Source organism: Oreochromis aureus, linkage group 3, assembly GCF_013358895.1.
Source record: "Oreochromis aureus strain Israel breed Guangdong linkage group 3, ZZ_aureus, whole genome shotgun sequence".
In the NCBI taxonomy this organism is placed as follows: domain Eukaryota; kingdom Metazoa; phylum Chordata; class Actinopteri; order Cichliformes; family Cichlidae; genus Oreochromis; species Oreochromis aureus.
Genome location: NC_052944.1, coordinates 65,104,028 through 65,164,975, shown reverse-complemented (window position 1 = coordinate 65,164,975; position 60,948 = coordinate 65,104,028). Strand labels below are relative to the sequence as shown.

The following is a 60,948-nucleotide window of genomic DNA, read 5'->3' as shown; positions in this document are numbered from 1 at the left end:
CAGTGTCTGTTTGTGAACAAACAGACACTGTTTGTTCACAAACATATTATGCAGGCGTGTGTGTTTATTCACAAACACTGTCACTGTTGAACAAACAGCGTCTGTTCAGTGTCTGTTCACAGTGACTCCCAACATAAACCCACTCCGAAACCATGGTCTTTGAAAAAGTGTTACTAAAAGTGAAACTCAATTTAAAGTCCCCCTCTGGGAGGACTCACTCATCTACCGGGGAGGCACAGCCAGTGTTAGCGAAACAGTAAATGATTGACAGCACATCTCCGTCGCTCTGCTGGACTTTACTGTCTGTCTCCTTCGTGGGGTTTACCTGTGCAGGTGAGTTTTATTTTAAAATCCTATCAGTTTATGTCTTACCTGCTGTTAGATGTTAGAGCTGCTTTAGTTTCAGTTGCTCACACAGAGGACGCAGGTCTCCTGACACCAAACCTCTTCTGTCATGTGAGAAAGTGGATGTTAGTGTTTAGATGTTTTTAAATATACTAAAAGGTGTACACATACACAGGCAGGTATTTAGATAAACACTTTATTTATCCACAGAGGGAAACACATATCCAGGAGCTCATTTAAAATAAACCATTCAGTCTCCAAAAGTTGAATCTGTTCATCTGGACGTAGCGTTTTGTGGGAGAAACGTTTCGTCACTCATCCAAGTGACTTCTTCAGTCTCAGCTGACTGCAGGTTTCCCCAAACCTTATAAACAGTACATTTGCATAATAACTGAAACCAGCCCACTGAAGGAACAATGGGCTGTGAGGTCAGTTCCTTAATCATAATTATGCAAATTCCCATGACCATTGATCAACAATCACTGACCAAAACCCACTGATCAAAGAACACTGATCAATGGCCATTCAGTCATAACTGAAACTACTAAACAGATAGAAACGAGTTCTCAAGAGTAAAATGTTGATAATTAATGTTGAAGTCTTTGATACAAAATGTCTGAGTTTGACAATGGAAAACACAATTCAACATAAACACTGACAACTAATAAAGTTTGCATTGCAAATCCCTACTTCCCTGTAGTGAAGGGATTTGCAGTGCAAACTTAGATTTGCCACACTTAGAGGACAGTGGTGGGGCAACATGTAAATGTTTATGTAAACTTCAGAAAACAGCTGTCAGGGTTGTTATTTAGGCTGGATTTACACATTTACACATTAACTTTTTGTTTTTTAAGTCAAGTACCTCAAAGTCCATGGACCTCATAAAATATAAAACTGCACAAATCATGTATAAAGCCAGATATAATGCTAGCAACAGATGTTTTTTGACAGAGAAGAGGACTGTAACCTGAGGAAAAGTTCAACTTTAAAACTCCTAATGCATTAACAACAGTTTAAACCTTTTTATTTACATTTGTGGAGTAAAACTGTGGAACAAGTTTACTAATGTTCAGGTGATATTTCATAAAAAAAACTCTTGGAAACCTTTTGGTTGAAACAGTGGATATAATTAGATGGTAGACATAAATTGTAGTTGAATTATAGCTGTCATTAAATTTATACATAATGTGTTTCTTTCGAGTCCTTACAAGTGCTGATGGTGAATCAAGTATTGATCGTGGTGTAGTGATTGACAAACGTGTGTACTGCTCCCTCCTCCATTTTGAACGTTGTGTGTATGTGCGTACATATTATGCAGGCGTGTGTGAATATTGGTGTGTTTCACATGCCAGAAATAAAAGCTCATCATCACCTTGAGAGCATTTTGATGTCCCACAGTGGTCACACTAACTGATCAGCCACAGGACTCAAATGAACATCACTGTCTTGGTTTGATTTTGCAGCAGCTGTATTTTTTCCTCCTATAGAATAAAAACATATTCTGACTGTTTAAGCAAAATATATTTTTGTCTACTTTTTGTTAAATTCACAAAACAGCGTTACAATAAATAATAGATCATTTTTATTATTATTTAGAAAACATTTTTGTTTTTCTTAAGGTGGAAAAAATTCAGGCAAACTCTGTTTGCACAGAAATGAAGGTTTACAGAAGCTGGAGTTGAATATCTATTTATATTTATTTTGAATATTTTGCACTGTGATGGTACACTGGTATAAACGTGTGTGTGTTCGTGTCTGTGGTGTGTCTGGTGACCATTTAGCCTGATGTGAAAGATCCAGTGTGTACGTCACACACTGAAGGAAGACAAGGTTCATCCAGGTGCACATTGAGATTTATTGCTATGAAACAGCAAAACAGCAGTTCTGTGTTACTCACGGCCAGTGTTGGTCAAGTTACTTGAAAAAAGTAATCAGTTACTAATTACTGATTACTTCCCCGAAAAAGTAATCCCGTTACTTTACTGATTACTTATTTTCAAAAGTAATTAATTACTTAGTTACTTAGTTACTTAGTTACTTTTTAAAAGGACGATTTACAACCTGAATAGGTGATAAAGCGATAGATCTTTCAGCCCAATTCTACTTTTTCTGCATAATCCATCATACAAAATGTAATCAAATGGAAACGTCTCTTTTTAAAACTTTAAACTTTAAATCTTTTAACTTTATGCATCAAGCAAAAATTAAATTATATGCAACATTCTCTGACTGGAAGAAATTTGTTTAACATTTAAACCTATTTTCTGCACATTCCAGCACATAAAATAAAATATTTTTTTGTGTTTACACTCACTCTTTAAAATAGATGCAAGTAAAACACAGCAGAAAATAAATAAAATCAAAGACTAGCGGTCCTGTTGCTCTATTTTCACCTGTAAAGCAGGACTGGGGTAGGCGGAGGTTTACCCTGGTGCAGGTGTGCCGCAGCGGTCAGTGGAAGAATCCGCGAGTTTCTCTGTGAATTTCACATTACGTCGTAGTACACTCGGTGCTTGCTTGGAAGTTTAGGGGTTTTTTTCGCTGTAAAGAGAAGTTTTCTTCCCACGCACAACGGACACTAATGTTTTTGTCACTTTTTATGGAATCAAACTCAAAATAAGGTCAGTACTTCCACGCTTTAAACGCTGCATGCTACACTCTGTCCGCACTCGATATATTATGATCTGCACACAGCTGTTGTCATGAACGTTGCACTCGCTTACGTCACTGTCATGAGACACTCTCGCAAAAAATCACGGTTTTAGTAACGCAGTAACGCAGCGTTCCTACGTGAAAGTAACGGTAATCTAATTACCGTTTTTGCAATAGTAATCCCTGACATTACTCGTTACTTGAAAAAAGTAATCAGATTACAGTAACGCGTTACTGCCCATCTCTGCTCACGGCTTCCATTACAATAACTGGCCTACGTTACTTTTTATTTTAGGGATTACATGTAATGGAACTTTAGTAATCAGAGTAACTTATAGACAATAAACCAGTTAACAATACACAACATAAGATGTGCTGGCTGGTTTCTTATAACTTTAACTTAAACCAAATTGTTTTCTATCACATTTCTGATGGAACAGCACGGTTACACAGTCTAATGCAGGAGATTAACATCACTTCGCTAGCGCACAAATGTTACTAGTGTTACCTACAGATAACCTGAATTAACTTCTTTATCTGGTCTCATTAAAGGCCTCATAAACAGGAATTACACTCCAAACATGTCACTTTAAATAAGTATCAACTTTACATGAATGTAAATAGTGCTCGTATGCTGCTCTCACTTGAAACAGCAAAACAGCAGTTCTGTGTTACTGGCAGCTTCCATCACAATAACTGGCCTGTATGGGCAGAAATCTGTGCCATCAGAAACTGAATTTGAATAAGTTAAATTTGAATTTGAATTACTCCGGCCTGCGTTACTTTTGTACGGGATTACTTTGCCAGTAACTCATTCTACTGAGCCGCCACTGCCACCTACTGGCGGAAATCAACATTGCACCACTTAAGGTGGCAGCAAATGAGCTTTTCCCCTCTGTGCTATGATGTAAACTATCATCACAACAAAGGCAAAAAAAAGATTGGGGGGGGACTGCTGTAAAAGTGAACAGCTATACTTAGACATCTGTAACCTCTCTGCTCTGTGTTGTTTTCTCTTTCAGGGCACAAAAGCATCACAGCTGAGTCTGGACAGGACGTCACTCTGACATGTCGAGCTCCAAACAAGAACATCAATCATAGTGGTAGAGTGGAGCAGAGTTGACCTGCAGCCAGATTATGTTCTCTTGTACCGGGATGAGCAGTTTGTTCCAGATCACCAGCATCCATCATATAAGAACCGGGTGGATCTGCAGGACAGACAGATGAAGGATGGAGACGTGTCTTTGATTCTGAAGAATGTGACGATTAATGACACTGGAACATACGAGTGTCGCGTCTTCATGAGAGGAGCAAACCGCAGGAAAAGAGCTCATCTGAAGACTCGGCCAATCACCACCATCAACTTAAATGTTCCTCCAGGTGAGTGAGTAGGAGCTCCGGGCCGCTGCGTCTGTGCGCGAGGACTGTATTTCCTCCTGCGCGTCCAATCTCATTGTTAAGTTTGCCGACGACACCACAGTGCTCGGACTCATATCCAACAACGATGAGACAAACTACAGGACAGAGGTGCAACAACTAGAGTCATGGTGCATGCGACAATAACTTGGTCTTAAACACCAAAAGACCAAGGAGATTATTGTAGATTTCGGAGGAAAGGTCACAACAACCACCTGCCTCTCTTCATTGGCAGTGAGGCGGTGGAGAGGGTGAGCAGTTTTAAATTCTTGGGGTAACTGTGACTGAGGACTTGTCCTGGGGCAACCACATCACCTCAGCTGTACGGAAGGCCCAACAGCGCCTCTACTACCTGAGGAGACTGCGGAGCGCACACATTCCCAGACCTCTGATGTTGAACTTCTACAACTGTGCCATCAGCAGCGTTCTGACGTACGGATTTCTAGTGTGGTTCCCCAGCTGCACCAAGGCCGACCAGCAAGCACTCCAGCGGGTGGTGAAAAGAAGCTGGCAGAATTATTGGAACGATTCTGCCAGAGATTAGCAACATCTTCCCCACTCGCTGTCTGAGGAGGGTGCACAGTATCCTGCGGGACCAACATCACCCTGCGCACCACCTTTTCCACCTGCTGCCCTCAGGGAGAAGGTACAGGTCCATACGGGCCAGAACGTCCAGATTGGCCAACAGCCTGTATCCACAGGCTGTGAGGCTCCTGAACTCTGCCCCCCACGGACAATAACCATATCCAACTTATTAATAGCAGTGAACTGGTCTGAAAAATAGACAATTATCATATCTCACAGTACAATAATTGAACGGGTTGCACTGTTGCACTTTGTCATATTTCTCAGGTCTTTGTCTGAATGTCCCATGAACATTACCTGTCATATTCTCATGTTTTTGCTAAGGATCGTCTCATTGCACTGAAGTCACACTGGGTTAAATAGTCACACTTGGGTCTAAGGGGAATTTAGTATTTATTATTATTTGTTGTAGAAAGCTCCAAACATAATTTCATTGTTCTTGACAATGACAATAAATACTTGAATATGAATATTTGAATATGAATATGTGAGTAGAGTTGAGTGTGTGTGTGATCAGAGGTGAAGCTGCTTCCTGGTTGTTGATGTTTGTTTCTAAAGATGTTGTTGATGAGACTTTGTAGAAAGCAGCTGGTCTGAGTGATGTGATCAGAGTGCAGTAGATAATGTCTGACAGCAGTTTGAAGAGGAAATGGATTCTGTTCTGTTCTTCACTCATCACCTACCTGACAGCTGACACCTCACACCTGTTTCTCACCTGCAGGACAGACAGGAGGGTCTGTTGGACTAATAGTCAGACTGTCAGTTACAGGTGTGCTTCTTGCTGCTGTTGTTGGTTTTTTGGAACAGAACACATAAACAGAAGCAGGATTCATACCAGCTTCCAACTGAACAGCACCCTGCTTAAACTGTCTGAGCTTTTCCAGATTATCTCTGTGTCTCCTGCTGATGTCACAACTTCTCAGTTTTATTTGAAAATTCAAGGTGAAGGTGGCAGATTGTCAGCTAAAATGGATGTCTGTGGCATCCTGAATTTAATGTTCAGTATCTTTGTGGAAAAACTCTTTAAAAGTTGTTTAACATGTCCAAAAATCCAAAACTGTTACAGATTACAAAGATGTTGTTTCTACGAGCTCGGGCTGTACCTCCTAGTACACATTTCGGTTGATGATGAGGATATTTATTTTTCATTGCTGTAGTTTTTATTCCACTGTTTCAAGGAGTTTCTGACTATAACGTTTTTACTGTAAAGATAAGATGCCTTGAGGTCCTATTGTGTCCTGGTGCTTCATGAATAGAACTGAAACTGAAATAAACTCAGATTGAACCAAGAGTCAAACTGCAGTAAAACCAGATTGAACACCTGCTCACTGACTTTCTCTCACTTTAACTCTGAAACTGTAACAAGAGACACGATTTACAGATTCATTCATACAGTCATTCAACAGAAGACACAGGAATGTAGGAATGTTTATAAATAAGGTCATCATAAAAAATACAGATGGGAACTATTTTGAATTTTATAACTTGGAAGGGAAAATGAGATTTAGCAAATCAAGTGTTATAAAGCCATGAATCACCGATTAAGGTTGGCTCCACTGTAAAAGAAAAGGTTCAGAGTAAAGCTGAACTGAGAAAAACAATCATCAGCTGTTCAGTTAACACTTAGAAGAGTCACAGTTTTCCTCCATCATTGCCAGAATAAAAATTTATTAATAGCTGATAAAAATGTGGGATGTGGTTTGTAAACTTTTTGTGGTCTCTGACTCATCAGCCCTCACTGATGCACTACAACTATGACAGTGACCTGAGTAATTCACAGAAAAGAAGCTTCTTACATTTTGGCAGGACTGCCTTAGAGAAGAGGACAGGCTGGTTGACTGCACTGTGTATGAAGATAACACGTTATGTTTTTGTACAAAGTCGAGCTAGTAGATATAAAGTGTTTAATGGAGTGTTGGAGAAGCTGAATGATTTACAGCTCGGGTTTTGTAATAGTTATTCCTGAAATAATGGCCAGAATTGGACACCCAGCACACAACAGCCACAGCACTGGACTGACCCATTTTGTGCAGAAGAAGATTAAAATGATGCTTTAAACTCCTGATGTTATCTGAGCACACTCAGATGTTAAAGCCTAAGTTCAGACCTCTGGACCTTCATTCTTGTGGAAAAGCAGAGCAGATGTTGTTTTCAGGAGGATGCTGCTGGCTTTAGTTCCTTGCTGGTAATTATGACGACAACAGAAGCAGCAGGAACAACAAACACAGTCCAAACTGACAGAAAAACTATTAATAAAAGAGTCCAATCCCAATCTCCTCCATCCCTGTGTGCTCCACCCTTGTCTCCTCCTCTATTTGCATCTTCATCTGTGAAGCCTGCAGAGCAGAAACAGCGTGTGGACAAAGTTAGCCGGTATGCAGACATGTTTTCTTTTGTTACAGGACTTTGAAACACATCTGCATCTCATTCAGAGGCTTTGGGGCTGTACACACCTCATTTTAAATCAGTACAGCCGATCTCACAGCTGCTGGATGTTTCTTTGAATCATAAGAACATTAAGACAAATAAGATGATCATGAAAATCATGTTAATGATTGATTTGGCCTGAATTTGATGCTGAACTGCGGTAGCTCCTGACATCGTGCTTTTATTTTGTCTGGGTGAGTCTGCAGCACTGCTGCACAGTTTACATTAAAGTGCCATAGTGCACTTTTGCAGAGAAGACGATTCATATATTCCCATATCGCTGATGCTGATGTTCCTTAGAATGATGGAAACGTCTCCGTCCTTCGTGGATGAGTCTCTCAGCTCCACTCAGCCTTTGAAGGACTCGTGCTGATAGTTCTCATCTGAGTGCTGGTTTTAGAAGAAGAAGAACACATAACCCTCTGACACGAGCTCGGGTCTGCTCCACTCTAATGCTGTGATATCTGCATCTGTGGGTCCCTGACACTGAAGAGTAGGGATGGGTACCGGTATCCGGTGCCATTTTACCTTTCCGAGGATAGTAGGCGGGCCCAGGTACGTACGTTCTTTTAGAGCAGCGCGGCAGATTAAAAATGCCCAAGGCAAAGCGGTCAAAAGTCTGGCTGTACTTCACAGCAAAAGATGCAAACTCAGCAGCCTGCAACAAGTGCTTTAAGCTGATACTATGATATGGTAGGGCATTAACAGGGAAAAGGGGGCACAGGGGGGCACAAAGAAATACTTTTCTTTCTTATTCTCATTTAAAAAATATCTAGCTTTTATTAAATAATTATCTAAAGCTTACAACTAAAGTTTTTATCTGACGTAAAATGTATAGAAATCATACATATACTGACAAGACAGTGTACATCACTGTCACAACAGCGTTTGTTTTCATTCAAAGGCTTTATGGCTTTTCCTATAATATGCGTTCTCTAGTCAAAATACGATTACGGTCGATTTTTTTGTCCCAGTCCAGCCCTGGGCACAACACGCAGTGAATTAATCTGAAAAAATAAATGGCTGGGCCAGCGATGCACATCACAAATTAGCTCGCATAGCCACATTAGTTGTGCCGCTTCTTAATGATGGTGTCTTAACAACAACAACCCCAACTACCAGATTCAACTTGTAATTGGCAAAAATAACTTACTAACTGGTGAGAGGGACGTTGCTATCTGGCAGTTTTTTCAAGCGATGTTGAAATTTCCACATTCTGACACTTCAAATGCTTCAGGAGCTGTCTGCTCAGCGCAGCATCAGCACCACGGAAATACATGGATACATCCGTAGACTCAAGACTGATCAAACCAGAAAGCTTTATTGAGCAGCTGGATTTGTCTCGCATTAACTGGCTTACTTAATGCCGGTTAATGCAACATTGAAATGCAGCTGATTGAACTGAAAAGCTCGACTCAGTGGGGGTCAAAGTTTGCAGAACTTTGAACGCAGCTGGAATCCTGGAAGTGTTCATGGAGCTTGCATTTTCACCTGCTGGACATCACTTACCTGACCAGTGTAACTGTCTTCAGATCATTGCAGAGGCCTTATTGACAGTATTTGGCTCTACCAGGGCCGTGCAGAGATGTTTAAAGGGGTGGGTGCTCAAAGCTAAAATGAGGCACATTGAACCAGGCTGAATAACAACAAAACACATTCATCAAGAATCTAATACATGATCGCATAATACTATATCACTGTGGTGAGGTGGCAACAAGGCAAAGCAAACGTAGCCGAATTTTTACCTGATGGGTACAGTGTTGATGTTGAGGGGTTTCTGCTGCTTCTGCTGCTGATAGTCAGGAGGGCAGGGCTGTGCTGATCTGAGACTGTAGACATTAAAAAGTCCACAGGAGAGATAGTAGCTGATTAAACAAGTGTCACGAGATAATAACAAAATGCAAAGATTGGTGAAAGCGCTTGGAACCATAACGCAACAAAAAACTGTGAGAAATAAACTCGGCTCTGCCTTGTCTTGTCTTGTATTTTTAGTATGCACTACTTTTATCTTACAGGCTTTCGTTATGCAGCTGCAGTCTGAAGGTGTGCCCCGTGCAGAAGTAAGTGATGAAGATCTGACAGAAGACATGGAGGCAGTGGACAGTAGTTGTGTTGGACAAGTGGAGGTTGAGGTACCAGCTGCAAATGTGGACAGTGGTGATCGGACAGACAGCGTCACGGCAGCTAAAGGGCAGACGAAGGATTGTGTGTGAACAGGGCAGAGCAGAAATAAACCAGCTGTTGGAGGAGAACAGACTGCTTCGATCACAGTTGCAAAAGACAGCACGACGTTTAAGCTTGATCAGCTGTTGTTAGAATTTATTTAATATTACTTTCAATTATTGGCTGATGTTCTTTCTGGCGCAAAGTGGGCGATAAACAAATCGCCACTCTGCGTTCCTCCGTCTGACAGCTGTGGGCAAGAAGCTGTTCCGGTACCTGGTGGTCTTAGTCCGGAGGCTCCTGTAGCGCCTCCCAGAGGGTGAAGAGTCCATGTGATGGGTGACTGGGGTCAATTTAAATAACTAACAACTAAAGTGATACATAACAGGCTAGCACAGGACTAAAAATGACTTACATGTTTGTCAGCCACGTAATCAAAATTTCAACGATTAAAAAAAAAAATCCGTTTGTACTGTAAATAAGCTTTAACACGTCAGTGACCTGTTCAGAAACATGGAAAATACGGTCAAATACTGTACACATTTCACAGATTCAGTGAATAAATATCTATGTTTAAACTAAGGAATTATAGAATAAGAAGAAACACTGACAACTTGAATGTGTTGCATCAAAGAATCTGAAACCTGCTTTTAGTTTGTCACAGATTGAGTCATGCATGGAGGTCCCAGTGAGCCAACGTTTAATAATCCAGTGTAACTGGTCAATGACAAAAAATACTGCCTTACTCCTCGAAAAGCGCTATATAAATGCAATCCAATCCATTAAAAATAACACACTTCCGTCAAACACAGTATGACACAGTTACATTTCAGGGATATCAATCTGTCCAGTTAGGAAGTGTAAACCACTGTGGATTGGTTTCCTTGGGGAAACCTGAAAACAGGTGAACAAAAGAGAAAACGAGTCAAACTCCACAAAGTGAATGGCTCTGCAGATGGTGGCTACTGACCATTGCTATCCCAATAGTTTTACTATGATGTCAGCGAGTCTAAGATTGATCTACAAAGCAAGAACAACCTACAGACCAGATGAAACTCTCATGTGTCTCAAACAGAAGTGAAACAGTTTGGCTTGTTTTGTTATGTAGTTTCAAACAGATGTTGGTTTTACTGTGTTATGTGAGAAGATTGTCAGACAGCTGTTTCCGCAGATTGTCAGAGAAATAAATTCATGATCATAGTTTGATCTGTTGGGTTGCACAAAGAAGGAAGTGTTAGCTTTGTCAAGAGCACACAAGTCTGATTGGTCAAAACTAGTAGGCACTTCCGTGTTTTTATCAAGTCTGTGTAAACACTACTCATGTGGCACGTACACTTGCTCCTCCTCTTGTTCACTGCTCTGTTTTTGTTATGATGTTGTCTCGTTGCTCTGGCAGCGAGAGAGAGAGAGAGGGTGGGGGGGGGGGACACCAAGAGGCCATCATTCTTTGCGGTATGTGGGTCATGTGTAAAGTTGTGTGCAACCACAGGCCAGTTGCAAAGACACTGCTGGCCCTGTGCTGGCCCAGAACAGTTTCAGCTCTGGCCCCAGATGTCAGCCTAATGTCTTGTCTTATCTTATCAACAACATGTGCATAATAGTGCAAAAATAACATGACGAAACAGACGAGACATTCATACTCATGACATGCAGACTGGGGGAGTGAGGGATGGAACCACTAACTTTCCGATCAGTAGGTGACCTGCTCTACCGCCTGAGCTACAGCCACCCACTGGCAAAGATGAGTAGACCCTCACTAGGTTTTGGATAAAGTGTACACTCACAAACCTGTCAAACCTGCATTTGAAACGTTGGCTACCATAGCAGTATTGCAACATGGCATTTGGGTCTTTTAACTAAAATAGGAAGATAGGAACATAAATAGTGCATCATTACCAGACCTGGCCCACATCTGGTTGACATACACTCTGCCATGACATCAGTCAGTCAGAAGTGCCAGCTTCATACCAGATCCGGGCCAGACCTGCTTGCTATGTGGTTGGTTTAAACTTTCAGCGTTTTTTTCTTTTCAGAGATAAACTTAAAAAAAAACAACAAACAACTCATAAATAAAATTATTCAAGTATAACAGAGCTGTAATGAGGAGCTCGACACTAGAGCCACATGTGTCTAATGAAATATTTTGGTTGAGAGTATGAGCAGGATCAGTCTCGGAAAGTACTTGGCATGGCAGTATTTACATGGTGCTAATGGGTCCTGTAGTGACTGATGTGCCAAAACACCAACAGAGCATTCTGGGATTTGTAGTATTAGGCTGCAGGCCAAATTTGGCCAGAGTTTGACACCTATGTCTTAAAATAACAAGCATGTCTGGTCACACATGAGACACAGCAACATGTGTTTCAGTGCAACCTGGAACCTGTCAATGCTCTGGTTTCATTGCAGATTTCACCACATGCAGGACAGAGAAATCCCTCCCTTTCACACAAAAAATAGATTGTGTATTGGTTTCATGTTGAAGGTATTCACATAGTGATGCATTTCCAAAGCAAAAACTATAATCCTCACACTAGTACACTGAATCTTTCTGCTTTCAGCTGATATCACTAACAGTGAGTCTCATTTTGTCCTCTGAAAGGCTGAATGTTATTTTTTTCATGAAGATTACTTTCAGCCTGAGTCACAGTGGGATTACTGAACCACAATGGAGGCAAAATGGAAAGTAGAAATTAATAAATGCAATGTTGATAATAGTAATAATAAAACTAATCAACAACAGCAGAATCTCTTTAACATGTGAAGAAGGCAGGGACGGCTTTTTTTTTTTTTACATATTTACAAAGATTTAACTGCATACATTTCATTGTGGTATAAAAACACCAATGCGTTTATTGACTAGTAGTTATTGAAAACGGAGCTCGTGTCTCCACATATTACCCGTTAAGGACTTCCGGGAACCCACTTGAAACACGTGACCGTCTCGTAATCAGCTGACTCATTCAAGAGTTGTTGTGGTCCGTCAGCCAGCTGCGGAAAAGTGCGAAGTTATAACATTGAAAGAACTGAAGTGAAAGCGAGTGTTAACAACAATGAAAAGTGTCCAGTGCGACCACCGTCCCTGATTTTCAGGCCGTCTTTTTTTTTAATCTTTTATAGTTTTTCTCACGCCGCTCGCATTCCGCTGGCCTCCGCTCACCTCCCATTTATGAATGAAGCAAACTTGTCAACCAATCACTTGTGAGCACTACAAACACATAACACTCCCTCTCCCCCTTTTTGTACAGTCATCTGGAGGGAGGGGGAGGTAGACAGTTCTTAGCATCAGTTAGTCATCACTGTAACTTTCTGCAGCCAGAAGAGCAGAACTCGAAGCTTAAATGGATTTTGTCCCACGTTTGTCACTCTGGTGGATTTTCTTTGGATACCTCTGCTTTGCTGCTTCTGGAGCTGAACCGTGTATGTATGACTTTGTGGTTTATGTTTAAGTGCTTGCATCATTTTTAAAAAAAACCCATTTATTTACAATTTTTAAAAATCTGTCGAGTGATTGTTTGCTCTGTGTCTGTGTCAAGAATAACTTTAGGAACGCTGTCATTTCTTTAATACAGCAGAGCTACTATATTAATAAAGTTTAGCCTTTTGAAACCTGGAAAGAAAGCCAGCAAAAATCCAGACTGTAATTTAACAGATTTATCAGTAAATGATTATTAAATTACTGTTTCAATGCTTACTCTCTTAGCTCTGGCCTCGGTAGCGTTTAATGGTCTGAGAACAGGTAAATAAAAAACAGAGCAAATAAACAGAACTGAAACATATTAGTTTGTGTGCAAATTTAATAAACAATAAACAAGTACAGTGTGGTTGTCGTGTTGTAGGATCATGTATTGATGATTATCTCTCTCTCTCTCTCTCTCACACACACACACACACACACACACACACACACACACACACACACACGCACCTTTGAGAAAGTGACTGTAAGGAGTTTTCCTGTAATGCAACTCAGATTGGAATAATGACACTCAGACAGGTTTTACAAATTAACGTGCACGGGAGAGAACTGGACAGGCGCCGTTCCTTCGCTTGACCTCAGTTGCTCTCGTCCGCTCTCCCGTAACACTGCTCTTTTATTGTGGTTACATGAATATGCATAGGTTCATTAACACATGACGTATACCTTGTGTGTGTGTGTGTGTGTGTGTGTGTGTGTGGGGTCGAGATATGACCCCGTGAAGACTCCCAAAGCTGGTGCCAGGAGTCTAGCGGTCCATCTAAACAAAAGGCTCTTAGACTCAAACAGATATACGTGTGTTTGTCATACCATATATCAGCAGGAGAAAATACGACCTCTCCCATGCTCCCAGGATGTGGGTGTGAAAGTCAGAGAGCTCTGGAATGCACACAAAGCTTGCACAACATAACTTCTCTAGTAAAAAAGAGCAAACACATCTAGAAAACCTTAAACAAAATGTACTTCTAAACATAAACATAATAAAATCTTTCAACAGTGACAAAGTTTCCCCTTTTCCTTATGAATGAAGCATCAACCTAAAAACCTAAATACAGCAACACAATAAAATGCACAGTGGGCATTCTGTGCAATTGTGTCAGGTAGTAACAGCACTATTTATTTCTAAAAAGGACGAAACACAACTCCACCCTCTGGCAGCAGTGTGTCAGAGAATCTCAGTGCTTAAAACCTCTCCCTGGTTTTACACAAGGAGATGCTGTATGTGAGAGTGATGCAGAGGAAGCCTTTTCTCCGCCCACAGCACAAACAGAGCTGGCTGAGGTTTGCTAAAACACATTTGGACAAGCCAGCTTCATTCTGGAATAAGGTGCTGTGGACTGATGAAACTAAAATTGAGTTATTTGGGCATAACAAGGGGTGTTATGCATGGAGGAAAAAAGAACACAGCATTCCAAGAAAAACACCTGCTACACAGCTGTGGGGCTGTGTGGCCAGTGCAGGGACTGGGAATCTGGTCAAAGATGAGGGACACATGGATTCCACTCAGTATCAGCAGATTCTGGAGACCAATGTCCAGGAATCAGTGACAAAGCTGAAGCTTCAGCTTTGGATATATGAAATGGAATAAAAAGGAGAAAACAACTTTCTCTTAAATGTCATACAAATGATGCATGCAAAGTGTAAAGGCAGTTTGGACAGTCTATAAATACAGCGTAAGAAAAACACTTCTTAACTTTAGCTTCCTTTAGACCTTTTTACAGCAGTCAGAGACCAATCCCAGAGTGCCAGTCAGATATATCACTCTGCTGCTGAAGTAAACAATTGTAGACTTGACCTTTAACCTCTTTGCTCTGTATTGTTTTCTCTTTCAGACCAGAAAAACATCGCAGCTGATTCTGGGCAGGACGTCATTCTGCCATGTCAAGCTCAAAACTACAACAAAGAAAATTTCCAGTGGAACAGAACTGACTTGGGAGATGAAGAATATGTCTTTTTGCATCGAGACAATCTGTCTGTATTAGAAAATCAACATTCATCTTTTAAGAACCGGGTGGATCTCCAGGACAGACAGATGAAGGATGGAGCTTTGTCTTTGATTCTGAAGAATGTGACGACTAATGACACTGGAACATACGAGTGTGGTGTTTTTATAAATGGAACAAATGACCCCATCAGCATCATCTCCCTGAGTGTTGATCCTCCAGGTGAGTGAGTAGAGTTGAGTGTGTGTGTGATCAGAGGTGAAGCTGCTTCCTGGTTGTTGATGTTTGTTTCTAAAGATGTTGTTGATGAGACTTTGTAGAAAGCAGCTGGTCTGAGTGATGTGATCAGAGTGCAGTAGATAATGTCTGACAGCAGTTTGAAGAGGAAATGGATTCTGTTCTGTTCTTCACTCATCACCTACCTGACAGCTGACACCTCACACCTGTTTCTCACCTGCAGGTCAGACAGGAGGACACACAGAGGATGGAGGGAAGGAGGATGGATCTGTTGGACTGATCGCTGGTCCGTCACTTTCTGCTGTTTGTGGGGTTTTTTCTATCTACAGAAAACAAACAACGAGCCTCCCACTGAGATGCAGCCAGTTTGAAATGTCTGAATTTTCCCAACTAAAGTCTAAAGTCTCCTGCTGCTCCTCAGAGTTCACACTACTTTCAGTAGCCCATCTCTGGTGGCCACACATGGGAGCACAGCTGACACACATGAACCTAACGACAGGACAGGAGACGTGAAACTAAATACACTGACATTGAATACAGACTTTCAAAGTAAAACAGGAAACATGGAGATTAGACATGACATGAACTTAACATAACTGTACAGACATGAAACCAGGGAGACTGAGTACAGGGGAAGATGGCAGAAACGACAACATGACTTGGCAACATAAGACACACAGACATAAACACATGAAGGGCAAGGGAGACTTAATACAAGGGTAATATAAGGACAAATGGGCTAGAATACTTAATGAACCGAAACAAACAATAAACATCAAAATAGACTAAAACTCAAAACACTGGGTCGCACGACCCAGGACCATGACATATAGATTCCCTTATTTAAGTCACAACTCAAAACCTACTTGTTTAAACTGGCTTACTTGCTTCAACACAGATTTTAATTGCTGTCAAATTGTGTTTTTTGTCTTGTTTTTTTATTTTGTTGTTCATTTTGTTTAGGCCCTGAGCCATTTCAAACCTAACTGGTGTAATGTTACATGCTTAGTCATACAGTTAAAAGGAGCTTATTTTCATTTTTTCATGAGTATCTCCTTTGCTGTTACAGAAGTCTGAGCTCATTTGTTTACAGTAAATTTTCATCCTTCTGATTAAAGTGAATTAGACCATCTTTGCTGTAAACCATGTCATGTTCATGGCTCACTGACTTTATCTCTTCAATAACATTTGATCACGTGTATGCAAATCTGCAACTCTAGGAACTTCATAAGCAGCCTTAGAAAGCTGTTAAAACTCAGTAGACCCGAGCTGCGCTGTGTCATTAATGTGCTCCAGTAAAGACTGAAGGCCCTGTTAGGTTTGAGTTTTTTAGTTCAAGCTCAGAGAAACACAGCAACAACTGCCACCTTAAGTCTATGTCAAGTTCCTGCATTGGAAAACTACATAATGGGAAATTACCAGGATCTGCAAGAAACAGGAACTATATCAGTACTGTTAGCTGGATGAGTCATGGCTTATAATTACTGAGGAGTCTGAGGGAGACAGACACACACTGACCACAACAAAATGTAATTAAAGAAACACAAACACATGTAAGTGACAACAAGTCCATGGGTAACTTGGCTGCAGAGTTAGTGTGAGTGAGAACAAACCCCAACATATTACAAACCCAGCAGTTTTCCAGACTGGGATTTTTTTTACTTCCTTATTGGAAACAGGACAACTGTTATATTTGCAAGTGCATCTTATTAGATTCTGTAACAGTTTTAATAGCTTGCAAATCTAGACGAGGGAATAAATGGAATAAAACATGGACATTTGATTCAGTGTGTTCTCATAATTGTGTCTTCATGCTGGAAAAACACTCTCTGATGTTTCACCCTTTCTACTTCAGTGTGAGCAACTAAATGGTAAATGGCCTGTATTTATATAGCGCTTTACTAGTCCCTAAGGACCCCAAAGCGCTTCACATATCCAGTCATTCACACATTCACACACACATTCACACACTGGTAATGGCAAGCTACATTGTAGCCACAGCCACCCTGGGGCGCACTGACAGAGGCAAGGCTGCCGGACACTGGCGCCACCGGGCCCTCTGACCACCACCAGTAGGCAACGGGTGAAGCGTCTTGCCCAAGGACACAACGACCGAGACTGTCCGAGCCGGCAACCTTCCGATTACAAGGCGAACTCCCAACTCTTGAGCCACGATCGCCCCAAAAGATGCAGCTCCACCTTCTCTGGGGAAAACCTGCCATCCTCACTCTAAAGAGCTGCAGCAGATGTTGGGGGTGAGCCTGGGTCTGCTGGAGGTTTCTTCCTGTTAAAAGGGAGTTTTTCTTTCCCACTTTTGCTTAGTGCTTGCTGATAGGGGGTTGTCAAGTGTGGTGTTTTGTCCCAGCATTACTTTGACCTCTGTGTGATCAGAGCAGAAAATTCAGTGTTTAGTCTGAACTCCAGGAATAACAATAGGAAACACCACAGAAAACAATGAAAGACATGCTAAAAAACATTTAAAATAAATATTTTAATTAATTGAATTAATTCCAAGTAATGATCAGGTTTAAACTGTTAGGAAACACATTTACTGACCTTGGTTTGTTGTGTAACGTACCAGAAAGACGAGACCTGAAGAGAAAGATAAAATGTTAGATTAATATTTGTAGTAATGCCAACTGATGATTAGACAACAGACAGTTGTGTTTTTTCTAGTAACAGGAAAAGTGAGGCTTTAAAAACATTCAAAGCATTTGTGCCCAAATTGTATTGAGGCTTTGAAACAATCTGAAATCTATGGAGGACCACAAGAGCCACGCGCATCGAAATAAAAATCTCTGTGCTTTAATAATGAATTGTAGAATAAATTCTGCAATTGTAAATTCATTTTTGAATTCCAATTTAATAAACTGCATTTCAAAATCCTTTTTCCAATTGCACTTTAATAAACTGCATTTTAAAATCCTTTTTTCAGTTGCACTTTAATAAACTGCAGTTCAAAATCCTTTTTCCACTTGCAATTTAATAAACTGCAGTTCAAAATCCTTTTTCCACCTGCAATTTAATAAACTGCAGTTCAAAATCCTTTTTCCACTTGCAATTTAATAAACTGCAGTTCAAAATCCTTTTTCCACTTGCAATTTAATAAACTGCAGGTCAAAATCCTTTTTCCACCTGCAATTTAATAAACTGCAGGTCAAAATCCTTTTTCCACCTGCAATTTAATAAACTGCAGTTCAAAATCCTTTTTCCACTTGCAATTTAATAAACTGCAGTTCAAAATCCATTTCCCTTTCCTGTTCGCTCCGGGATTAGCTGCTGGATTAGCTCCTGGATTAGCTGCTGGATTAGCTCTTCGATTAACAACTCGCTGGAGGCTATTCAAATTAGCCACACCGTGGGATGTAAGGAGCTCTCTGATTGGTTGGTCAGACACAGGCTGTCTGCCAGGCTGGATTTTTTCTAGCTCATAGCTTCTCCCTGCTACGAAGCGTGTGTGCTTGTACAAAGGCCGTTCAGCGTCGGGATTTACACTCGGCTCGACACGGATATCTGAAGAATGAAGGGACCCTGCAGCGAAACGGAGAGCCAACCTCTGACTGAGTGCCTGTCTACACAGTCTGACCACCTGTTGAAGGTAAGGTGCTAACATGGCTAACGCTAGCATCACCGCACGTAGCCCCGTTATTTTAAGGTCATCTTAGCTTATGAAAATTTTATGTCGCAGCTGTACGAGCTAGCTTCGTGTTTTGTAAGCTGCTGTGCTCTTCACAAATAAAGCTGGAAGCAGCTCAGACTGTTAGAACCAGCACTGAGGCCCGTTACATTTATACAGTGTTAGAGCAATGGCTGCAACCTACAGCCTTTAAAATAGCGATTAAAATGCTGACAGTAAACTCGTCAGTCCAGATGTTACCACATTACTCTATGGTACTTGGAGTTAAAAACAACTGAGACAGGCTGATTAAAATAACAGCTGTCAGTTCTCTCATTCCTTATATCAAGACTGGAGATCACACTACTGATTTCAGTTCATATGTGAGTGCACAGATTCATTCTCAGCTGGACATAAATGATGATCAAAGGTTGTATATATGATGAATTCATCAAATCCCAGCCTCTAACACAGTGTGCTGAATCTTAGCTTTGAATGTCCAGTATATTCTAATCAGTGCAATGTAAGCATTCACTGAACCTACAGTATCTACACCTGTGTGGCAAATGTGTGGTAAAGATACAGATAATGAAATTTAATTATTAATACAATATACATCATGAAAAATGAAAGCTGAAATTGATTCAGTTTAGTACTTTTCTCTGTATGCTCTGTGATTATAAATGCCTTAAATTCTGTGATATATACTGTAAATGATTTTCACAGAGGTCTTAAAGTACTTAAATCACTGCTGATAGTCTGGTTGTTTACATTTTCACATGTTTTTGTGTCTGTAGGGCTGTTTGATGACGATTTGGACTCCTCTGGGAGATGAGGACACACCCACATCTGTTCCATACTGCAGCCATTGATGGTGTTACAGCTCTGAGTCAGCTTTGGGCCATCAGATGCACACGCTGGAAAACCAGCACCTGGACTTCATGCAGGAGAGACGGCCTCAGTGATGGACTCTGCATCCTCTAATCTCTTTCTTCTTTAACACACAATTAAAATCACTCCAAAAGAGTGTAAACTTACTGAGGAAGTCTCTAACTTGTACACATTTGTACATTTACTTGTTTTATGAGTTATTTTTAAGAAGAGTAAAGTTATTCACATAAAGTTGTTATTCTTCTGTATTTATTCTTTTGTATCATGTACCACAGTCGTACTGAACTTTACAGACCTGGTGAATTGGAGAAAACAAAGATCACACACACACACACACACACATATATTTTATATATATTGATCACTCATCCAGGTGACTTCTCCAGTGTCACGGATGACTGATGAATGTATCTCCCACTGGAAACCATTGTGTCCAGTTAAAGTCAATCGACTTTTTTTAAGGAGAGTTGTTAGATGCTGTGCTCATGAGGACAATGGGTTTTAACTTGCAGCACAACACAAAGCTGCCATACTGGATCAACGAACAAAACACTTAATTGAGCAGAATTAAGTCAAAATGTAATATCCTCATATGATGACACATCACACATGATCCAGCATTGTTCTAAGAATGCAAACTTTCTTATTGGAAGTTTCCACAGCTGCCAGAAAGGGACAGATTTCTGTCTGGTCTTAATGAGTGGTCGTTGCTCTCTTGTTTTCTCTGGAATTGCTGCACAGAGGATGTAACACCCATGATAAGCACTGAGGTTTGTGTCCTTGTCAGAAATCAGCCATCCTCAGCTTCCAGGTAAGGAAGAGTGGAACCAGAAGATATTCAAATGCATCTCTCCACAGCTGCTGATGAATTCTACAAAAAACAAAGTTTGTTAAAAACATTTGCAGGTGAATCACCACTGATTTATCACTGACATCCATTTACTCAAAAATTACTGACAAGTGGATAACTAGAATATATTATATATATATATATATATATATATATATATATATATATAATTTCAAAATGTCCTGTACAAAATGGAACTGTATATGACAAATGTGGTGTGGTGCTTGTGGAATTTTTTTACAAGGACCCTACAAAACTTTACAGTACTCATGCTGCCAAACTTTTGACAGCTAGGTGAGCAGTAGGGCTGGGTATCGTCACTTATTTCTAGAATCGATTCAATTCCGATTCACAAGGTCCCGAATCGATTCGATCCACGATTCGATTAAATTCGATTTGAATCTAGGAAATTTTGACAGTCAGAAATATAATTCAGATCAGTACATTGACATATTTTTGTATCAATAAAAAGGAAGCTGACACACGCAAGACTTTATCAAAGGTGTGAGCATCACAGCAGATGCCTTTGTGTCAAAGTAGCTGAAGATAAAACAGAAAAACATGAAGGTGGTTTTCCTGGCCTGGGATTTTATAAAAATATTCTGCAGTACATCACAAACGAAAGAAAACCATTAATCAACATATGAACGTTACCTCTGACGTTACAGCGGTTTTATTAGAGACACGGCTAAGCATTTTGCATTTTGCATAATTTTAAAAAGTTTAAATTTGTTCAGTATTGAACAGCAGAAATTAGGTTTTCTTTTTGGAAGAATGTAAAACGAAAAAAAAACAAAAAAAAACAAACAGCGGCCGACAGCGCTGTAAACAACAGTAGAGTTGTGCGTAACAACCAAGTGAATAATGCAGAAAACAGTACACAGAGAGAGAGAGAGAGAGCTGTGCATGAAGTGTGATTTTATCGTGGGTGAAGCAAAACAGTAAAAGTCAGAGGGAATTCATGATGATGTTTACGTGAAGCGTAGTTTGGATCTTCTTTTGCTGCTGGTTCAGTCAATATTGTTTGGAGAGAGATAAAACTAACAGCTTTAGAATCAGCGCAAAAAGGGCGTGAACACAAAGTGCTACCCGCCGAAATATCAGAATCAGGGAGCTGTCGGCTTTCAGCCCCGACCGTGTCCGTGCAGTTGTTGTGCCAGAAAGTGATTGCCGTCCGTGGGAACGCGCGCAGACGCTTAAAGCTGCAGCGCCCGTCGGGTGAGAAAGGCGACATCTCACTGATTCTGATCCGCTGGTCCGCTGCTGTGTTTTACGTCCCTGTGCAGAATCCGTGTACCTGCTCTCATTTACTGTCTTAGCTGTTTGGTTGTTGTTGAAATTTTGTGAGGTTTCACTCGAGATTCTGGCTTTTCTGGCAAAATAAATTTATATTAAAAAAATCGATTCAGGATTTTAATGAATCGATTTCACGTTATCCAAGCCAGGCGATTTTAATCGATGAATCAATTATTAAAACCCACCCCTGGTGTGCAGTTCCTGCTTTAAATGCATTCAAAATCTAAGTGATAAGAGGCCAGAAATGTTTGAACTCGCTTATGAACCTACATCACTGAGGCCGTCTCTCCTGCATGAAGTCCAGGTGCTGGTTTTCCAGTGTGTGCGTCTGATGGCCCAAAGCTGACTCAGAGCTGTAACACCATCAATGGCTGCAGTATGGAACAGATGTGGGTGTGTCCTCATCTCCCAGAGGAGTCCAAATCGTCATCAAACAGCCCTACAGACACAAAAACATGTGAAAATATAAACAACCAGACTATCAGCAGTGATTTAAGTACTTTAAGACCTCTGTGAAAATCATTTACAGTATATATCACAGAATTTAAGGCATTTATAATCACAGAGCATACAGAGAAAAGTACTAAACTGAATCAATTTCAGCTTTCATTTTTCATGATGTATATTGTATTAATAATTAAATTTCATTATCTGTATCTTTACCACACATTTGCCACACAGGTGTAGATACTATAGGTTCGGTGAATGCTTACATTGCACTGATTAGAATATACTGGACATCCAAAGCTAAGATTCAGCACACTGTGTTAGAGGCTGGGATTTGATGAATTCATCATATATACAACCTTTGATCATCATTTATGTCCAGTTGAGAATGAATCTGTGCTCTCACACAGTGTTGCCAACTTAGCGACTTTGTCGCTATATTTAGCGAGTTTTCAGACCCCCTAGCGACTTTTTTTCTTTAAAAAGTCGCTAAAAAGACGTGAAAGCGCCGTGTCGCTTTTACTCTCAACAAGCAGCGGTGCTGTAACACAGTCAGTTCTTCTTTTACTCTTTTACTCTTATGCTGTTTTGTGGATCACAAGGTTTAAAACTACTTATAAACACACACACACACACAAAGTAACTCCACCAGAGTGCCTATTTCGGATCACTTTTGCCAGTCCAAGCCCGGGTAAAGGAGCAGGGTTGGAATTGTGACATTAAAAAAAACAATATTTGCTAAAAGAAATTTAATTTGTAGTTCTAAATAAACTCTAAATACATTTAGGACGTTTTTTACTCACTTTATGTCTCTTCCACGATGTTATTTCTCTCTCCAACAACATAGGTTACAATTATATTAGCATGACCAATTATGCAAATTAGGTGATGACGTCATTTAGCGACTTCTAGCGACTTTTAGGACAACCAATAGCGATTTTCCTTACTGAGGAGTTGGCAACACTGCTCTCACATATTAAATGAACTGAAATCAGTAGTGTGATCTCCAGTCTTGATATAAGGAATGAGAGAACTGACAGCTGTTATTTTAATCAGCCTGTCTCAGTTGTTTTAACTCTAAGTACCATAGAGTAATGTGGTAACATCTGGACTGACGAGTTTACTGTCAGCATTTTAATCGCTATTTTAAAGGCTGTAGGTTGCAGCCATTGCTCTAACACTGTATAAATGTAACGGGCCTCAGTGCTGGTTCTAACAGTCTGAGCTGCTTCCAGCTTTATTTGTGAAGAGCAAAGCAGCTTACAAAACACGAAGCTAGCTCGTACAGCTGCGACATAAAATTTTCATAAGCTAAAATGACCTTAAAATAACGGGGCTACGTGCGGTGATGCTAGCGTTAGCCACGTTAGCACCTTACCTTCAACAGGTGGTCAGACTGTGTAGACAGGCACTCAGTCAGAGGTTGGCTCTCCGTTTCGCTGCAGGGTCCCTTCATTCTTCAGATATCCGTGTCGAGCCGAGTGTAAATCCCGACGCTGAACGGCCTTTTGTACAAGCACACACGCCAGTAGCAGGGAGAAGCTATGAGCTAGAAAAATCCAGCCTGGCAGACAGCCTGTGTCTGACCAACCAATCAGAGAGCTCCTTACATCCCACGGTGTGGCTAATTTGAATAGCCTCCAGCGAGTTGTTAATCGAAAAGCTAATCCAGCAGCTAATCCAGGAGCTAATCCAGCAGCTAATCCCGGAGCGAACAGGAAAGGGAAATGGATTTTGAACTGCAGTTTATTAAATTGCAAGTGGAAAAAGGATTTTGAACTGCAGTTTATTAAATTGCAAGTGGAAAAAGGATTTTGACCTGCAGTTTATTAAATTGCAAGTGGAAAAAGGATTTTGACCTGTAGTTTATTAAATTGCAAGTGGAAAAAGGATTTTGAACTGCAGTTTATTAAATTGCAGGTGGAAAAAGGATTTTGAACTGCAGTTTATTAAATTGCAAGTGGAAAAAGGATTTTGAACTGCAGTTTATTAAAGTGCAACTGAAAAAAGGATTTTAAAATGCAGTTTATTAAAGTGCAATTGGAAAAAGGATTTTGAAATGCAGTTTATTAAATTGGAATTCAAAAATGAATTTACAATTGCAGAATTTATTCTACAATTCATTATTAAAGCACAGAGATTTTTATTTCGATGCGCGTGGCTCTTGTGGTCCTCCATAGAAACCATCTCCACATCGAACGGCTGCACAATTTGACTTTCACCACATCTTAAATGCTGTTCTGTGAAACAGTAACACAGAAGAAACCTGCAAAATTACAAACAAAGCTTTTTATTGTACCAGACTGTCAATGATTATGAACAACACAGGTTTTTAGAGACATTCCTACAATATTGGGACCATTAAAAACGGCGATCCTTGACAATCAGTCGGCTTCATTCTTTGCTTCCAGCCTGAAACCTATCGATGTCTGTAGTTTATTTTTATCATCAGGTTTGCTCTACACAGCAGAAGCCTCAGTGGGAATAAAAAAAGGAAAAGAAAAAACGTCATTGCCATGAAAATTGTTAAGAAGCAGATCACCTGCATATTGTTTATGGCAGCGCAGTATGTGAATATCGGATTATAATGAGGGGAAAAGGTCCCATGTCGCAGCAAATAAAATGCTCTGTTGAAAGAGGAAAAAGTGACTCGAGCTCTCCCAGCAGTCTCAATCTCTCTCTCTCTCTTTCTCGCTTCCTCTCATCTGGCAGTAATCATACAATCAAAAATCCCAAGTTAGTCATAGTTATGTGACCTGAGCGCTTTCAAGCATGATTGGAGTAAGTGTTTAGAAACCTCTCAGGTCGACACAGTGTAGGAAAGTCTGTTTCAAGCTTCCTGTCCCTAGTTTTTTGTTGTTTTATCTCTGTGATCTTGCAAAACAGGAGCAGCAGAGAATTCCTGTTTCTGTTTTGTTAGACTAAAAAAGCTTTTACATCTACACGCTTGCACAAAGTGCTGACTGCAGTATGAATGTTCTAAAATGAATCTCAAAGATTATATTCTGTTCTTTACAGAAAATCCTTAATGTAGTTATTTAAACAGCTATAATACCAGCTGTGATTCATCTATCGAGGATAAGAAGTACTTACAGAGCAGTCTCAGCACAGCTTGTACCTTCATGCTGCACCTCAGTGAAATGACCACCTGTCTTACTCAGTCATAACTACACTTCCTTGTTTCCAGATCAAACTAATGAACATGCATAGACTTCCGGTGGTTTATGGTACGAGTTGTGAAACTGCGATTTAGTGACCGACAGAAAAGAAAATATCCATGAACCTTTCAAACAAGCATTCATACGAGCCCAGGATTTCTTCCTGTTAGTCAAAATGGAGGAGCTCATACAGAGTGAATGTTCATGGTTTGCAGCTGTGTGCTCTGCACTGTGCCACATACCTCATACTAAATCAGTGAGCTGCTTTCTATACAGAACAAGGAGATAAATGTACTTTTAAAATAGTAAATGTTTCTTCCCTGACTTGTAAAAGTCTCAACCACAACAACACTGTGAGTGTACGAGTACCAAAGTGTACATGCTTGACCTACTTCCTGCTTCCTCTGTCTCCCTGACCATAATCGGTAAAAAACTGTAGAAGAAAAACATGTCTCTGGGCAGCTTAACCCTAACAACATGTCATCACACGTGAACTGAATAGTTCTAATATCATATATCATATATGATAATGTGAGTTTCTGCTGTGCTTTCAGAGCACCTACTAATCACAAACACTGCAAGTGATGCTGAAAGGTTTTATTTTCTCTGCTGTCCGACACACCCTGAACTGACATTTATGGGCAAATGCCCACATAGCAAAATTGGTATGGTCTGGATCAGGCCCACACAATGTGTTTACACATGGGCCACATACCGCAAAGAATGACAGCCTTTTGGTGGCCCAGATAAGGTTTGCCAAAGGTGGCTCAGATACAGGCCAGCACAAGGCCAGTTGCAGACACACTGGTGTACCTTTGCTGACCCATGTGTGGATTACCTCTGGCAAACCTGGTCTGGGGCGCCAAGAGGCCATCATTCTTTGTGGTATGTGGGCCATGTGTAAAGTTGTGTGTAACCACGGGCCAGTTGCAAAGACACTGCTGGCCCAGAACAGTTTCAGCTCTGGCCCCAGATGTCAGCCTAATGTGTACCTTAATTAAGCCATGTAATAACAACATGTGCATAATAGTGCAAAAGTAACATGAGAAAACTCTGTTCAGACAGTGAATGGACTGATTCTTATATAGCATTTTTCAACTCTCCCAGATTACTCAAAGTGCTCTATACAACACGGCACATTCACCCAACTACACACTTTCTCTTAACTGAGTGTTTCCTAACTACATTCATACTCACGACATGCAGACTGGGGGAGTGAGGGATTGACCCACTAACTTTTCGATCAGTAGGTGATCTGCTCTACCGCCTGAGCTACAGCCACCCACCGGCAGAACAGTGGAGTAAACCATCACTAGGTTTTGGATAAAGTGTACACTCACAAACCTGTCAAACCTGCATTTGAAACGTTGGCTACCAGAGCAGTATAGTATTGCAACATGGCATTTGGGTCTTCTAACTAAAATAGGAAAATAGCAACATAAATAGTGCATCATTACCAGACCTGGCCCACATCTGGTTGACATACACTCTGCCATGACATCAGTCAGTCAGAAGTGCCAGCTTCATACCAGATCTGGGCCAGACCTGCTTGCTATGTGGTTGGTTTAAACTTTCAGCGTTTTTTTCTTTTCAGAGATAAACTCCCAAAAAAACAACAAACAACTCATAAATAAAATTATTCAAGTATAACAGAGCTGTAATGAGGAGCTCGACACTAGAGCCACATGTGTCTAATGAAATATTTTGGTGGAGAGTATGAGCAGGATCAGTCTCGGAAAGTACTTGGCATGGCAGTATTTACATGGTGCTAATGGGTCCTGTAGTGACTGATGTGCCAAAATACCAACAGAGCATTCTGGGATTTGTAGTATTAAGCTGCAGGCCAAATTTGGCCAGAGTTTGACACCTATGTCTTAAAATAACAAGCATGTCTGGTCACACATGAGACACAAAAACATGTGTTTCAGTGCAACCTGGAACCTGTCAATGCTCTGATTTCATTGCAGATTTCACCACATGCAGGACAGAGAAATTCCTCCCTTTCACACAAAAAATAGATTGTGTATTGGTTTCATGTTGAAGGTATTCACATAGTGATGCATTTCCAAAGCAAAAACTATAATCCTCACACTAGTACAACGAATCTTTCTGCTTTCAGCTGATATCACTAACAGTGAGTCTCATTTTGTCCTCTGAAAGGCTGAATGTTATTTTTTTCATGAAGATTACTTTCAGCCTGAGTCACAGTGGGATTACTGAACCACAATGGAGGCAAAATGGAAAGTAGAAATTAATAAATGCAATGTTGATAATAGTAATAATAAAACTAATCAACAACAGCAGAATCTCTTTAACATGTGAAGAAGGCAGGGACGGCTTTTTTTTTTTTTACATATTTACAAAGATTTAACTGCATACATTTCATTGTGGTATAAAAACACCAATGCGTTTATTGACTAGTAGTTATTGAAAACGGAGCTCGTATCTCCACATATTACCCGTTAAGGACTTCCGGGAACCCACTTGAAACACGTGACCGTCTCGTAATCAGCTGACTCATTCAAGAGTTGTTGTGGTCCGTCAGCCAGCTGCGGAAAAGTGCGAAGTTATAACACTGAAAGACCTGAAGTGAAAGCGAGTGTTAACAACAATGAAAAGTGTCCAGTGCGACCACCGTCCCTGATTTTCAGGCCGTCTTTTTTTTTAATCTTTTATAGTTTTTCTCACGCCGCTCGCATTCCGCTGGCCTCCGCTCACCTCCTATTTATGAATGAAGCAAACTTGTCAACCAATCACTTGTAAGCACCACAAACACGTGACACTGCCCTCCCCCTTTTGTACAGTCATCTGGAGGGAGGGGGAGGTAGACAGTTCTTAGCATCAGTTAGTCATCACTGTAACTTTCTGCAGCCAGAAGAGCAGAACTCGAAGCTTAAATGGATTTTGTTCCACGTTTGTCACTCTGGTGGATTTTCTTTAGACACCTCTGCTTTGCTGCTTCTGGAGCTGAAGCCGGTATGTATGACTTTGTGGTTTATGTTTAAGTGCTTGCATCATTTTTAAAAAAAAAAAAAACCATTTATTTACAATTTTTAAAAATCTGTCAAGTGATTGTTTGCTCTGTGTCGAGAAAAACTTTAGGAACGCTGTCATTTCTTTAATACAGCAGAGCTACTATATTAATAAGGTTTAGCCTATTTGAAACCTGGAAAGAAAGCCAGCAAAAATGCAGACTGTAATTTAACAGATTTATCAGTAAATGATTATTAAATTACTGTTTCAATGCTTACTCTCTTAGCTCTGGCCTCGGTAGCGTTTAATGGTCTGAGAACAGGTAAATAAAAAACAGAGCAAATAAACAGAACTGAAACAATTAGTTTGTGTGCAAATTTAATTTAACAATAAACAAGTACAGTGTGGTTGTCCTGTTGTAGGATCATGTATTGATGATTATCTCTCTCTCTCACACACACACACAGACACACACACACACGCACCTTTGAGAAAGTGACAAAGTTTTGCCTGTTCCTTATGAATGAAGCATCAACCTAAATACAGCAACACAATAAAATGCACAGTGGGCATTCTGTGCAATTGTGCCAGGTAGTAACAGCACTATTTATTTCTAAAAAGGACAAAACACAACTCCACCCTCTGGCAGCAGTGTGTCAGAGTATCTCAGTGCTTAAAACCTCTTTCTCACTTTACACAAGGAGATGCTGTATGCGAGAGTGATGCAGAGGAAGCCTTTTCTCTGCCCACAGCACAAACGGAGCCTGAGGTTTGCTAAAGCAAATTTGGACAAGCCAGCTTCATTCTGGAATAAGGTGCTGTGGACTGATGAAACTAAAATTGAGTTATTTGGGCATAACAAAGGGCGTTACGCATGGAGGAAAAAGAACACAGCATTCCAAGAAAAACACCTGCTACCTACAGTAAAACATTGTGGTGGTTCCATCATGCTGTGGGGCTGTGGCCAGTGCAGGGACTGGGAATCTTGTCAAAGTTGAGGGACACATGGATTCCACTCAGTATCTGCAGATTCTGGAGACCAATGTCCAGGAATCAGTGACAAAGCTGAAGCTGTGCCGGGGCTTCAGCTTTGGATGTATGAAATGGAATAAAAAGGAGAAAACAACCTTCTCTTAAATGTCATACAAATGATGCATAAGGTGTAAAGGCAGTTTGGACAGTCTATAAATACAGCGTAAGAAAAACACTTCTTAACTTTAGCTTCCTTTAGACCTTTTTACAGCAGTCAGAGACCAATCCCAGAGTGACAGTCAGATATATCACTCTGCTGCTGAAGTAAGCAGTTGTACACTTGACCTTTAACCTCTCTGCTCTGTATCATTTTGTCTTTCAGACCAGAAAAACATCACAGCTGAGTCTGGACAGAATGTCACTCTGCCATGTCGAGCTCCAAACTACAACAATCAAACTTTGCAGTGGAACAGAACTGACTTGGGAGATGAAGAATATGTCCTTTTGTATCGAGAGGAACAGTTTGTTCCAGATTACCAGCATCCATCTTTTAAGAACCGGGTGGATCTCCAGGACAGACAGATGAAGGATGGAGACTTGTCTTTGATTCTGAAGAATGTGACGACTAATGACACTGGAACATACGAGTGTGGTGTTTTTATAAATGGAACAAATGACCCCATCTGCAACTTCACACTGAGTGTTGTTGATCCTCCAGGTGAGTGAGTAGAGTTGAGTGTGTGTGTGATCAGAGGTGAAGCTGCTTCCTGGTTGTTGATGTTTGTTTCTAAAGATGTTGTTGATGAGACTTTGTAGAAAGCAGCTGGTCTGAGTGATGTGATCAGAGTGCAGTAGATAATGTCTGACAGCAGTTTGAAGAGGAAATGGATTCTGTTCTGTTCTTCACTCATCACCTACCTGACAGCTGACACCTCACACCTGTTTCTCACCTGCAGGACAGACAGGAGGACACACAGAGGATGGAGGGAAGAAGGATGGATCTTTTGGACTGAAAGTTGGTCTTCCAGTTGGCGTTATTGTTTCTGTTGTTGTTGGTGGTGTTTTTTTTAATCTACAGGAAACTTAAAGCACAGAAGCAGGGTTCATACCAGGTTCCAGCTGAACAGCAGCCTGTTTGAAATGTTAAAATATGATTTTCACAAGTTTTTAAATGTTATTTTTGTTTGGTGCAAAACATCGTCAAACAGTCCAACAGAGAAACAGAGTCAGGATTCAGGATTCGCCTCCTTGAACTGTCTCAGAGGGTTTCCAGCTGATCTGAGTCTCCTGCTGCTGTTCCAGCTTCTCAGAGCAGAGACAGACGAGGACATCCTGGATTTGTTGTTCAGCGTCTTTGTGAACGATTTCATCACGTTGTGTTGAACAATTTTAAAGATGGATTCATTCCAGAAGAAGATTGAACTACTGTCTTACATTTCCTCTTTTTCTTTAGTTTGCTTGAATTTCAGACGTGTCCTGTTTCTACTGTGAGTGTAGCTGTTAGCTCGTGACCTCTGCTCCTGCTGAGCTGAAGCCTCAGACTGTTTCTGTAGTTTAAATAGACGAGACATCTATAATATATATTTGTATATATTAAATTACACAGAGCTTTTATTTATTTCTGTTTATTTATACACTTAAAATTATTCCTGGTACAGATTTTACTGTTTTATGTTATTATTGATGAAAAAATTATTGGGTTTTTGTAAAGATGATTTCTTTTGATAAAAAATATTTTCTGACCTGTATCCCAAAACGTTGGTTCTGTTCATCTGGACGTAGCTTGTAAATGTCCTGTTTATAAGGTTGGGGAAACCTGCAGCCAGCTGAGACTGAAGAAGTCACTTGGATGAGGGACGAAACGTTTCTCCCACTGAAAACATCACGTCCAGATGAACAGAGTCAACTTTCGGAGATTTACTTACCTGGATGATTGAACCTGCATCAAGGCCCTTTCTCACCCGTTGATGCAGTTTTTGTTCTGTAAATAAAGTTTCTTAACCTGGATGTTGTTTCCTGTTGCTTCTTGAGTAAATCTGAAATGAAACAGAATAATCTGAGCTGGAATCAGTCAAAAGTGAGTTTGTGTGAAATCATCTTTGCTTCTGCTTTTAAAGTGAGTCTTTTTTCCAACGACTGCCATGTAGTGGCCTTCAGAGAGAATGCAGGTGTCCATGTTTTATGCTGTGTCTACAATGCATCAGTGTGGTGCCATTAGTATAAGGTGCGATGTAGATTTTGTTACATTGTACCAAAAACACCCACAATCTACACGCTTCAATAGGCAGGTCATGTACTTACATTCATACTGTGCTACAAACCACTCAAAGTGCTTTTATTAACTGCACATTCATAAAGCAGCTTATTCTGGGCACTTCATCTTCATCACTTCATCTCCCTCACATACACGACCAACCTAGAATCTTCCACTCCAGAGTGGCTGAGTGCAAACTCCACACAGAAAAAATAAGCCCAGCAGGATTTGAACCTAGAGCCTTCTTGGTCTGACAGGACAGCAACAACCTGCACCACCTATGACAGAAACTGGATCTGTGCCACCATCTCTCAAGACGCACTCTGACATCTGTATGACCTGTGCTGTTTTCTTTTTCACTCTAGGGAACCTTGGACTTTTGAGTCTTTCTCCTTCATGGGGTTTACCTGTGCAGGTGAGTTTGATATCAAAATCTTATTCATTTCATGCAACAGCTGAGTGCTGTAGGCTGCTCACAGAGAGGACACAGGTCTCCTGTCACCAAACCTCTGCTGTCATGTGACAAAGCAGATGTTAGTTTTTAGATGTACTCACACACGAACAGTTTGGTGCAATTAAGCTGTGAAGACAAGATTTTTCTGTTCATAACTCAGCTGTTACCAGCAGAGGGAGGAGTCGAGGCAACAGCTGATCCAGAGAAATCTTCTCAGGGTGGCAAAATCAAAGTCATTTCTTTACACATATTACAGAATGCAACACCTGCATATGTGTCATATGTATGGTTAAAATACATGAAATATACACATTCTATATGAACAACTTTATTATTTTCTTTAACACTCATAATTAAACATTTCAGTTAAATTAAAAAAAGGTGAAGCTACACAACATGAGGCGGTTCATTTACAAACACAAGTCTAAGTTAAGTTTCACACTCTGCTACACAATACTAACCTGATCTGCTTCTGTTGTTACCTAGACTGTACATGGTATCCACTGGTCTAACATTTCTCTTTAACTTTACTTTTAAAGTTTTCAAACTGTACTTTAACTTCTTTGATATTATTTTTTAGCAAACTATTCTTTTTTATTAACATTCTTTATTAACACAACTGATCTAAAATCACAAAAAAAAACAAAAACATAAAAACCTACTGGGGAAAAGTTATTTTTAACTGTAAAAACCTCAGCTGTGCTTATTGGTGGTGGTGAGTATCGTCCGTGCTGAATTCACATCATCTAGTAGATCTTCTGAGGGTACTTCATGTAGTCTTGGTAACCGGCTACAGTGGATCCAGGTTTCAAGCTCAGTTCCTCTCACACTCAACGATCCTTCTTCTATCGCACTTGGGGCTTTGTACCCAATCTCGGGTGGGGGTAAGGATATCTCCCCCCTGACCTGTCATCCTGGCTCCCCCTTTCCGTAGCATTTGTGTTGTACCTCATCAATCTCTTGCTGTGAGAGCAGTTTCTTCTTTCGAATGTTGGAACACTGAGCTACTAGTTGTTTTACCATCAATGTGGATGTTGGGTATCAAAGACTCCATAGGTCCCTCATCCTATCCATGTACCTCCTTCCAATGAGGTTACTTGTGTAGTAGCCTTCCAACAACACCCTGTTTTCATCTCTTGCCCACCGATGTCTTCTTGTCCAGTAGCCACTTCTCATCAGGGTGTCCTGGTTCAAATTAGTGAGATGCTTGTTTTAGTGTCACACCTACCGGCCAGTGGACACTCTTTCAATGATGAGGATGTACACATCCTGGACAGGGAGGAACGCTGGTTTGAGGAGGGGGCCTAAGGGTACATCTTTAGCCATCTTACAATGCTGTGATTGCAGCCATTCCCCAACTCTCTGTGAATGGTACTCATGGCCATTGATCAGTCGTTGTTGATCAGTGGGTTTTGGTCAGTGGTTGTTGATCAGTGGCCATGGGAATTTGCATATTAATGATGGAGGAACTGAACTCCCAGCCCATTGTTCCTTCCTTCAAATCGACTGCAGTCAGCTGAGACTGAAGAAGTCACTTGGATGAGTGACGAAACGTTCCTCCCACTGAAAACGCTACGTCCAGATGAACAGAATCAACTTTTCGTGATTAATTATAGAAGTTTTTTTTTCAGTACTCACAGACAACAGTTACAGCAGCAAACATCAGGATGTTGCTGCAAACAACAAAATGTCTACAAATAATTTATTACAAATTTGTAATAAGATTTGCTTCAACTTTATTTAGTAGCTGATTTTTGTTTAACCCTTTTTATTCATGGATTTTTAACAATGATTTCCTGAATCTTTCTGTCAAACACTAGTTTAATTTATCTACAGTAGCAGAGAAGCCAAAGACAGTACAAACATGGCTTCTGCTTGGCCCGACTCAAGGAATTAAGCTTAGACTTTGAATTTGAGAGGACCTTTGCGAAAAAACACACAAAAACCAACCATCATTCACTGTAAAGGTCACCCAACAAAACATAATAACAAGATAATGACTTGTGATCATTTGTCACAGTTTTCAGAGTTTAAAGGAATTCTGTAAATCTCACAGTTAGATAGTTAGTTTTAGTTAGATAGTTAGTTTTTTTGTTAATTTATGGTGTAATTTATGTTAGGTCAGTCTGTCCTGTCTCTAGTTAGCTAGTTTAGTGTTTTTCTGTTAATTTATGTTGTAAATTTATGTTGCATGTAGCACCTTGGCCCTGGAGGAACGTTGTTTCGCTTCACTGTGTACAAACTGTATATGGTTGAAGTGACAATAAAGCCAACTTGACTTGACTTGAGTTAAAGCCACATTTATTAACTACTAATCAGTAAAACACTGAGATCAGTCTCTCTGGCCACATATTCAAAAACCCTGCTAAGCACTTTTGCATGGAGGGTGGAAACAATAACTCACAAAAAACACCATTAAAAAAATGAATTCAGATTTTTTTGTGATTTACTAAATCTTTTTTTAATGGCGTTTTAAAAAGGAAATAAGTGAAATGATTCAAAATCAAATTTGGGATCATATTTACTTTGTATTTTTGCAATGAAAATTTCTTTACACCTTCTGTATTTGCACTTCCATAAATGCTGTCAAATAGATGCTGTTTGTTTTCATTTGCAGCACTCCAAGAGGATAAAGATATTCAGCCTCCAGTATAGTTATGAGCTGCAGTCCTTTGGCAGACTGAAGGACTGTCTTTGTCCTCCTGTCTCAAAAATACAAAAGTCACTTTTAAACTAAGAAGCACAAAAATCAGGAAGCACAGAAAAAAGGCAACAAATCTGGACTTTACTGTGTCTGCAGAAGTGAGAGGAGGTACTTTTACCCTCCATGAACCATCTGACTCAATCTGCCTTTCCAAACCTCATCATGGTCGCACTTCTTTGGTGAAGGAGACTCTGACTTCAACAATAAAACTCAGGTATTCCTCCATTTTTAAACATACTAGTACTTTCAAAATAATCTTTAATTCAATATGACTGAAAACAAGTGACTGAGTCCATGAACTCAGCAGTAAAGTGTTTAAAGGTCAAGTCAGAAAGCTGTTTTCCACAGACAGAACAGGAAGTCTTTTTACAACCACATGTAATGCCATCTGGTGGCCTTTAGAGAAAATACAGTAGCTGTTTAGTACTGGTATTAGCATAGGTGGGATACACAGCAGATATGGAGGAAATCCACTCTGGAGGAGCTGAGTGCAAACTCCACACAGAAAGAGCCCAGCAGGATTTGAATCAGCAACCTTGTTGCTCTGAGGGGACAGAAACTGGGTCTGTGCTACAGCACCACCTCTCCAAACATGCTCTGACCTCTGTGTGACCTCTGTGTGACCTCTGCTGTTTCACTGTTTGGAGATTTTCCCATGATTTTTAAAGACAGTTCCCATGACAACATCAGGGTCTCCGTTGACCTCTGTCACCTCAGTTTTCCCTAAAACTAACATTGTTTTATTGATTTGAGATGTAACATTCGAACAGATACAGGTAAAAGTGACCAAGAACAGCTTCAATGTGTAAACATCTGGAACATCTGTAGAACAATATAAATGTTTAAATCTGTCATTTTGGTCACTTTAGGAAAAGTCTTCAAATGTCAGACAGCATGTAGGACTCATACAAGCTTTGAATGAGCACTGTTCATTTAATACACGCTGCTTACTGACCACAGTGATAAACTTCACTGAAGCAAATACAAAAGCTTCAGATCGACAAACTAGTTACAACAATGCATGATGTCATCACCCCATCACCCTCTGTCTAACAGCAGCTCTGTTGTCACTAGGAGTCGTGCCTCACATGCAGCTTCATTTATGAAATTAAAAACAAAAAGAAATACAAGTATAAATGTCAAATTAAACAAAACTATAACTAAAGGGATCCTGAGTGTTTTACAGGTGACGTTCAAGAAGAATCTGTGAAAATCTAACTTTTAAAATAATTTTCAAACAGGAAGCTGCTGAGTGCTGAAATGTGCGTGTGTGGTGAGAGAATGAGGATTTTCAGTTTCCACAGTCGTGCTGTGTAAATGTGACTCATCAGATTCATTTACAACAATCAGCCTGTTTAAGTCTATTTTCCATCTGAGTTCAAACAGTTATGATATGTAATGATTCACAATAAGGGAATATTTCATATATGAGTCCAGTCTTCATTTAATTAATCACAGTAAGTTTACTCTTATTGAAAAGTTTGAAAACTTGAAAAGTTTCTTATTACTTTTATAAGTCAGCTTTCAGATAAATGTAGTGGTGCCAGTATATTAAAAGAACAACATTTGAATATAAAAAACAGAAATAAAAGCACCTTTAATGTTTCCTGAAGATCAGCAGTGAGTTAAATTTCACTGCTGTAAAATTTGATTTAAATACGTTTCATATGTTAATACAATAAATTTCATCGTCGACATATTACATTTTCATTGTGTTATTAAAGTGTGATGTCATGAAGTTTATTAGCTAACTGTTGTTTACTTGCTAATCTGAAATTTACATTAAAAAAAAGATTTTCTTCATGTCTGTCAACAACGCTGTAGCCACAGTTCAACGGTAGATGAGTGAAGAGACACTCATCTACCGTTGTTCAACAACAGCGTTGTTGACAGACATGAAGACTGTCAGTCTTCATGTCTGTCAACAGTCTTCATGAAGAGACACTCATCTACCGGGGAGGCAGAGAACTGAGAGGCACAGCCAGTGTTAGCGAAACAGTGAATAATCGACAGCACGCTTATCCAACAACAAGCGCGGACATGAAGTATGAAAAAAGGAAAAAACAAAAACAGCCGGCTCCACTCTCTCACATTAATCCACTCGTGCGCTTTGAATGTGCCTAATGAAACATGTTTGTTGCAACATCTCCGTGGCTCTGCTGGACTTTACTGTCTGTCTCCCTTGTAGGGTTTACCTGTGCAGGTGAGTTTGATTTTAAAATCCTGTCGATTTATTTCTTACACGCTGTTAGATGTTCGAGCTGCTTTAGTTTCAGCTGCTCACAGAGAGGACGCAGGTCTCCTGTCACCAAACCTCTTCTGTCTTGTGAGAAAGTGGATGTTAGTTTTAAGATTTTGTACTACTTTGTGTTGGTCTGTCACAAAAAATCTCAGTAAAAACATTTGAGTTTGTGGTTGTAAGGCGACAAAATGTGTAAAAGTTTAAGGGGTATGAAAACTTTTTCAAGGCACAGTATATGCAGGTACGTGTATATTTGTTTCATATGCCTGGCATGACAGCTCATCATCACCTTGAGAGCATTTTAGTAAGTTTGGGCAAACAGATAAAGGCTAATAACACATGAAATTTCAAATATGTCATATATTTTATTAGGTACTAATGAGCAGTTGCAATGGATGAGCAGTTGCAATGCTCTCCATTTGTCCCATGTGAGTTGATCTTTTTTTTTTTTTTTGCACGTTACTCTGTTTCTATTTATTTGCTATGATTTGCCATTTGTTGAGTAACATTGCTGCACTCACTATCCCGGTTTGTTTGTGTAAGCGTTCTGTTGCCGGCAAAACAAACATTCTGCAAATACTCAGTTACACGTTTCTTTATATTTTATTATGTTACAGATTAAGTCATGTGTTCATACTTTGTTCTTTCTTTCCAGTCTTCATGTGGGTCAGGTATGGGGAAACGCCTGCCCAGCATTTTCTCACACATGACATCAGCGGGTCGAACCAAGCGGAGGGGTTTCTTTTTCCATAGAAATGCTTCCTTTTGTTTGTTTCAAGTTCTGAAGGGGTTTGTTGAATCTTGTTTTCGTAAATAGAACCGTTTAGTTATGTAAATGTGCCAGTTAGAAGTGTGAGGAGGTTTTGTGTCTTTTTAATCATCTGTGTAGAGTTTTAGATCCCTCAGTTCAAGTGAGTGGTAGATGTGGAAGTGGAAGATCAGGAAGATGGAGAAGCAGGAAGTTAGCAGAGACGCATCTTCCAGCGGAATCTGCATGAATATTGAAGATACTTAATACCTAGACAGAGGAATAATAACGCGTGGGGCATCGGCTTTCACCGGAACATTCACACCAAAAGGGGTGACTTTTTTTTATTTTTATTTTACTCTCGCGTATACTCCGCAGCATAACAGGAAGCATCCTTTCAAAATAAAATCACAACAGATGACAATGAGGGCATAATTATTATCTAGCTAAACACAGGGGAAAGGGATTTTATTTATTTATTTATTTAGTCATTTCGGTCCACACCAGTTGGCGGTAGGCGGTAATGCACCATTTTGCTGTTTGCCAACCGCCAATAAACCCTATACAGAAGAAGAAGGAGAGGGAGAAGCAGGAGAGAGACTACTGGCTAGGATCCCATGAACGGAAAGGATTTCTGATAAGGAGAGAGGGAAGTGGGGAGCGGAAGGATCAGGGGAGAGGGCAATTTGATTATAAGTTTGATTGCAAACGGTCAAGAGTTTAAAGAATTTATTGAACAATGCAAAAAGATAACCAGATATAATCTGTGTACAGGAGTCATGGCTGAAGCGTAATTTGGATTTTGTTATCAAAGGATATGATGGGGTTTGGAGGGATAGGAAGGAGGGTAATGGAGGAGGTTGTGTGACATTTGTGAAACGAGAGAAGCGGCAAACAGAGCGATCAAGGGAAAAGGGGGTAGTGGGAAAAGGAAGGTTGTGCCATGGTGGACAGAGGAGTGTGATAAGGTGATTAAATATCGAAATAAGGATTTAAAGAAATTAAAGGGAAATCTTAGCTATCAGAATCTTGTTGAATTTAAGCAGTTACAAGCCAAGGTAAGAAGAAGAACGATTAAAAATGCAAAGAGGGACTTCTGGAGGGGTTTTTGTAATTCAGTGGGGAGGGAGTAGTGATGGGATTTCCGGCTCTTTTTAGAGAACCGACTCTTTCGGTTCGGCTCACTAAAAAGAGCCGGCTCTTTCGGCTCCGAACCGGCTCTTCAGGTTGTTTTGTTGCTTTAATTAATTTATTATTAACAATAATATAAAATTATGCACAAAAGAAATTACTAATGTAAAAAAAAAGTGGTTTTATTTATATATAAATATATGTGGTGGCCCCTAGAGAGAAAACACGTACAAACTCCAAAGCACATGTCTAGCATGAACCGAACTTCCAAAATAGAGCTACTTAGATCACTTAAATTACACAATTGTTGTTTGTGTATTTATACACAAGCACTCATATGTAATCAAATAATTTTAAAAAAATGTTCATTTACCTGCTACTACCACACACCAAATCCGGTCGTTAGTACTTGCTGGCTTGTGTAGCCACTAGGTAACAAAAGCTCAACACTGCGCCTAGCATCCTGGAGCACTTCTGTTTTCTTTTGTACATGTTTTGGAGTTTTTACGTGCTACTGAGTTTTTACGTGTTTTAGAGTTTGTACGTGCTTCGGGGTTTGTACTTGCTTCGGAGTTTGTACGTGTTTTGGAGTTTTTACGTGTTTTGGAGTTTGTATGTGCTTCAGGGTTTGTACGTGCCTCAGAGTTCGTACGTGCTTCGGGGTTTGTACTTGCTTCGGAGTTTGTACGTGTTTTGGAGTTTGTACGTGTTTTGGAGTTTGTATGTGCTTCAGGGTTTGTACGTGCCTCAGAGTTCGTACGTGTTTTGGAGTTTTTACATGCTATGGAGTTTTTACATGTTTTACAGTTTTTACGTGTTTTACAGTTTGTACGTGCTATGGAGTTTTTACGTGTTTTGGAGTTTTTACGTGCTTTGTCTCTGGGGATCACCGTAGATATACTTTTATTTATTCACTCCACATAAAATGTAATAAATAAATCATATAATACAAAAACCAACTAGTCACATTTCAACTATTTAAATTTTCAGCTTTTTCCTTTTACAAATTTAAACACTGCAAACCACAACACAATTAAATATAAATTAAATATAAATTAAAAAATGAAAAACAACAAGAACATGCATATTCTCTGTCATATGGGCCTGCATGAATAAACTTTCTGACTCCTTTATCATCTGCAACTGAAAATAGTTGTGGATGATTACTATACCTTTCTAATGTGACGTTGTTGTCCTTGGCTCTCTTTCTCTCTCTCTCCCTCCCGCTCTGTTCCTCTGCTACTGAGTGTAATTACCGCCCCTCCCCCCAGCGCAAAGCACAAGGCTCGAATGCAGAGTGAAGCGGAAAAAAGGGCGAGAGAGAGGGTGAGAGAAAGAAAAAAAAAAACCCGACGGCTCGCGATAAGGAGTCGGCTCGCGTCGTTCACTTCAAAGATCCGGCTCTAGGAGCCATTTTGTTCGCGAACGACCCATCACTAGGAGGGAGACAAAATTCAGTGTATAGGCAATGATTAGGAGAATGAATGGTTTAAAAAGGGAGTTTGGTTATCCAATCTTGAAGGGCAAAGAGGTAACAGCAGTGAAGGATGAAGAAAAGGTTAACATGTTGGCAAAAGCGTTTGTTAAAATCCATGGCACAGGGAATGTTAGTGATGAAGGGTTTAGGGGGAAAGAAAGGACAATTATAGAGAATAGAGATTTATTGGATGTGGTGGATGATCTTTTGAATATACCTTTTAATAAGTCAGAGTTACATCGAGTGCTCCGGAAATATAAGTGATCACAGCCAGGGAAAGATCAGGTTTGCTATATTATGTTAGACCATCTGAGCGAGTCAGCAAAAGAGCAGTTAGTGGGGTTGTATAATAGGGTTTGGAAGGGTGGAAAGCTGCCACAAAGTTGGAAAGAGGCTGTGGTGGTGCCTATACATAAGCCAGGGAGGGATGGTACCAAGCCAGGTAATTATAGACCGATAGCTTTAACATCACATATTTGTAAAGTTATGGAGAGTATGATAAATGAGAGATTCATGTATTATGCAGTGCTTTTCGATTTAGCGAAGGCTTATGATATGATGTGGAGAGAAGGTTTGTTGATTAAAATCCGTAAATTGCGTATTAAGGGGTGGATGTATAGGTGGATTTGATTTTTTTAAAGGGTAGGCAGATACAAGCGAGAACTAGAAAGAATTATTCGGAGAGGTTTTCTGTAGAGAACAGGACTCCTCAGGGGAGCATAGTGAGTCCTTTGTTATTTTCTCTAATGATTAATGATGTGTTTAATGACAGAGGGTGGGGTGGGATGTTCACTTTTTGCTGATGACGGAGCGTTATGGAGGAGAGGGAGGAAAGTTGGTTTTATTGTAAAGAAGTTGCAGGAAGCAGTTGCTAAAGTTGAAGAATGGTTGTATAGGATTCAAGTTTTCAGTTGATAAGACAATGTTTTTTACAAAGAAAAGGGTTAGTGAGGAAAGCTGAAGCTACAGTGGCTTCCAAAAGTATTCGGCCCCTTGAACCTTTCCACATTTTGTCACATTACAGCCACAAACATGAATCAATTTCATTGGAATTCCACATGAAAAACCAGAGAAGTGGAACAAAAATCATACATGATTCCAAAACATTGTTTACAAATAAATAACTGAAAAGTGGGGTGGGGGGAACCTGCAGGAAGTCAATTCGATAAGTAAACTGTGAAAAACACAAGAAACCAAATGTAATTAACAGTGTATCACAATGTGTGTGATAGAGTTTAGAAAACACATGGGTGCAAATTAGTAGTCTGGTGTTTTTGTGTTTCTTGGTTTGTTTTTCTTTTGCAAGCTGGTTATTAGATGCTGCTTCAGTCAGAGAATACACCGCTGCTCCGTCCCGCCCCTCTCCTCCCTATGCAGCAAGCAGCAGGCGCACCTCACAAATGGGCAATAGAAAACCGAACAGTTGTACTTTGAACTTTAACATCTCTGCTCTGTGTCATTTCCTCTTCAGACCAGGAAACCATCACAGCTGAGTCTGGACAGGATGTCACTCTGACATGTCGAGCTCCAATCAACAACGGTGACATTGTAGAGTGGAGCAGAGCTGACCTGAGAGATACATTTGTGTTTGTGTTGATAAACAAGACGCCCAACGAAGATGATCAGAACCCATCGTATAAGCACCGGGTGGATCTGCAGGACAAAGAGATGAAGGATGGAGATGTGTCTGTGATTCTGAAGAATGTGACGGCTGCTGATAATGGAACATATGAGTGTTGCATCGTCATGGTAGGAACATGTCCCCCCATCTGCAGCATCAGCCTGAGAGTTGTTGATCCTCCAGGTGAGTGAGTAGAGTTGAGTGTGTGTGTGATCAGAGGTGAAGCTGCTTCCTGGTTGTTGATGTTTGTTTCTAAAGATGTTGTTGATGAGACTTTGTAGAAAGCAGCTGGTCTGAGTGATGTGATCAGAGTGCAGTAGATAATGTCTGACAGCAGTTTGAAGAGGAAATGGATTCTGTTCTGTTCTTCACTCATCACCTACCTGACAGCTGACACCTCACACCTGTTTCTCACCTGCAGGTAACACAGGAGGAGACACAGAGGATGGATCTGTTGGACTGAAAGTTGGTCTTCCATTTGCTGTTATTGTTGCTGCTGCTGTTGTTGTTGTTTTGATCTACAGAAATCGTAACCCACTGATGCAGGATTCATCCCAGCCTCCAGTTGAACTTCAGCCTGTTTGAAATGTTTCAGTTTTTTCCAGCTGATCTGAGTCTCCTGCTGTTTCAGCTTCTCAGAGGTGACACTGAGCATTCAGGATAAAGACAGTTGTGATTTTCCAATCTTGTAAGTGAAACATGTGCAGAGTCAAATGTCACACATTTTCTTTTTCTTTGTTATAAAATGTCGACAAACAATCCAGGAAACATTTTCAGGTTTTATGTTTAAACGTACATTATAGAGTCTCGACCACCTGCTGAGCTAACATCTCTTTAACTTTTACTTTAACCTCCTGAGACTCAAACTCTTTCATGGCATTTTTAATTTCTCTTTGATATTTGGGCTGATTGGGACCTGATGAAAGTGAAAATAAAGAATTACCTGATTTTTAATTTTTTTTATCTGACTTTTGTTTCTGAGAAAAATGAGATCCCCATATGAGGACATTTATTTTAAATTTCATATAACAGTGTCAGTATAACGTCCTCGTACGTGGATATCAGGCCCTTGTAGAGTAAAATTCTGTATTTTGGTCTAGACGACCCAAAATGTGATGTCCACATGTGTGGATGTGTTACAGGCCCAGCTGTAGAGGCGCAGCCAGATTACCATCCTGTAACACAGGAGAGAGAGTGAACACAGGAAACATGCTGCTGTTCGCCTGGTCAGTTGTACCAGAACCACAAGCTCACAGCAGCTGTGCGCACAACTCAGTCCCCACAGCACTCTGCTGCCCTCTGCTGTCCAGAGTCATGTGACCTCCCCTGTAATACAAAACTAGTCTGACTGTGTGAACCTCATTATACCAGTAAACCAGCAAAGTGACACATGCACAATTACCTCCATATATCACACCACTTAACTCACAGTTGTGACCACATGTTTGTGTGGATCACAGACGGCAGGTCCTAGGAGGTTAAGATCAAACTGCCTGCTGCTTCTCTCATGTTTGTATCAGAGGAGCTTCTGATTATATACAGCTTTAAGCACTCAAAGCACTTCTTAACTTTATTGTTTTGTATTTAATATATTTACTTTTAATGCACGTTACAATAGTGGATGATGAGGTTTCATGTTTTTAATGTAACTTTCTGACCTGTTGACTCAGTTCATGCAGTTTTCAGGGACTTTGTGTTTCTCATGTTTTTACTGTAAAAGTGCCTTCAGATGGTTGTTGTTTCCTGCTGCTTCATGAATAATCCTGCAGTGAAACTGAATCTGAGCTGGACCCAAACAAACCTCACTGAGCTGATGTGTAAACTGGATCTAAGCAAGAATCAAACTGCATTAAAAACCTGACAGAAAACCTGCTCACTGACTTTCTCTCACTTTGACTCTGAAACTGTAACGAGAGACAACATTTAGACATTAACTGTCATTATATAACAAGTTTGTACAGCTGTAGTCTCTTGATGCTACGAACAGAAAACAAAAAATAAATAACTTGGTCATAAAAAGGTGTCGGTGTAACTGGCTCAACCAGGACTTTGCACCATGGCTCAGACAGCTGTGTTCATGGTCGTACCTCAGTATTTATAGAGTCAGTGACCAATCTAGAACTGGTTCTATGTTCCCATCAGGAAAAGAAAACAACTCACGTTTCCCATCAGACATCTTTGTGAAACCCACAGAAGCACACGAGAAGATCAAGTGAAACCAAAGTTTATTGAACCTGCAGAGAAACCAGATCACTGCTGTGGAGACGACAGCACACTTAGAAATAACATAAATAACAGCAAAGTTACTGAAGACATGAAAACATGGATTACATCTACATTTTAGTTACATACCATTTATTATTGTTTATGTATAAATTATGTCTTGATCATGCTTTTATTCTGAAAGGCCTGGTGAAGAATTTTCTTTTAAGTATGAAAGATAAATAAAAAAATTATGGTACTATTCTTCTTCTGCTTCTTTATAAAATAAAATAATAACAAAAACTCTCCACTTGAACTTTCTGCCCTCAGTGGTTGTGTGAAGTTTCCTTCATGAGGAGAACAAACAGAATATAAACCAGTGTGTTTACAGTGAATGTGTCAGGTCTGAGCTGCTGTGTGGACCAGTTAGAGAGCAGCAGCTGGATTCCAGTGGTTGGACTGGTGGACGACTTCAGTGAGGAGTCGATGACATTTGGCTCTGGTAGAAACTCTGCACACACAAACACACAGGAGGAGAATATAAGCACAAAGCAGAGCCTCTCTGTCCTCTTTATATACAGCAAAGCATGAGGACATGTCAGTGAACGCATCACAGTTACAATAATGTAACTTATTGAACTTTGACACATTTTGTGCTGGTGTGTCAGATCACACAGCATCAGCAGAGACACACAATCTTGTTTTGACACATTTTTAACTGCAGGATGAAAAATAAACTGATTAAATAAGATTAAATTGCTCCATCTTAACAGTTTACTGGCACCAGAATATTTACTGGAACTGGTGCTTGTGTCCCAGTCAGTGTGTACATCCTGAGATGCTGCAGGCACAAACCTGTTCACTGTTCCCAGCTCACACTTAAAGACGACTGAATGTTTGCTGTGAGGACTCCTCCATCCTGGGATGACCTGCCTGAAGAAATCTGGCTCGCCTCATCAGCGTCTTCTTTTAAATCATTGTTAAAGACTAATATATAAACTTTAACTCATCTTATTCATCCAGCTGTTGGAAGTTATTCACTACATGACACTTGAGTCTGTGTGGCCGTAGTTTGATTCATAATTTACTCTTTGCTCTTTCACTCATCGTCTCTGGGAAGCACTCGTAACCATGGTTTGAAAAGTGACACAAACTTAAAAATAAAATAAAGGAAAAGTTTGATTGTGAGCCGACAGATTTATGGTGTTTGTACTGAAAGAAGAGCAGCTGTACCTCTCAGCTCTGACTGTTTTTCCTTCTCTTTGACTGACGTCTTCAGTTCTCACTGCTGAGCAGACTGCAGCTGCATCTGCACAATAAAACACACACAGAGGACGTCAGTGCACGATTGACTTTTCTGACAACAAACAGCATTTAAGACACATTGTCATTAGAAGACTGCATTTCCCAGAATCCTCTGAACGTTTAAAGTGAGTTACTGACTCTTAAACGTGTAACTTTATTCAGTAAAAACTGTTTATTCTACCAGTGTTGTAATAAAATAAGTTGTGACATTAATAAACAAACAGTTGCTGAGGACTCGTTGGTGCAGCTAAGGACTAATGTCCTAAAGAGTAATATAGTACACACTCCTTCCTGAGACGACTGAAGAAGGTGCGCCTCCACAAACTCATCCTTAACACCTTCTACAGAGACATTGTAAAAGGCTTGTTTATATCATAAGGCTTTTTTATGCATTTTATATTTTCAAATTTAGATAGTATTTGTATAGACGTGTGTGTAAGTTTAATTCAAGCTCAGCTGTTGATTGTTAACCCTTTAATGTCCTTTGTGTCCCTTTATGGTAAAAGTATGAGCACAGACACACAAAAGCACAAGTTAGCTGTGATTTGTTACTTGTGGGTGATGAGCCACAACTACTTCACAAGTAATTCCTAAAATTCATACAAATCAACCACCGACTGGAAGCTTGGTGATTTGATCACAGTCTGCATCCCAAAGTATCCTTGGACAAGATAGTGAACCTAAGTTTCATCAGCGTGTGAACTCTAGAAGGAAAACACTTAGATGGAGACAATTTATTGATTCATATATAAACAAGGAGCCCCAGGCTCCAAGATCAAGTTTAGGCCCACCGTTTAACAGAAACACAGTCCGACATCAGAAGACAGAAACAAAAAGGTGGAAAAGAAACATTGAAGTATGAAGGACTGACCATGGGTACAGGCTAACTCCTGGTCTCAGTACACAATGTAGTGAAAGCTGAGCGTGCTGATGGAGGAGGCTGTTAGACTGACGGAGCACAGAGCTGCTGGATGGTTAACACAGCAGAATGTCACACAAACTATAAAATTTGGGGCGACCGTGGCTCAGGGGGTTGGGAAGGGCACCTGTAACCGGAAGGTCGCTGGCCTTTCTGTCCTGGTCGTTGTGTCCTTGGGCAAGACACTTTACCCTACTGCCTACTGGTGTTGGCCAGAGGGGCCGATGGCGCGATATGGCAGCCTCGCTTCTGTCAGTCTGCCCCAGGGCAGCTGTGGCTACAACCGTAGCTTGCCTCCACCAGTGTGTGAGTGTGAATGAATAATGGCATTGTAAAGCGCTTTGGGTGCCTTGAAAAGCGCTATATAAATCCAATGCATTATTATTAAATCATTAACTTCATAAAGTTTAAATAGGAATAGAATAGAATACCTTTATTGCCACTAAACAGATGTACAATGAGATACAGAGCATCTCCTACTCAGTGCAAACATGTAAAGGGTGGGGTGGGGACTGCACAGTTACTGCAGCACTATATACATATAGTGGATGGATGATGGTAGAGGCTCCTATGGACCCAGCAGGGAGACAACAACACCCCATCAAAGGGACAAAGATACTGAGCAGGATGCAAAGAAGTCCACTCACTATAAACATCATGTAACAAATAAGAACTACAATGGGATCATTGATGGAGCTGGACTGTTGTCAGAGTGCAGCTTAGAGGAGATTCTGAGTAAGGTTTCCTGTTAACATGTGAACATTTAATAATGTTCTCTATCTAATTCCATCTGTTTAACTTATGAATGAGATAAAGTAAATAAACACCTTGTAAATAAGCACATAAATATCAATTACAACTTAAAAGTTTGCTGTAATAAGGTACAAGCCTTCTTCGCTGGTCCGCTGAGTGTTGTTGTTTTGGTGACCCACCTCCCTCGACTAGACGGAAGTTGGTCGTCTACAGTGGGATTCGCCGCTCTGTTGGTCCGAGTCTACAGTGTCTACGCTCACCGAAGACTCCGGGCCAAAGAAAAGACGTAACGGTCTACAGACTTTGCACTACCGTAAACTCGAATTCTGCGAACGAGCCCGCAAAACGAGATACAAGATGAGTCCTGGAAAACTCTGCGTGATGCTCTTGATCTGTTTAAGTCTGTCGGAGATTGCAGGTAAGATTTAACTTCTATCAAATCAGATATCGAAGTAGGCAGCATAGTGTGTCACTGCCAGTATTACTTTACTCTTGAATTACCTTCAACGTCACTGTAAATATAAAACAAATAGTAAATAACAATTTAAAATTCTGATGTGTGGCGCTAGCATTAGCATTTGAGCTGGGACCTGGCCTAAACGGGAAGATCGAAGAAGCTTCTACACAAGACGGGGGGGCACATCAGGACAGTGTTTGGCTACAAACATCAGGACAGTGTTTGGCTACAACGTCGCTTTCCACACAAGTCATTGTGTTTGTAGTAGACATATACTGACCACCCGATCGACTGCTGTTCCTAACGAGGCCCCGAGGGCTGATGTCCTGCAGCTTTTAGATGTGTCCTTGCTCCAACACAGCAGATTTAAATACGTCAATGACCTCCTCAACATGTCTTGAAGTTCTCCAGAGGCCTGGTAATGAACTAATCATTTGATTCAGGTGTGTTGACCCAGGGTGAGATCTAAATCCTGCAGGACGAGGCCTGCAGTTCGAGACCCCTGGCCTACTAGCTCGTCATGTCAAAGATAGACGCTGAGTTCATACCGGTTAGCCCAGTTGACAATCAAGCGATACGTCAAAGTAGAGAAATGTGTATTTGTATCTATGTGCAGAATGACCGGTCAAATAATATCACCGTTTTGGGCGGCCACTGCTCTCTGCTTTGGAGAGCAGTAGCTAGCAGCTAACTAGCTAACAGTGGTGATTGTTACTGCTGTGTGGATGCTAACGTTAGTATAGCTCTTAAAAGAATACTTTTTTGGGGGGGGGGGGGTGCTCTACACCAACTGTGCCTGAATATAAATAGTAGACATCAAGACTAAATAACAAACAGGAGAGATCTGTACAATCAGACTATCAGTTAACTGCGGTCTCACCCTGATTTCATATCATAAAAATGGGATTTTACTCAGGAAAACCTGAAGTCGGTGCTTTTAAAATTGTCAACTAGGGCTGGGCAAAACGATTATTTTCCTAATCGATGAATCTAGCGATTAATTTTTTGCTTTTGCAAGCACTTTAACGAGGTTGTAATAGTGACCACGATGGCTACGTTTAGCAGGAGGTGCATTATCTATTTTCCTGCGGCCAATTCGCTGTCTCACATTTTCATCGTTCGCCGATTCCCATAATCAGCTTGCGCGCATTCCGACTCATTTTGCCAGTTATGTTACTGCTAAGCACCTTAAATAAGTTTTGCATTTACGGAGACTGCGACTGCCTCACTCATGTTGCTGCTACTCGCTGCCGCCATGTCTATTTTGAAAGTGACGACGCATCGACGCACATTTTTTACGTCGACGTATTTTACGTGTTGACGTAATCGATTACGTCGACGCCTCGTCCCAGCCCGAATGTCAACACGTGTAGTCTCGGACTATGGGAGAAACAACACTTGAAACTATTAGAACTCTATTTAAAATTGTCCTGTGGAAGCACACCCACAACTACAGGACTGCTTTGGACAGAGCCTGGCTGAATAGCAGTCATTTTTGTCCTATATCAAGTGCTGTGCTCGTAACACCACTTACTGATATTAAAGTTAATAAACATATTTTAGTCCACGACGATTTAACTCTACATACCTCCACTACGCTTGTTATTATGTGTGCCTATGCCAAGAGGCACACATATTACTATTCCTCGGATTTATTATTATGTGTGCCTATGACAAGAGGCACACATATTACTATTCGTCGGATTTATTATTATTATTATTGTGTGGATGCCCTAAAGGGCTTCCACACTATTGAGTTCCTGTTTCTCTTTATTCTTTATTATACTTTATTCTGGTTGCTTCCGTACGTTTTTTGTCGTCTAACTACTCCCTCAGTTTTCAGCCGATTTTCTCAGTTCAAACTTTAAAAAATTCTGCTCTTTCTGCTAATTATTGCTATGACTGTTGGTGCTCATAACTTCTATACTTTTTGAGATATTGAATTTTTTTTGCAATATTTTTTGCCCATTTCTGCAATATTATCAGTGGTGTCACTGATTTTCTTTGCCGGGATTACCTGTGTTTTAGCTCAGTGAGATGAGCATCCGTTCTCAGACTGGGAGGCCCGGGTTCAAATCCCGCTTATGGCAATATTTCTTTCAGATAACACTTAAACTTTTTTAACTCAATTTCAGCTTTTTCACCCCTTTTCAGCTAAATTTTCAGTTCTTTCACCACTTTTCAGCACAAATCCCAGCTTTTACAGCTTTTTTCAGCAAAAAAAACCTCTTTTCAGCAGAATTCTGAAAAGAGTTCTGCAGAACTCTTTTCAGCAGAAATTCTGCTGATTGAACTCTTTTCAGCAAAATTTTCAGAATTTTCACCTCTTATTAGCAGAAATTCTGCTTATTCACCTCTTCTGCAAAATTTTCAGCCTTTTCACGACTTATCAGCACAAATCTCAGTTTTTCAGAAAAAAACTCTTTTGAGCAGAAATGCTGCTGATTCATCTCTTTTCAGTGCAACGTTTTGCTTCTTTACCTCTTTTCAGCAGAAATTCTGCTGATTCACCTCTTTTCTGCAAAATTTTCAGCCTTTTCACCTTTTATCAGCACAATTCTCAGCAGCTTTTGCTCATTTCAGCAAAATTGTCAGTCTCTCTACCTATTCTTTGCCAGAATGAGTTTGGCTCAGTGAGCTCAGCGGCTTCCTTGAGACCTGGAAGGCCAGGTTCGAATCCTGCTCATGGTGCCTTTTTTTTTTCACCACCATACAACTTTTTGCAACTTTTCATCTTTTTCAGCTTTTCAGCAGACCGCTTCAGCGTTAAGGCATCCACACAGCATTTTCGCAGGAAATGCAAATTTTTCTAGTTATTGTGTGGATGCCTTTGAAGGCATCCACACTATTGAGTTCCTGTTTCTCTTTATTCTTTATTATTATTATTCTTCAAGTTGCTTCCGTACGTTTTTTGCCGTCTTTCTACTGCCTCAGTTTTCAGCCGATTTTCTCCGTTCAAACTCTATACTGTTCTGCTCTTTCTGCTAATGTTTGCTATGACTTTTGGTGTTTATTACTATTATACTTTTTAAAATATTACACTTTTTTCCTTTAATTTGTCCCATTGAAATGAATGGAAAACTTCCACAATTCTGCTAAAACTTGCTTGTTTTTGAAAACTTAACTACTTTGTCATACTTTCACCTAGAAACTCCATTCAAACTTTAAAATGTTCTCAGATTATTGGGCTATTCCTGTCTGATTCAGCTTTTTCAGATCTTCCACCGTTTAAATCTTATCTGTCTTTAAGTTTTCAGTTGCAAAATTGTGATTTTTCAGAAAATACATGCGTTGCTATGGTTGCTATGCAATTAAGTCAGAGTGAGTGCTGGTCCGTTCTGAATTTTCTCTTCATGTCCGAACAACTTCTTGCTACTCGCTCAATTACCACTCAACCCCACAAATTATACATCAAAACGTAGGTATTTTTGCTGGCTTTCAGACAATGTCACTATCTTTATTGTGAGATTTACCGTTTTTTCGCAATTTGCCTCGGAGTGACACAAGGTCTCAATACTCCCCATTCAAAGTCTATGGGAGGTTTTGAAATTCAGAGCTGAAATTCTGAAACGGGAGGCATTTTCAAATTGCCATATCTCTTTAACAAAGCAAAGTTAGGACATGAGGCTTGTGCCAATATATCTTCAGACACTGCTGACACTCACAGTGGAAGCAGTTTTTACAATTATCTTACCGTTGAGCAATGAATTACGTTTGTTTGAGGGTGGAAATCTGTCCTTCTCTCAGTCTTCAAACTCTGGAAATGAAGCGTTTCTTCTCTCGTCATATCTCCGCCGACGGAGGTAGAACGAGCTATGAAAATCGCAGTCAAAATACACCAAAGTCCGCTGATTCACCCAGTACAAGAATTATGCTGCTAGCCCTCCTAGTTTTTGAGTTACACGACGTTTTGTAACTCCAAAAAGCGGCGTTTTCGCCTCTCACCGCGATCTATTTTCTGACTGCCCAAGTATCTGTCTTTCAGACCGCGCCCCTTTCCAGGTGGCGCAATCAGTAATGACACGGCTCTGCAGCTCAAAGGTCGAGGGTTCAATCCCACCTTGGTCCACGTTTTTTTTTTTTTTCACTACAAATTTATACACTATCACAGACCTGTAATTTATATTGCTAATTTATTACAATTCTGCAAAGTTTTATGATTTTAGCAGCTTTTCTAATATGGACCTCAGATTCTTGTTAACGCTCCATGACAGAAACAAGTACACAGCCTGATGAAGCAGACTGAGGCAGTACCTCTGATTGGTGAATTTGAGCAGAACCAGGTTGTTCTTTCATTTCATTTCATTATTTATTTCACACATGGTTCAACAGTGTTTCTTTTTCTACATACAGAACCTTCTGCCTCTTTTCAGCAGAAATTCTGCTCATTCACCTCATCTCTTGTGTTGGAGTGCCCTCTTGTGGCGCCTTTTGGGTAGTGCCTTAGTAAACGTGAACGCTGCAAAGAAGTAGTATCAGACTGGTTTGTAGTGGAGGAATTTGTTGCCAGTTTCTTTCATCTTTAATCCGTATTCATGTTGTAATGTAGTAGTACCACAATATGGCAGAAACACTATGTTTTGGCACAAATACTTTGATTTAGTATACTTTAGCTTCTTCAGCTTCTTCACCCCTTTTCAGCAAAATTTTCATTTTTTCACCCTTTTCAGCACAAATTCCAGCTTTTTGGCTGTATTCAGAAAAAGACAAATCTTTTGAGCAGAAACTCTGCTGATTCATCTCTTTTCAGTGCAAGTTTCTGCTTCTTTGCCTCTTTTCTGCATAAATTCTGCTGATTCACCTCTTTTCTGCAAAAGTTTCAGCCTTTTCACCTCTTATCAGCACAATCCTCAGCAGCTTCTGCTCATTTCAGCAGAATTGTCCGTCTCTCCACCTCTTCTTTGTAAGAATGACTTTGGCTCAGGGAAATGAATAGCCGCCTTTGAGGAGAAATTCTGCTGATTCATCTCTTTTCAGCGCAACTTATTGCTTCTTTACCTCTTTTCTGCAGAAATTCTGCTGATTCACCTCTTTTCTGCAAAAGTTTCAGCCTTTTCACCTCTTATCAGCACAATCCTCAGCAGCTTCTGCTCATTTAGCAAAATTGTCAGATTCTCCATCTCTTGGTTTTGAGAGAAAGAGTTTGGTTCAGTGAGATGAGCAGCTGCCTTGAGACGAGAACGGCCAGGTTCAAATCCCGGTCATGGCAAAACCTGTTTTCAGTTTTCTTTTTTTCTGCCTCTTTTCTGCAGAAATTCTGCTGATTTACCTCTTTTCTGCAAAATTTTCAGCCTTTTCACCTCTTCTCAGCTCAATTCTCAGCAGCTTCTGCTCATTTTAGCAGAATTGTCGGTCTCTCCTCCTCTTTTTTGAGAGAGTGAGTTTAGCTCAGTGAGATGAGTAGCTTCCTTGAGACCAGAAGGGCCAGGTTCGATTCCTGCTCAGGGCAGTTTTGGTTTTTTTTCACCACCATACAACTTTTTGCAACTTTTCATCTTTTTCAGTTTTTGAGCAGACAGCTTCAGCAATAAGGCATCCACACAGCATTTTCGCAGGAAATGCAAATTTTTCTAGTTGTGTGGATGCCCTAAAAGGGCTTCCACACTATTGAGATCCTGTTTCTCTTTCTTCTTTATTATTGTGTGGATGCTTTATGCATCCACACTATTGAGTTCCTGTTTCTCTTTATTCTTTATACTTTATTATTCTAGTTGCCACTTTTTGTACGTTTTTTGGCACTTAACTACTTTAACAATTTTCAGCCGATTTTCACCGTTCAAATTTTAAACTATTCTGCTATTTCTGCTAATGATGGCTATGACTTTTGGTATTTTATGCTATTATACTTTTTAAAATATTAAGCTTTTTCCTTTAATTTGTCCCATTGAAATGAATGGGAAACTTCCACAATTCTGCTAAAACTTGCTTGTTTTTTGAAACTTAACTACATTCTCATACTTTCGCCTAGAACAACCATTCAAACTTTAAAATGTTCACAAATTATTGGGCTATTCATTAATGATTCAGCTTTTTCATATCTGTTACCGTTTTCATCTTATCCCTCTTTAAGTTTTGAGTTTCATTTTTGTGATTTTTCAGAAAATACATGCGTTGTTATGGTTGCTATGCACTTGGCTTCCAGTGTGCCACTGTAGGTTTCGCATGTCTTCTCTTCATGTCCGAACAACTTCTTGCTACTTGCTTAATTTTCACTCAACTTCCACAAATTATACATCAAAACGTAGGTATATTTTTGCTGGCTTTCAGAAAATGTCACCATCATTGTTGTGAGATTCATAGAATTTTGGCAAATCTCCTCAGACCAACACAAAGTCTGAAAACTCTCCATAGAAAGTCAATGGAGAGTTTGTTCAAAATCACCGCTGGATTTCTCTAATTAGAGGCATTTTCGAATCGTCATATCTCCTTAACGAAGCGGTTAAGACATGAGGCTTGTGCCAATATATCTTCAGACACTCCTGACGCTCACAATTCAAGAATTTTTTTCTCATCTATTACCATTTGGCCATGAATTGGGTTTGTTTGAGGGTAGGAAATTTGTCCCTCACTCAGATTTCTTCAGATTTCAAACTCTGGAAATGAGGCACTTTTTTCTCTCGTCATATCTTTTTTGATGGATTTCCACAGAGACCTGAAAATTTCCATGATTGTTCACCAAAGCCTGCTGTCTCTTACGGTGAAAGAATGATATCAATACTCCAAATAGATTTAGAGTTAGAAAGCGTTGTTTGAGGGCAAGCCAAGGCAGTTTTCGCTTGCCTCTACTCAGTTATGGTGCATTAGAAGTCAAATATCTTCAATAATTCATATTTTAATGATAAAGTGTCAACACTTTAAGATTCCCCATCTCTTCTGAACAAAACGGTGTAAGAATGACTGTTCTAGCCCCTACGGTTAGGAAATTATGGCCATTTGTTTGAGAGGAATCCTCACTATGAGAAATTCACTGCAGAAATCCTGTCTCTGTGCTCTGTGTGTGTAAAAAACAGCTGCACCTGTTTTGGCGGGAAAAAAGTACACAGGCTCTCTGATTGGTGGATTCAAATTTAGCAGCTCCCAGGCTGCTTGATTGAGCTAGAAACTTGATTTTCTCTCCTGTGTGTGTGTGTGTGTGTGTGTGTGTGTGTGAGAGAGAGAGAGAGAGGGCGAGACAGAGTTTTATGGGAGCATCTTATTGTATGATTTAAATTCAATATATTTAGACTGGTTGACTGAATTTGATCCTGTGTGTGTCTCTCTGTGCATGTGTGTTTCCATATGTTTCCATATTTGTGATTGTGTGACTGTTACACTTTTTTTTTGCTGAGTTTTTTTTCATTTAACATGTACATTTGAAGGACCCTTAGCATGTTCAGCATTTTTTCAGCTGTCCATTTTGCTTTTCCAATTTTTCTGTTTAAGTTATTACTATTGTGCTGAATCATACTATTTCTGCTATTTTATAAGATTTGTGCTAAATATAGTATTTCTACCCAGTATAGTATTTCTGATTAATTATAGTTTTTCTACCAAATCATATTACAGTATTTTTGCTTTTTATACCATTTTTATAGGATTTTTATATTGCTTAATATAGTATTTCTGCTTTTTTTATAGGATTTGTGCTTAATATAGTATTTCTGCTTTTTATAGGATTTGTGCTTAATACAGTATTTCTGCTAAATGTAGTATTTATGCTTAATCACACTATTACTATATATTTCTGCCAGCTTCCCAGCCAGCCAATCATATCTGAGGTCTGCAGTTTCTTCTCTCGTCATATCTCAGCGATGGATGTACAAAGAGTAATGAAAATCGCAGTCAAAGTACACCAAAGTCCGCTGATTCACCCAGTACAAGAATTATGCTCCTAGTCCAGCTAGTTTTGGAGTTACACGACGTTTTGTAACTCCAAAAACGGCGCTCTTTGCCTCACACCGCGATCTAATTCTGACTGCTCATCACCCTGTTTCCCAAGTGCTCACTGTCTTTCCCAGTGGGGCAGCTGGTAATAACACAGGTCTGCAACCTAAAGGTCGTGGGTTCAACTCCACCTTGGACAACATGTTTTTGCCCTACAAATTAATACACTATCACAGACCACTAATTCATATTCATCATTTATTACAATTCTCAAAACTTTTACCAGCTTTTCTAATATGGACCTCACATTCTTCTTAACACTCCATGGCACAAATACTCTTCCCTTTAGGCTCTGTGAATGTGTGTGTGTATCAATATTTCTCCCATTTTAAAGTATTACTCCTCCATAATTGATTTCTCTTAAATCAAAGTACTTTTACTACATCTTAGTACTTCTGCTCAATCATAGTATTTCTGCTAAATCATGGTTTTGTGCCAAGTCATCAGAATCATGTTTATTGGCCAAGTATATGTGCATACAAATACAAGGAATTTGGTTCCGTAGATGGTGGCTCTAGCACAGCAATGTAAATCTCACACACACACACACACACACACACACACACACACACACACACACACACACACACACACACACGCACCCACACACACACGTATCTATATATACATTACACATGCATACCCATACATACACAAAGCTGTGTAAACCAACTATAAATAACTAATCTAAACGTATATACATAAAATACAAAATGAAATGAGGTGGAATGAATACTACAGAATGTACATAAGGTGCAGTTGCAGTCTGGCAGTGGGAGGAGTGTGACAGTTCAACTGTTTAGAAGGGAGATGGTGAGGGAAAGAAACTGTTCCTGTGTCGGGTGGTCCTGGTCTGCAGGCTTCTGTACCGTCTGCCAGAGGGCAGCAGATCAAAAAGTCTGTGTCCAGGGTGTGAGGGGTCTGTGATGATTTTCCCTGCCCGTTTCCTGGTTCTTGAGAGGTACAGATCCTGGATGGAGGGCAGGGGGGCGCCGATGATCCTTTCTGCTGCCCGTACAGTCCGCTGCAGTCTGCACCTGTCCTGTTTAGTGGCTGCACCATACCAGACTGTGATGGAGGAGCACAGGACAGACTCAATGACTGCAGTGTAGAACTGGATCAGCAGCTCCTGTGGAAGACTGTACTTCCCCAGTTGTCTCAGGAAGTACATCCTCTGCTGGGTCTTTTGAGGATGGAGTTGATGTTGGTCTCCCACTTCAGGTCCTGGGAGATGGTGGTACCCAGCAACTTGAAGATCTCCACAGTCGACACAGGGCTGTCTGATATGATGACGGGGGCAGAGTTGAGGGATGTCTCCTGAAGTCCACTGTCATCTCTACAGTTTTAAGAGTGTTCAGCTCCAGATTGTGCTGACTGCACCAGAGCACCAGCCGCTCAACTCATCATAACATTTGTGTTATGTTATAGTATTACTACTAAGTGGAGGAATTTCTGTCATGTTACAGTATATGTGCTGATTACAGTATTTCTGCCAAATATAGTATTTCTGATTAATTATAGTTTTTCTACCAAATCATATTACAGTATTTTTGCTTTTTATACCATTTTTATAGGATTTTATATTGCTTAATATAGTATTTCTGCTTTTTATAGGATTTGTGCTTAATATAGTATTTCTGCTTTTTATAGGATTTGTGCTTAATACAGTATTTCTGCTAAATGTAGTATTTATGCTTAATCACACTATTACTATATATTTCTGCCAGCTTCCCAGCCAGCCAATCATATCTGAGGTCTGCAGTTTCTTCTCTCGTCATATCTCAGCGACGGATGTACAAAGAGTAATGAAAATCGCAGTCAAAGTACACCAAAGTCCGCTGATTCACCCAGTACAAGAATTATGCTTCTAGTCCACCTAGTTTTGGAGTTACACGACGTTTTGTAACTCCAAAAACGGCGCTCTTTTGCCTCTCACCGCGATCTAATTCTGACTGCTCATCACCCGTTCCCAAGAGCTCACTGTCTTTCCCAGTGGGGCAGCTGGTAAGGAAATTATAGCCATTTGTTTGAGAGGAGTCCTCACTATGAAAAATAGACTGCACAAATCCTGTCTCTGTGCTGCGTGTGTAAAAACAGGTGCACCTGTTTTGGCAGGAAAAAGTACATAGCCTTTCTGATTGGTGGATTCAAATTAAGCAGCTCCAGGCTTTTTGACCCACCTAGAAACATACAGGAAACACTGTATGTACAGCCCCTGTTTGTTCACTTGCTTCTGCTTCTGCTTCTGCTGCTGCTGCGTGTGTGTGTGTGTGTGTGTGTGTGTGTGTGTGTGTGTGTGTGTGTGTGTGTGTGTGTGTGTGTGTGTGTGTGTGTGTGTATGACAGAGAGAGAGAGATAGAGAGCCTTTTTATGGGTGTATCTTATTGTGTGATTTAAAATCAATATATTTACACTGGTTGATTGAATTGGATCCTGTGTGTGTCTCTGTGCATGTTTGTTTCCATATATGGGGGCGATCGTGGCTCAAAAGTTGGGAGTTCGCCTTGTAATCGGAAGGTTACCGGTTCGAGGCCCGGCTCGGACAGTGTCGGTCGTTGTGTCTTTGGACAAGACACTTCACTCGTCGTTGTCTACTGGTGGTGGTCAGAGGGCCCGGTGGCGCCAGTGTCCAGCAGCCTCGCCTCTGTCAGTGCGCCCCAGGGTGGCTGTGGCTACAACGTAGCTTGCCATCACCAGTGTGTAAATGGGTGAATGACTGGATATGTAAAGAGCTTTGGGGTCCTTAGGGACCATAAAAGCGCTATATAAATACAGGCCATTTACCATGTCCATATTTGTAATTGTGCAAGTTATTATGCAAGCTATTATGCTAATTTACAGTATTTCTGCTACTTTTCGGTGTTTGTGCTAAATACAGTATTTCTGCTAAATCTTAGTATTATTGCTTAATCATATTATTTGAGCAAAATCATAGTATTTGAGCATATTCTTTCTATTTGTGCCATAGCATAATTTATTTGCTGAATTACAGCATTGCTGCTATGTTGTAGTATTTGTCCTAAATCACAGTATTTGTGCAATGTTTAGGTATTTTTGTTTAAATAAAGTATCTATGTAATCTTGTACCATGTTTGCTAAAATCCTGTATTTCTGAAAAGTTATCTTGTTTCTGCTAAGTTACAATATTTATTCTAATTTCTGCTGCTAAGTTCTGCTATGTTATTGTATTTCTGCCAAGTATTATGTTTTCTTTACGTTATTGCAGTTCTGCTAAGTAATTACATTTTTGCTAAGTTCTTATGCTTCTGCAAAGTTATTACAATTTTTTGCAAAGGTTTTACAACTTCTGCAACTTTTCAGCTTTTTCAGCTAGTTTCAGCTGACAGCTTCAGCTTTACAGCATCCACACTGCATTTTCGCAGGAAATGCAAATTTTTCTAGTTATTATTATTCTTCTAGTTGCTTCCGTACACTTTTTGGCACTTAACTACTTCCACAGTTTTCTGCCGATTTTCTCAGTTCAAACTCTATACTGTTCTGCTCTTTCTGCTCTTTCCGGCAATGACTTTTGGTGTTTATTACTCTTATACTTTTTAAAATATTACACTTTTTCCTTTAATTTGTCCCATTGAAATGAATGGAAAACTTCCACAATTCTGCTAAAACTTGCTTGTTTTTTTGAAACTTAACTACTTTGTCATACTTTCACCTAGAAACTCCATTCAAACTTTAAAATGTTCTCAGACTATTGGGCTATTCCTGAATGATTCAGCTTTTTCAGATCTTCTACCGTTTTAATTTTATACCTCTTTAAGTTTTCAGTTGCAAAATTGTGATTTTCAGAAAATACATGCGTTGTTATGGTTGCTATGCAATTAACTCAGAGTGTGCACTTGTCCTTTCTGAATTTTCTCTTCATGTCTGAACAACTTCTTGCTACTCGCTCAATTTCCACTCAACTCCCACAAATTATACATCAAAATGTAGGTATTTTTGCTGGCTTTCAGAAAATGTCACTATCATTGTTGTGGGACTTATAGATTTTTGCAAATCTCCTCAGAGTAACATAAAGTCTCAAAACTCTCCATAGAAACTCAATGGAGAGTTTCTTCAAAATCAGCGCTGGAATTCTCTAATGAGAGGCATTTTCAAATCATCATATCTCCTTAACAAAACAAAGTTGAGACATGACGCTTGTGCCAATATATCTTCAGACATTCCTGATGCTCACAATTCAAGAATTTTTCCTTACCTATTACCGTTTGGCCATGAATTACACTTGTTTGAGGGTAGGAAATTTGTCCCTCGCTCAGATTTCTTCAGATTTCAAACTCTGGAAATGAGGCACTTTTTTTCTCTCGTCATATCTTTTGATGGATTTCCACAGAGACCTGAAAATTTCCATGACTGTTCACCAAAGCCTGCTGTTTCTTACAGTGAAAGAATGATTTTGATGCTCCATATAGATTTAGAGTTACAAAACGTTGTTTGAGGGCAAGTCAAGGCAGTTTTGGTTCGCCTCTACTCAGTTACAGTGTATTACAAGTCATATATCTTCAATAATTTATATTTTATCTCTGAATTAAGAAGACCTGCAGATTCCCCATCTCTTCTGAACAAAACGGTGTCAGAACGACCATTCTAGCCCCTACGGTTAGGAAATTATGGCCATTTGTTCAAGGGGAATCCTGAATGTGAGAAATACACTGCAGAAAACTCACACCTCTCTCTGTGTCTGTGTGTGTAAGTGCTGATTACAGCAGGTGCAGCCAATTTAGCTGACCTAGATATACCAAGCCCAGGCTCTTAACAGCCCCTGTACACTTTGCTCTCTGTGTATGTGTGTGTGTATATCAATATTTCTCCCATGTTAAAGTATTACTCCTCCATAATAGTATTTGTGCTAAATCAAAGTACTTCTACTACATCTTAGTACTTCTGCTCAGTCATAGTATTTCTGCTAAATCATAGTATTTTTGAAAAATCATGGTATTTGTTCCAAATCATGGTTTGGGGCAGAACCATAATATTTATTTTATGTTATGAGATTACTACTACGTGCAGGAATGTCTGTTATGTTATAGTTTATGTGCTGAATATAGTATATCTGCCAAATCATAGTATTTATCCCAAATCATAGTATTTATGCAAAATTACAGTATTTCTGCTAAAAAGCAGAAATAGTACCTTTAGCAGAAATTTCTGTGAAAAGATATTATTTATGTTAAAACAGTATTTCTGCTAAATCATAGTATTTCTGCCAAATCATAGTATTTGTACTTATTCATAGTACTTGTGCCAAATCATAGTATTTGTACCCAATCATAGTATTTCTGCAATATGATCGTATT

The 60,948-nt window shown here is 40.0% G+C and overlaps 3 protein-coding genes and 2 long non-coding RNA genes across 7 annotated transcripts; 3 read left to right on the top strand and 2 right to left on the bottom strand.

Annotated features, from left to right (window-relative positions):
• The first annotated feature begins 12,827 nt into the window (after nucleotides 1-12,827).
• Nucleotides 12,828-17,019, top strand: LOC120436820 (ICOS ligand-like). The gene is made up of 3 exons (XM_039607677.1): nucleotides 12,828-13,005; nucleotides 14,896-15,228; nucleotides 15,467-17,019. Exons 1-3 carry the CDS (start codon nucleotides 12,927-12,929, stop codon nucleotides 15,754-15,756), a joined length of 702 nt encoding a protein of 233 aa, XP_039463611.1. The 5' UTR covers nucleotides 12,828-12,926; the 3' UTR covers nucleotides 15,757-17,019.
• Nucleotides 17,020-17,442: 423 nt separating this feature from the next.
• Nucleotides 17,443-28,201, bottom strand: LOC120437036. The gene is made up of 3 exons (XR_005610775.1): nucleotides 27,961-28,201; nucleotides 17,800-17,835; nucleotides 17,443-17,622 (listed from the first exon to the last, which is right to left on the bottom strand). It is a non-coding gene; the product is annotated as an uncharacterized LOC120437036 (long non-coding RNA).
• Nucleotides 28,202-28,381: 180 nt separating this feature from the next.
• Nucleotides 28,382-31,234, top strand: LOC120436901 (butyrophilin-like protein 9). Its single transcript, XM_039607733.1, has 3 exons — nucleotides 28,382-28,477; nucleotides 29,829-30,164; nucleotides 30,403-31,234. The coding sequence occupies exons 1-3, from the start codon at nucleotides 28,399-28,401 to the stop codon at nucleotides 30,531-30,533; spliced, it is 546 nt and encodes a 181-aa protein (XP_039463667.1). The 5' UTR covers nucleotides 28,382-28,398; the 3' UTR covers nucleotides 30,534-31,234.
• A 5,619-nt stretch (nucleotides 31,235-36,853) lies between these two features.
• LOC120436830 (cell surface A33 antigen-like) lies at nucleotides 36,854-44,166 on the top strand. Of its 3 annotated transcripts, none has more exons than XM_039607688.1 (3): nucleotides 36,854-37,061; nucleotides 41,928-42,260; nucleotides 42,499-44,166. In XM_039607688.1, the coding sequence occupies exons 1-3, from the start codon at nucleotides 36,989-36,991 to the stop codon at nucleotides 42,660-42,662; spliced, it is 570 nt and encodes a 189-aa protein (XP_039463622.1). In that variant the 5' UTR covers nucleotides 36,854-36,988; the 3' UTR covers nucleotides 42,663-44,166. The 3 variants fall into 3 exon arrangements, 2 of the variants coding, with proteins under 2 accessions (XP_039463622.1, XP_039463617.1); XR_005610626.1 differs by lacking the exon at nucleotides 36,854-37,061 and adding an exon at nucleotides 37,112-38,181; XM_039607683.1 differs by lacking the exon at nucleotides 36,854-37,061 and adding an exon at nucleotides 40,301-40,898.
• A 119-nt stretch (nucleotides 44,167-44,285) lies between these two features.
• Nucleotides 44,286-45,588, bottom strand: LOC120436926. Its single transcript, XR_005610676.1, has 2 exons — nucleotides 45,513-45,588; nucleotides 44,286-44,790 (listed from the first exon to the last, which is right to left on the bottom strand). It is a non-coding gene; the product is annotated as an uncharacterized LOC120436926 (long non-coding RNA).
• Between the last annotated feature and the right edge of the window lie 15,360 nt (nucleotides 45,589-60,948).

Coding starts and splice junctions, on each gene's coding strand:
- LOC120436830 (XM_039607683.1), top strand. CDS start 40,754: ATGTTAGACCATCTGAGCGAGTCAGCAAAAGAGCAGTTAGTGGGGTTG. Junction 40,899..41,927: donor GAGGGATGGTACCAAGCCAG/GTAATTATAGAC, acceptor TTTCCTCTTCAG/ACCAGGAAACCATCACAGCT. Junction 42,261..42,498: donor GAGAGTTGTTGATCCTCCAG/GTGAGTGAGTAG, acceptor TCTCACCTGCAG/GTAACACAGGAGGAGACACA.
- LOC120436820 (XM_039607677.1), top strand. CDS start 12,927: ATGGATTTTGTCCCACGTTTGTCACTCTGGTGGATTTTCTTTGGATAC. Junction 13,006..14,895: donor TGCTTCTGGAGCTGAACCGT/GTATGTATGACT, acceptor TTTCTCTTTCAG/ACCAGAAAAACATCGCAGCT. Junction 15,229..15,466: donor CCTGAGTGTTGATCCTCCAG/GTGAGTGAGTAG, acceptor TCTCACCTGCAG/GTCAGACAGGAGGACACACA.
- LOC120436901 (XM_039607733.1), top strand. CDS start 28,399: ATGGATTTTGTTCCACGTTTGTCACTCTGGTGGATTTTCTTTAGACAC. Junction 28,478..29,828: donor TGCTTCTGGAGCTGAAGCCG/GTATGTATGACT, acceptor TTTGTCTTTCAG/ACCAGAAAAACATCACAGCT. Junction 30,165..30,402: donor GAGTGTTGTTGATCCTCCAG/GTGAGTGAGTAG, acceptor TCTCACCTGCAG/GACAGACAGGAGGACACACA.